At 38.5% G+C, this 71,558-nt stretch overlaps 4 protein-coding genes and 1 long non-coding RNA gene across 13 annotated transcripts in view; 2 read left to right on the top strand and 3 right to left on the bottom strand.

The window, feature by feature from the left end:
- Positions 1-2,284, top strand: part of LOC113125679 (mRNA decay activator protein ZFP36L1) — a 4,188-nt gene extending 1,904 nt beyond the window's left edge. For both annotated transcript variants that reach the window (XM_026299291.2, XM_026299292.2), the window contains exon 2: positions 1-2,284. This exon is cut by the window's left edge. In XM_026299291.2, the coding sequence (XP_026155076.1) occupies positions 1-528 (528 nt within the window). In that variant the 3' untranslated portion in view covers positions 529-2,284.
- Positions 2,285-6,272: 3,988 nt separating this feature from the next.
- On the bottom strand, positions 6,273-10,731 carry trappc6bl (trafficking protein particle complex subunit 6B, like). 3 transcript variants are annotated; one of them, XM_026299092.1, is made up of 8 exons: positions 10,634-10,728; positions 10,427-10,541; positions 10,089-10,186; positions 9,846-9,913; positions 9,634-9,751; positions 9,204-9,287; positions 8,936-9,029; positions 6,273-8,462 (listed from the first exon to the last, which is right to left on the bottom strand). In XM_026299092.1, exons 3-8 carry the CDS (start codon positions 10,182-10,184, stop codon positions 8,431-8,433), a joined length of 492 nt encoding a protein of 163 aa, XP_026154877.1. In that variant the 5' UTR covers positions 10,185-10,186; positions 10,427-10,541; positions 10,634-10,728; the 3' UTR covers positions 6,273-8,430. The 3 variants fall into 3 exon arrangements, with proteins under 3 accessions (XP_026154877.1, XP_026154875.1, XP_026154876.1); XM_026299090.1 differs by having other exon boundaries at positions 10,427-10,731; XM_026299091.1 differs by having other exon boundaries at positions 10,089-10,731.
- Positions 10,732-10,833: 102 nt separating this feature from the next.
- On the top strand, positions 10,834-12,582 carry bloc1s3 (biogenesis of lysosomal organelles complex-1, subunit 3). Its single transcript, XM_026291923.2, has 5 exons — positions 10,834-10,963; positions 11,057-11,172; positions 11,295-11,481; positions 11,730-11,830; positions 12,068-12,582. The coding sequence occupies exons 2-5, from the start codon at positions 11,059-11,061 to the stop codon at positions 12,251-12,253; spliced, it is 588 nt and encodes a 195-aa protein (XP_026147708.1). The 5' UTR covers positions 10,834-10,963; positions 11,057-11,058; the 3' UTR covers positions 12,254-12,582.
- A 27,784-nt stretch (positions 12,583-40,366) lies between these two features.
- Positions 40,367-59,643, bottom strand: LOC113125744 (HHIP-like protein 1). Of its 5 annotated transcripts, XM_026299412.1 has the most exons (16): positions 59,099-59,126; positions 58,932-58,954; positions 58,371-58,701; positions 53,127-53,391; positions 52,220-52,499; positions 51,930-52,055; positions 51,599-51,742; positions 49,571-49,683; positions 48,876-49,016; positions 48,309-48,383; positions 47,658-47,784; positions 45,760-45,905; positions 44,974-45,055; positions 44,504-44,586; positions 43,887-44,234; positions 40,367-42,034 (listed from the first exon to the last, which is right to left on the bottom strand). In XM_026299412.1, the coding sequence occupies exons 3-16, from the start codon at positions 58,653-58,655 to the stop codon at positions 41,277-41,279; spliced, it is 2,973 nt and encodes a 990-aa protein (XP_026155197.1). In that variant the 5' UTR covers positions 58,656-58,701; positions 58,932-58,954; positions 59,099-59,126; the 3' UTR covers positions 40,367-41,276. The 5 variants fall into 5 exon arrangements, with proteins under 5 accessions (XP_026155197.1, XP_026155199.1, XP_026155195.1 ...); XM_026299414.1 differs by lacking the exon at positions 58,932-58,954 and having other exon boundaries at positions 43,728-44,234; positions 59,099-59,643; XM_026299410.1 differs by lacking the exon at positions 58,932-58,954 and having other exon boundaries at positions 59,099-59,643.
- Positions 59,644-64,560: 4,917 nt separating this feature from the next.
- Positions 64,561-70,608, bottom strand: LOC113125169 (uncharacterized). 2 transcript variants are annotated; one of them, XR_003295115.1, is made up of 5 exons: positions 70,235-70,608; positions 67,538-67,604; positions 67,237-67,294; positions 66,278-66,377; positions 64,561-64,908 (listed from the first exon to the last, which is right to left on the bottom strand). It is a non-coding gene; the product is annotated as an uncharacterized LOC113125169 (long non-coding RNA). The 2 variants fall into 2 exon arrangements; XR_003295114.1 differs by lacking the exon at positions 70,235-70,608 and having other exon boundaries at positions 67,538-67,933.
- Between the last annotated feature and the right edge of the window lie 950 nt (positions 70,609-71,558).

Below are 71,558 nucleotides of genomic sequence, written 5' to 3'. Positions count from 1 at the left end.
CCTCTCATGAGACAGAGCTTCAGCTTTGCTGGGTTTCCCTCTGCTCCCCAACAAATCCTCCAGCCTGCCTTTACTGGTCATCCTCCTCCTCCGGCATCTTTCCCATACGCTCCATCGACCTCGCCTCCTTCCAGCACTGACATTACTGATCTACTCTCTCATGGCCTTCTGGAGATGGACGCTGCCTTTGAGGCCTCCCCTGCTCATCACTACCAACCACCCATGGGCCAAGTAACTTCAGCGGATACCCAGTCTCCATTCCTGCCTTCCCCAGACTCTGGCTGCTCCCCAACAGCCTCCCCTTCCCTGAGGCAGAGTCCCAGTGTTACAGGTGTCTTTACAGGGCCACTGGGTACAAGATCCCTGTCTTACACTTCTCTGTCAGACCAAGATGTGGATGGGAGCAGCTCTGCTAGTTCGCTCAGTGGCTCTGAATCGTGTGTCGGCCTTAATGAAGCCAATTCCAGGCGTCTGGCAGTATTCAGTCAGTTCTCTGTTCCTGAGGATGCTGCTGGGTTCTGCCTTTAGACTGCAGTGTGCTGGAACATAAATCATACATTTTTGTACACACCTAGAAACAACATACACAAAGCACCCATTTCCATCCAACATACACCTTGCATATACACCAGACATGTATAAATGCACACTTCCTCTCACATACAGCTATTGGACTGACACTTCAGATTTGCACCTCTGTGGCATTAAAAAAAAAAAACAAAACAAAAATGTAGTGGCTGACTCACTTTGAGATTCGATGATTAGTTTTATGTGGTTAAAATGTAACTGTTATGTGCGTAAGAGAAGCTAAAAAATGCGTGTTGCCACCAAAACGGAACATATCAAGACACGTTTAATAGTGTTTGATGCTTTATCAACAAAGTTTCTTGACATTGCAAATTGCGACAAAGATATTATCACAGTGTGATTAGCAGTGCAAGTCAAACAGCACTATTCGTGTTTTATTTTATCAGCATCTCCTGAATGATGTAAAGATTGTGATAAAGCCAAAGACATCTGTTTGTATCTCAAACCTTTTGATTATGGTGGGACAAACGCACAGTGTGACCTATATTTAGGAGTTGTTGTTGTTGTTGTTTCCATTAACTGGATACATTATTGTGTTGATAAGCTGTTGAGAAGTTTTTCCCTTAAAACTGTATAGTCTGCGGTTAAGCTTAGATCGCTGGCTTCAAACCTGAATGTTAAACTGAAGTGCCTGTAAGGTTAACAGGTTATGTTACAGTGTTAAACTAAGATTTGCTGAATTGTTAGAGATGTGTGGAGGAGGTGTTGTGTTTTTTGTTTTTTTAAGCTAGTGTGAGTTCAGGTCTCCCTGTTAAGACTACTTCAAGTATTCTTCTGTCTCTTGTATTATTAACAAACTGCCACCAGTAAAGGCCAAATGGGCTTGAACATAATGTATATTATCAAATCCTGTGTTAATGGCATAGTCAACTTTATGACTTAAACCAGACATAGGGATTTTATTGGCTTTGGTATGCAAAGTTTTCCATCATGAACAGCAGCAATTGCAGAGCCAAAGATGTACAAAAACCTAAATAACATGCCATCGCATTATTTTGCATCTTACTTTGCATAATTAAACAGGATTTGAGCATAGTTTGAGTTTGATAGTAAAGTTTAAGCAAACTTAGTAAATACTTCATGATACATCCTGTTTTTACTTCAGGGCATGTTTCCTAAAAATATTTGTGGCGCTTTCCTACATATTTTCAGATTATCTTTCACACAATTCCCAGGAGTGGAATATTTTTCCCTCCTTTGTCCCACAAGCAGCACTGGTGTTACGTTTTTGAAAAGTATTCATGTTTTCATGACTCTCACCCCACCATTTTCTATCTTGCTGTCATTCAGTATTAATTCTTCCTGTTACAGCTTTGTACTGTTATGAATGTGTAGCTTCCTGGTCACATTCATGTGTAGTGTGCTCCCAGGGCCTGTTTCCTTACTGAACTAGAGCTAGCATACTGTAGGGTTAGGGTATGTATGCTTAGTGTTTTAGAAATGTTACCTGGTTGTTTTGTCTGTTTGATGTAGTTGGTTAGAAGAACAGACACTGCGCTGTTACCGGTCTATTTAAATTTTCATCAACATGTTTAGTGTTAAAGGTGATCATCTTTAGTAAATTAATTTCTTTAATTTATTTTAACATATTTATAGAGGACTTTTGAGTTGTTAATGCTTGTATCAAGTTTAATATATTTGGGTTTCTTTCGCTTCTTTTGTACTGGAAATAAAGATTTTTTTTGTTCTTTTTTAATTTTCTGTTTTGATTTCATTTGACATACTCAGAGGTAATCTACACACACTTCTGCTCCAAAAACCTCGTATTGAGGCGCTGATGCAGCAGTACATATGTTTCTGTGAATTTTCTTGCTGTGGAAGTATTCACTTTTAGTATATTTGCAATAATGCTCACACGTGACATTTTAGGTGCAAGGTGCAGGAAGGAAGGAAGCAAGCAGGAAACCAGTGAACTGTCATTTACCGTTTTCTGTGTAGATCACATCCACCCCAGTGGCCTTGTACTATTAACTATTTACATTCAGCCTTTTACAGTGCTGTCTTATTGGAAGCCTTGTAACAATCTTCTCAGTAATTTGATTGTTTGGTGAGACATAGATGAATCCTTTATCTGGAAAATGACTAAACAAATGGCATTCACTGGGTAGGTACAAGAAATCGTTAAAAAAATAAAACGTAGTATACCTTTCAAAAACTCCCTCTGACTTTCTTAATTACCATTAATTTAAAATCTTTCATTTTAAATGGAAGATTACGTTATTCAAACATAGAAGCCTCTCATCTACACATGAAACACAACGTCCCTGTAAGTCTAAGTTTCTTTCTGAGAAAATGATTGAGCACATTTAAACCTTTTTGGATGGCCTGTGCCAACTAAAGCAAGGTTTTAAAGGTTAAAAAATGTATCCCACTACATTTGTCAAATTATGACACCCCAGTTGCTGCACACATGCACATGGTTGTGTGTCAGTTGTCATGCCACTAAGATTTCATGTGGAGATAAGAAGTCCTTTGTTTTGATTTTAATCTTACCAATCCTGAGCCCTAACCCATTTCTTTTCTCCTTCACTGCCTCCACTGATTCATCCTCCCTCCCTCACTTTGTTCCTCTCTTTCAATTACATCCTCACTTCTTACTCAGTGGGAAGACTGCTTACCAGCTGAGTAATGATTTTATCTACTACCATTGTGATGAGCCATTTGTCCTTATTTATTTCAAACTAAGTTTACTTTAAAACTTTTGCAAATCTGATAACAGATACCATATTTGGGGATTTTGAAAAAACAGGACACACCTACACACAGCAAGGAATGTCTGCATCAAGATCCTCATGTTTTTCATTTAGTGTCCCACACACACACGAAAAAAAAAGAAAGGACAGGGCTAAAGCTGCATACTTAGGTTGACCCTGCAGAAATCTCACACAACTATCTTGTCACTGACGTTAACAAGAGATGGACTGGCTGTTTGGGAGTGATTAGTGGTTGTGAAGGGGTTAAAGGCATGTGTGTGCTTGTATGGTTTCTCTGTGTGTGTGTGCGCTGTATTGTCTGATAGATGTTCTCCCACACTCTTGCCCTGTGGGACATAGGAAAGGCAGGCAGATGGCTGTATTCAGGTCCACTGCAGGTCAACATATGGCCCCGAGAGACAAAGTTTGTGTTTGTATGTGCGTGAGAGAGAATCTTGCTCTTAACTATGCATGATTGGAGGAAGTTGAATGAGTGGGTGAGAAGGAAAAAGGTAATAGTGGGGGAAGAAAAAAAAGCTGCGAAAAAGAAGCTGTGAGATAAAGGCGGGATGGTGACAACTTTAGAGGTTGAAAGTGCATGGGCGGCGTCTTGTGAAATGCCAGTTGTCTTGTTTATATGCAGATTTCTTAGCATATTCTCAGGAAACTAGATGAACTTTATTTGTTTATATTTTAGTTTATACTTCTTTAAGCACTGAAGGACATTGACTGCATTAACATTCTGTATCACAAAATGGATTAATTATTTATTGGATATTAGGATTGTGTCATTGGATTTCCTGGATTTTCATGGCTTGCCATCCTATCAAAACTGGTGCTGCACTTTAACAATGGTTTCCCATCACCCTGTCCAGAACAACAGTCATGTACAGAATACACAAAACGCATACTGATAGAAAGATATGAAGAGCTAAGCTGCTAGCATAAGCAAGGGCTGTTGCACTGATTGAGGATCAGTAATTAATCAAAACTAATTAGGGACAACATCACATCTCATTGCTAATGAATGGCATATTGCATTATATGTGCTCAAAACAAAAGATAGGAATATATATATCAGTTTCTTGTCACGATACACTGTGTGTGGTTATAATTGCAAATAATTTCCCAACATAGAGCTTAATCACAATTTTTAAGATCTAAAATAACATCTAACTACAACTAGCTGTTAGCCTCCAGGTAGCATGAAAATATTGACTCTTATGGCCTGTACCTTATTTGGACAAGTGAATGTTACAGAGCTGTGCAGGTAGATATTCTCACTAGTTAGCATTGTGGACCCCAGTCTGCGATTTCTACCACACTGTCAGGGTTCAACAATTGAAATCATAATTACTGATTTCAGATTGCATCTGCCAAAAAACTAAAGTAAACTGAAGTGAGCTGCTAACCCCGATTAATAGTGTCACTACAAAAGACTTCAGCCTGTCTACATGGACAATGTCACTGAATTGTAGCAAGTCATCAATTTGAGAGACTGAATGCTGGTTTTACTTGCACCCCCCCCCCAACTCCTTTCTTTCTTCTAAGCACTGAACATCCCCCTCCTCCACTCTCTATTCCCTGTTCCTCTTTGTGAGTGCACTGGTGACATTGTGATGCAGGCTAGAGAAGGAGGAAGGGGAGCGGAGCCATGTAGAGCAGCACAAAATAGCTACTGCTGAACCTTTACAATCATCCCCTACTTTTACTGTTCCACAAGTCAATTTTCAGTTCCCCCTCACATTATACTGTTGGTGAGACATTTAGGTCGAGTAATATTCTCACACCCTCACCTTTCCCTCTCTCACCATCATGCACTCTGTATCGCTGTCTTTGGCTACATTGCTTCCTCTCTGCCCCAAGCTGTAATAAACTTCTCTTTTCTGCCTTTCATTTTCCCCCAGCCTCCTGTAGAGGTTCTTCATTCTCTGTCTCATTTTCCTCTTGCCCACTCTCACAAACTCCTCCTCCACCCACTTCCTACAATCCTACCCCCTCCCAGGCTTTCTCTCTAATCCCTCCTCATTTTTATTCTTCTTTCCACAGAAGATTTTGGTTAAGTGTTTAATGGGTTGCAACAAATGGACAAAAGAGGGCTGTAGGTAGATGCTGCACATTTCCAACTCAATTTTCCTACAGTTTCATAGATATTGCCTACAATGCACCATGTGGATCAGCAGGGGTTGAGTGGCTGTCTACTTATAACTTAAGCATCTTATTTAACTTGTCATGAAGTTTTCTTCTTGAATCTCATTCAAGTACTCTTGTCTTGAGTACTTCCATACTGAAGTAAGGACAGTTTGAGTGCTAATCCATAAATTAAGACGAGGTAAGAGTATAGTTTTTTTAATAAAAGGACTCCTATGTAGTATTGTACTTCCATGAGGTTGAGGGATTTGTAAGAGACGGATTTTTAAAAAGAATGATCAAAACCGGTGCCGCAAAAGTATCCTGACTTTGGCCCAATCACATTTCTTCTGTTGTGGCCCCCCTTTTTTTTAACTGCCCCTCAAAACATAGGTACAGTGGTTTAAATATTACCCAAAGCATCATGGTGGTAGTCAGGAAAACACACTTTTGAACGTCCTCCCAACGTCCATGCTGCCAGTTTGTAACACAGGCCTTTGTAAAAATAAAATAAAAATCTCTAAACGCTTCACAGAGCAACACAGAAGTCATTATACAAATTTTAACAGACATAAGGGACTTTGGATGTGCAGTCTAAAACATTTTCTTTCTCTCACGCTACTTTGTGAACCATTTTGTATTTTTGTTCAAAGTTAGTAAAATCCCTTCTAAAAGCAGCAACATAAGTGGTCAGCACCCACTTTGTTAATGGATGTTCTACCAAAACTGGCTTTGCAAAAGAAAAATCTTTAAAATCAAATTATAAAACTACCACAATGTGCCCTGAAGAGTAAGTAGTAAGTGCAAAAATGGGAAGCAGTTTTTGAGGTCCAAGCCTGAATGACACACATTGGGAGCACATTAAATGAATAAAGTTGCACGTAAGGATCTTTATTGTGTAAAACTATTACAGTGATGGCAGTGGGAAAACTGGAACACACTGAGGGCTACTCTGTCATAGCTGAGACACAAATAAAATGCACCATAATCCTGCAACTAGTGCAATAATGTCAGCATGGTGCCATACCAAAAAGTAATTATGAAGAGAATCCAGAGGGTTTATACTTAAAGTGTAGAGCACTGTGCCCAACCTGATGATGGACATGACTGAACCTGGACGGGCATATTGTAAACACTAACTCTGAACTCAGGTTAACCTCATTGTTTAGCCTGATGGGACAAAATTTACAACACACCTCATAATACCAAGCTCACAACACAGATCAAAAACATGAAAGAAATGACTTCAGTAGCAACCATGAATTAATAAAAAGGGTAACAACTATTCATGTAAGAGCAAAATAGTTTTTTTCTTTTTGATATGCACTTTATCTACAGTGCCATGGAAAAAACTTTTTTTTTTAAAAATTGATGCATAATGTCAAATTTGTGTTAATAAATAACGTGAATTGATAGAATCTTCAAAGGTATAGATGTCTTGTACTATTACTTTTCTACAATTATTGGAAGAAATTGTGATGACTGACATTTTGATTACATTTACTGTTAAAGTTTGTTTTTCTTGTTGACAAAGTGTTTTTCATCGTACTGTACATCCAAGTTTGTTCAAATGTGGGTTGCACTCAGAAAGATACAAATAACATGTGAGAGAAAGGTAGAACAGAAAAGAAGACTGTGAACAGAAGTTGTCAAAACTGTAAATCACCAAGTTGATTAATATCTGACATGAAAATAGCTTAATATGTCCCTCTAGTGGAACAAAGAGGTAACAGCATCTACCAGAACGATGCATGTCATTTTTTTTTTTTGTGTTTGGCAGGCGTTGCTTTTGTGGTGTTTTTGTTACACTATAAATCCATTTAGATAAACTGTTAAGCTGAGAAAAAAATAAATAAATAAAACAAAGCCCATACTTATGGCCTTGCAGGTTGAAGACGTGTATTTGAGATTTTTTTTTTTATATACAAAGAATGGTGTCATTAAAATGTAATCGGATACCCATGTGAAATGCCTTATAACATGATTCAGTCAAATAGCACACTACCTGCATTCCAGGAAAATCACACTACTATATGTTTGCATGTTAATGCTTTACAGAGGATGAAAAACATACATCTTGGTTCAAAAAAATAATTACCTGAAAATCAGAGTTTGAGGGATAGACTCAAAATATATGACATCACTACAGAGTAACCTACTGATACTCACTAAATAGTTGTCATTCCACTTCATTTGTATAAAAGCTGGACCTACAAACTCTAATCCCATCTAAGAATACAGCATAATTAAACTGAGGTTGCTGTGCTAACGAATTATTCTAGATCTACATTTTGCCCTAAAATGAAATTATATTAAACTCAATATCAGTATACACCCTGCTCTTAAAGACAATCTGCTACAAAGCTTAGAAAAGCACCAGGAGCTAGTTACAGCTCTTCTGTGTCCGCAGAGAAACGAGTGCTGAATAATGAAACTGAGGTGTCAGGTGTAATGCTTTTCAAAGGCTGGCTATTATCAGGTGGATTTTAAACAAGATAGTATGGCAGTTGAAAGATCTCAAATATGAAAATCTGAAATTATGTCTTATTCTAGATTCTGCCTTGAGTTTTTTTTTTTTAACAATTATTTCTTTTTAAGCATCCAGCAATGCAACACATTACAAAGAATATTAAATTAACTCATGATTTACTTTACATTCACATTCTTGTATATACAGCTACTGACAGAAGTCTTTTTGTTAAACTAAAATTCAGAATATCATACATGATTTAACTCAAATAGGAAACATTCACAAACCAAATCGAGATGCAAAATGAATAAACCAAATCTTGTTCTGTATCAGAGCAAATGGAAAGCCCTGACTAATCCTTTTTGTCCTGTGCGAATACCTGGTTCTGAAGAGAACAGAGGCCTGATTGACCCAGCTGTGAAAACCAGAGTGGTGTTTGGTTCCCTTTGTAGCTGGCAACTTCAGTCAGAGGACAGAAACCACTATCCTCTCTTTAGGAATAGCAGATCCCCCACAGGGCCCTGTTTACAAGCAGCAGTGAGGACCAGGTCACAGTTTCTGGATCACCACCTGGAACTTACCTGGCAAGACACAATGGTAAAGAGATTACGATGTTTGTTTTTAATGAGCCAGGTTTCTCTAACTCATGGATAGGTCTTCACAGAAAGGCAAACATGTCTTGACCTAACTGATCACACAAACCTTCTGACACTTCATAGTGTGAAAACACTTTTTTAGCCAGCGAGCAGGGGCCATTCTGTATTTTCTCCCTGTGCTTGTGTGGGTTTACTCCGGGTACTCCAGTTTCCTCCCACAGTCCAAAAACATGTATGTCAGGTTGATTGGTGACTCTAAATTGTCCATAGGAGTGAGTGTGAGTGTGTGAGGTTGTTTGTCTCTATGTGGCCCTGTGATGGACTGGTGACCTGTCCAGGGTGTACCCCTGCCTTCCACCCAAAGAGAGCTGGGATAGGCTCCAGCAGACCCCGTAATAGTAAATAGAAATAAGCAGATAGATAATGAATGAATGAATTTGTTTTCTGGTGGCACTTACAGGATGGCATGGCAGAGACGTCAGCTGTCACTACACTGTCCAGACCTAGGTTAGACAGGGCTCCTCTCACCACACCACATGAAAAAGCAAGGTACTGAGGGGAAAAAAAAACAGAAATTAGCTACAGTGAGAGCAATTTTAAATTTCCTTGGCTATATACTGTACCAAATAAAGCCTTGAATGCCAGCTTCTAGTTGGTTTCCATGTGGCAGCGGTGGGAATGTCTGTTCATGTGTGCATGTCAGAAAGAGAGTGAGTGAATGCTGACCTTAGGAGCCTGATCCAGGTACTGTTTCCCACTGGAAAGCTGAGTCAGCAGAGCAAATTTGTTATCCTGCAGAACGTAGGTACCCTGTGATGGGAAATGACGATACACACTTTTAGGTGACACAATGCTTATTACTGCCAATGATTTCAAACTGAGTCCACCCATCTATAGGTGGCAGAAACATGCCAAAATAAGCTGCAATTTCAAGACAGAGAAGAAGAAGACTGCTGGTAAACAAACATGGATGTGACCAAGGAGAAATAATTGTAGCTTGCCACCAACCCTCTTCCCTCTCTACACAGAGGTGATCCCTATCAACATATGATGTTACACGTTAAACAACCAAAAGCCTGATGTGTCTCAGAAAAAAAAGATTTTTCATCATACTTGACAGTAGTCTGCATACTGTCACTCTACACTTTAATTTTACCTGATGGTTGGTTCTAAGATTGTCAACCTGTCTTCTGAACACCTTTGTCCAGAAGTCTTTACAGATGAACTTCATTATGTCCAACTCATCCTTAAAGCTTGGAGAGTCCCTGGTCAATCTGAGACAAGAGCAAATGTACACACTTAACGGAAGCGAAGAAGCGTGTCACACTGCATTAATGTTACACATGGAGTGTGTTTGTGCTCATCTACCTCTCAATGAGTCCTTGCCCCACCCTGAAGCCCATGCCCTCCAGGACAGAAACACTGACAGCTCTGTCCTGAAGAGAAAACACTCAAATGCTTAAATCACTCAACACATAACTGCAAGACTGATCACCAGCTAGTTCACTGGCACCTTTAATGCTACTTAGCATCAGTTAGTGATAACTCAAAGTTAACATATTCCTGTATATTATGCTTCTGTTAGATGATTAGTATCCTTGCAGCACACACCTTACTGTCCATTTCTCCTTTACCGGACTGCTGCTCCTTGTAAACATGTGACACGATCTCCATGTGGAGAAATTCAAACAGAACCTCATCTGCCATCCCTGACCAACACAGAGAAGTGGTTACACAGCCTCATATAACGCTGAAGTACAATCATTTGTGCTTCAATCGACAAAACACATCAGGAAATCCTTTGCCGTAGCTTAGCTTTAGCTAGTTAGGTATGTAGCCGGTTAGCTAGTATTGGTATATGAGAGTGAATATAGACAGAACAATACATGAAATAGTTTCTCATTAATCTAAATAAATCCAAACAAGTGAAGAGTTAAATCCAGTGTTACCTGTCAAACAATTGAAAGCTAAACCAACTAAAACAAGCTCGCTTCCTTGGTTCCACTCGATATTAACGCCAGGATACTCCTCGAATTTCACGTAGGCGGGGTTAGCTGGTGGCTCCTAAATTACCGTGAAAAAATATTCGGTATTGGTGGATTACACAGTCCACAACACTCAAGAGAGAAATCGTATATTCAGTAATAAAACCCGACCCGCTCAAGTGAAGAACACCAATAATCCTCAAACCGCAGTAGCTAACCACAGTCCAGATCCGTTCATTTTCGGTGTACACCGGTTTATACTTACAAACAACGGCTTCCTATGTGTGTCTTCCAATCACGTTATGAAACGTCGCTTGTCACGTGAAACCATAGCTCTAATCGGATTGGCTCTTGAAAAACAACCATTTCCTAAATGATCATGTGATCGATGTTTTTGATGTCACTAAGAAGGTTTGGTGTTGGTTTGTGGATATAAAGCTACTGTTTATTTTAATATTCCGTTTTTACTTAACATGCCACGTAGTTTCCTGTTTGCTTAAGGTACATCACGGACTACATTACATTACATTACATTAGCTCATATTTGTTTGAGTGGAGCTAACGAAGTTATGTGGTCTCTGTGTGTTTGTGCAGAAATGTCCAGCACGTACCAGATCGTGGTTCAGGGCGAGGCGTCCGAGACAGACTCCGATGATGAAATCAACAGCATCTCTCTGTCTGCTCCTCAAACCGCCTCAGTCGGAGCTAAGGTTGTCTTCCTCTCAGGTGTATGTGCATGTGTTTGGGAATGATAGAGCAAAGTGTGTGTTCATGAACGTTAACCCATCCATCACCTCTCCTGTCATGGATGTATAACCTGCTTTGCTGTCAGGTTCCTGGGGAGGCGTCTGAAACAGACAGTGAAAGTGATCAGTGGCAGGAGGACCAAGCCTCTGCAGTGAGCCAGGAGACCACTCAGATATTCAAGAGAGACCTGCCTCCTCTTATCGTAGTCAGAGACCACCCTGGTATACAGTCAATAGTGGAAGACAGGCCAAGCCCTACACACAAACCTCATGGTAAATAATACAGATCACAGTTTGAACAATAATTGTTCCAATGTGACTGAATACTCTCAAACGTCATCTTACTTTTGATCATCAACTGAAGCATATTCTCAGGCCCTTCAGTTTCAGCCTATATTTTGACCTTTCATCAATATTTAGTGATGACTGGCTTTTATCAAATGGTTAAATGAACAATGACATAGAAGAAGACCAACTTGAATTAGTTCTGCCGTTGTTTCAATGTATCCTTCTTCTTCCAGGTGACACCCTTTTACAACAGAAGCTGCAGGAGTCTAACAGCCGGCTGTATTCTGACATTGGACAGACACTACGACATGTTTATGGCAGTGCCAGCAGGGAGGTATGCTAATGTGTTTGATTCAGGGTCCCCCAAATCCTCTTTATTATTTAACTCTTACTCTTACTGTATAGGCCACTGCAATTATTCTCTAGTGCTGTGGTATAAAATGTTAATATAATATATATGGAGCAGAACAGAAAATAATTTGATCATACTAGTTGTCATCAGACTAGATGTGTGCAGGACATTCAGAAACTGTGCAGAAAATATAAAGTTTGACACTTGCTTTTCTGTAAGGTGCGTAATGCAACAACTCAGCTGAACACATCGCAGAGCGCCATCATCAATGCCTCCCACAGCATCAGAATAATCCTAGATGACCTGAAGGCTGTGTCCGAGAAGATTGACATCATCACCAGTTGCCAAATACTGCCTGATATTAACATCAACAATCCAAATAATTCTACTGCTCCTGTACCTTAAATTAAATAAAAAAATCAATTTTTCTATTTATAAAACATTATTATCATAATGATGCTTTAACATCGTTATGGATGTGCCATGTACAGTATGGCCAGTTTGTTTAACATCATTGTGGATGTTTTTCCTGCAGTTCTGTAAATATTAATATAACTAAATCTCTACAGCTACAAGATTTTCTTATGAAAGATTATTTTCTGTCTTTGCTGTTTTCTGGTTCTCTGTAGGCTTGTACAGGTTTGTCATGCTCTAATGTTTCTTCTTTTATTTCTTTATTTACCTCTGTGTTAAAACTATGGAATAAATGTAATTGAATAATACAAATTGCCACATTTTTCTTAAACCTGAATACCATTCTGTTGAGTCATTATATAAGTTTCTGCTTCAAGGCCACATAGAGACAAACATCCACACACGCTCACAATCACTGCTATGGACAATTTAGAGTCACCAATCAACCTGACGTACATGTTTTTGGACTGTGGGAGGAAACCAGGGTACCGAGAGAAAACAATAATGCATATAGTGTTTGTAAAAAATATATTCAAAGTTTGTCACAGAAAATCAACAAAACACAGTTTACCCAATATTGGACAAACATTTCTTCACTTTAGATGTGAGATCACTTAATCATTGTTACAAACATATATTTGGTCAAATCAGAGTGAATTCCTGTTAATTTTAATAATTATCACAGATGTTATATTATGCTGTATAACAAAAATTTTTTCCACACATCCCTTCCCCCTGATTGTCCCATGTGACCACGACGGGTCTCATACATCTGCACCATAAATCCACACATACTGTCTGTATGTAGATGTGTCAAACAGGTGTGTAGATATAGATCAACACCACTATCAGTAGGTTAAGAATTGTGCACACGATACCCACAATGCCTAGCATGTGGTCAGAATCCATCTTGCATCGGACTGATTCAGAAACCACAGGGACAGATTCAGCCACCTGAAAAAGACAGAGGGGGGTGTGCCATGTACAGTACAGCCAGTTTGTTCTGTTCACAGACATGCACCCAGAGCTGGAATTACTAGATTACATTTGGTGTCTTGACATGTTTCAGCCACCTGATGGAGCCACCAATACAGACATTAAACCACAAAGACTGGAATCTGTCTTCTCTGCTAAATCTGTTTCACTCTATTCTGCCTTATTCCACTAGATTCTCTCTTTGTTAGTTAAAATCATAGCTGCACACATTATGTGTGTATGTATATACTGTAAGTACAGTGTATGTATTATATCTAGTGTTAGTTATGTTCAGTTAATTTTCAGACACACAGTGAGACGTATGGTATCCTACTCTATTGTAGTGAATCCTATTCTACTTGGTGCTATTCCATCAACTAAATTCATATCTGTGCACATTTTTTACCAAAAATGCATGTGCTGTATGCTTGTATGTATGCTATATGTATTATGGATAGTATACCGTATTTTTGATTGATTTAGTCTATAGACACATGATAGTGAGAAATATATTTTATTCTGCTGTTTTAATGTACTGTTTTCTATTTCATAATTTGCAACTACATAAATGTCTATGCACATTTATGTACCACAGTGGTATGGGCAGTAAACTGTATGTATTATGTCTAATATAAATTACAAGTTATAATGAATTCATTTTGTCTATGGCTACATGATGGTAAGTAAATTTTGATTCTAGTCTATTTTACTGGTTTAATTAATCTATATACACATGATAGTGAGATCTATTCTGCTTTGTCTCTTATACAATGATATAGTGAAAATTTTGTGATGGGAACTTTGCCAACTATCATATGTTCTGCTGAAATATTTGAAACATTTGAAAATTATTTTTCCAGATTTTTTTTCTTTTACCCTTAAAAAAATTACCTCTTTGCTGTTTCTCTTTCCTCTGTTGTTTCTTGATTCAGTTGGCAAGGTAGGCTCCATTTCTCAACCTCAAAACTCACTTAGAGTATAGTAAAACTACTTCAAGCTTAATCCAGTCCAGTTCCAAAATAAATAGATCCAAATAGATCCAAATATTGGCAGCTGCCACTGTTAACTCTTGAAGTTTTAAGTCTTCTTTATCCTCTTCTCTCAGAGCTGCAGACCCACAAGTCTGTAATAAATGAGAGAATAAAGGGATGCTGTTTTGTTTGGCTGTGGGTCTAATGGCACAAACTGTCACACAAGGCCAAGAAGCTGCTCAGCTGCCCAGCCTCTAATTCTGTGTTGGGTCATATATAGCTGGCTCAAAGCTGCCTCTGTGTGTGTCCAGAGGGTAATGTTACCAAGGGAGCAAAGAGGTCTTTTAATTGTGTGCATATACACACTTGTATGGTGATGGACTGTGAGGTCCAGTTTGAGGTTATACTATGGGACTGAGGACATTTTGGCTATTTAGTGACCTAGTTTTAGGGTTTAAGTGAGGGTTGGCTATTTAGTTGTGATGATTAATGTCAGGGCTAGAGGATAGAGAATACACTATGAAAGAGTGTCAAAGAGTGTCTTCTTAAAATTAACAGTAGTTCCTCCACTGAGTGTCTGTGTGAATGTGTGTGGGTGCTAATTCTGATTATTACCACATTGAAGTGTGGACACAGTTTCTACTTTGTGAAGGTGTTAGTGGAGAAGGTTTGAAGGCTCTTAAGATAAAAACGCGTGAGTCCAAATACTCCATTTTACTTTAGAGATTCGCTTTTACATAACTGGTTATTGTTCACTGTAAAAATATCCAGCTAACACACACACATCCATCACCCATGCATTCACATCCATCATACTTAAAGCAGACAGGAGCAGAGTGTTTGCCTGATAATAGAGATCCGCTGAGGCTTCATTATAGCTAATGCTGAGGGGCAGAGGTGAGGTGTTAGTTAGGGTCATAGTGAAGATCTTTGAGGCCATTTGTCGTCTGGTACCATTAGTTTATGCAAATGACAATTTGTCTTAATTAGCCTGTCCAGTATTTACAAAACACGTTATCAGGTTTAGTGAAAAATAGTACGTCAAAGCCACAGGAGATCATATCTAATTTCTGCTACCCTAAATTGATAAAAGATGGTTTGATGATCCAAGTCCTCCTCTTGGTTAGCATCTGGAAGAACACATTAGTGTCACATTCTTTGCTGTAAAGGGCATCTACTTAATGATGAAAAATATGTGGAGGTATTATTGGTTGGTTGGTCACTAATACAACAGCCAACAATAACTACTTCACAAAAGTTATATTGTTTATTTTTTGTTGCATCCCCCAAAATGCTCATATAGCTGAATAAAGTGCCTCTCCAAGACAGTTTCGACAAAAACTGGCCACAGAGAGAGTAAAAGAAGCGATTAATCAATTGATCAGGCACTCTTGTGTAATGCAGATAACATGAGTATAATGAGACCCCAGGGACGTGCTATCTGTAATCTTCAGTGGAGGAACCAGCTTCTCAGCCAAAGAATCATTTCTCACATCCCCAGATATCTATTATCTCTCTTTCCTGTGCATCTGTGTGTGTGCAGATCCCTCAGTCCCAGCTCTGCCTGAGGCTTTGAAGGCTGCATGAGAGTGATAAATAATGTGGAATGAGGGCAAACACTGAAAAGACCATGTTTGCATTTTAGCTGTCAAATACTGTTTTCACTCTCATTTACTCAAAAGCTGAAGTTGAAATCCGTTATTTCAACTATAAGCAGCACTATAATTTCATATATAAGCACATTACTTCTGAAATAGTCCCCACAGTTGTCAGTTTATTAGGAACCTACAGCTAACACTACCAACAGTGCTGCAATAAATCTATAATGTTAGAGGTTTTCATTCAAATGGATTGTCATCTTGGAGGTTGTAGTTTTTCCTGTTGTCTCTGTTGAACTGTAGTACATTACTCTGTTATTTAGCCTCGCCTCACTAATATAAATGGGCTGGACAAAGTAACCCAAGCACCTGTCAATAACAATAACAAGAACACAATACAGCATCACAACCTATGACCATACAGTTAAATGAGCATCTCTCTAAAACAATTTTAACACAACATTGTCATCTTCACACAGGAATAATCAATGGACTTTTGTAGTTATATCTGTTGGGACTATGGGTGTAAATTAGCTGTTTAGCTAATCCCGACACATTTACGCTGATGTTACTAATATCAGTGTTGATTAATGTGGATTGTCCATATAAATAAAGAAAACATAAATGGTGTTAGTGTTATTTCAGTGTACATAATTAACTATTCAGAGTATGTATAAAGAATCACTTTTATCCATTATCTAACACTTCTGGTCCTATCTATCCACCCGCCTGGTACATCCAGGATTATTGGGGGCAATTTAGAGTCACCAATTACTAACCCCAACCAGCATGTGATTTAAACCCAGAACCTTCTTGCTGTGAAGCAACAGTGCAAACCACTGCACAGCCATGATGCTTGTTGTGACACTAGTTTTCTGATTTCTTTCAGTGGGGATGCGATTCAGGTTAGTTTAGATTTTTCCAGGCATACTGGAGCTTATTCATTAAACAATCTAAATGTATCTAAGCAAATGTTCTGTTCAGTAAAGGGTTGTCCTGGACAGGCCCTGGCCTAGTCACATAGCCACAGGCCTATCTAATCGAATACGGACATTTTTACAACTTGACTTTACTGTCACTGGATCATGAGTTGGATATGCAGGATAATAGTGAAATTGCCTCCATACTCAACATTGCCTGTACCTGATGGGTTGTTGCAGTTTGTTTAGGTCTGCTGAGGTCTCTGGCTGCCAAGTATATGTCAAGCCTGTGTTTTTTCATTGTTTTTTGGTATCATCTCTGTAGATTTGGGATGGCAGAATGATCATGAAAAACGTAGGCTTTCAAAAAAAAAAAAAACAACCTAGGCCTGTCCATCTTTTATAAGACTATTCAAAAGTTATTTTCTGCGTATTCAGAGTAGCTCACAAAGAATAACAAGAGCACAAAAACTACATGACTCAATGGATATCTTACTTTGAGGCTGAGTGAACTTCTGAGGGAATTGTTACACTCAACAGGCAAGTAGGACATTATATTACTGTTTATATAAAACATCTTTCCTTGTTCCAGTGACAGTGGCTTCAGGCTCAGAGCTAGGGATGGAGTTCATGGTTGAGCAGGCAAACTAACTAAAGACTAAAATAGTAATAGAGCAGACAATGGACAAAGGCACAGAAGAGGGAACATAAATGTTTGTGTACAGTGAGTGCAGAGGGTAAGAGAAAACAGGAAGAGAGGAAAGAGACACTAGATTATTAAATCAGACTGGATTATACATTTATGATGCAGTCAGATTTATGCTGGCGACTATAGGCTGGTGTCAATGAGTCTGTTTGCGTGCATGCATGCATGCATCTATGTTTGTGTGTGTGCATGCAGAGGGCAGCCACCCATATTAGCCAGGTCAGCGGCTGTCTCATGGGGTGCCTCAGGACACACTGTTAGTTTATCTGGCTGGATGAACATGGCTGCACACAACATCACAGGTCTGTCAAAGTAACTGTACTGCTTAAAAAGTACTCTGCTCTGTGGGTGATAACCTTGTTTTCACACATGCTATTGCATTCAAGACAACGCGGAATTAGGATACATCCCGCTGACAAGCCAGAAAATTAAAAAGAGGATAACCCCTCAGAGGAGCTAAAGGGAGCAACAGCACCAAGCACCGTTTCTAGTACAATAACTGATAAGCAGTGAAGCTGTGAATACACCACTAGTCTCAATTAGTATCAGTTTTGTCCTTAATTTAGTTATTCCAACTCATTTAAAGGATTGTCCATAAATGAGAAAACTGATTCCACAGAGCAAAGTCATCAGAGCAGCAGGAATCAGAAATATGTCCAGCGATGTAACAAAAACTCTAAACACAATGTGTAAACCCAGACACTACCATTATATGTAATTAATGACAAACGTGGATGCAGATTACTGTATGTGAATCCAAATTTGATGCAAACCACCTATTTGTTGGTAACTTGTATAAAAACTTATGCTACATTCATGTTTTATATTTTCTCTTACTTTGGCATGTCATTTCAAAATTAGAATCAACACAAAAGCATTCTGGGATGCTTTTTCAGGTCAGATTTTGATGAGATTGTAATCCACAAACTTGGGTGTGTTAGATTAAATAACCACAACAGAACTAAGAGGAATGACTCAGATTAGAACAGGCATGGGTGATAAAGGCCATGCCTCTGATTTCTACCTTGACCAAAATTACTTTTAATTCAATTTTCTTTAAAAAATCTCAGCCAGACATATTCCATTTACCTTTCCATTTTCAAAACATGGGATATATAACATGGAAATTTAAAGAAAGTTATGCTATTTATTTAATTTAATTTATTTAAAACTCAGTGAAAATAGTGTTTTTCAGTTTTATTGGCATTACTATAACTATACATTATATATGTAAACATTACATGAAATTACATCAGATCTCACAGGTTTTGTTCAGTGCTAACTCTCAAGGATCACAAGCTGTTTCATTATCAGCTTCATCAGAAACAATGTTGTTATCCAATTCTAGAGGACCTTCCATAGACAATATCATTTTTAGTACCTGTTGACAGAAAAAAACATGAACAGGGGTGTTTGGTTGATTAGGAGCCTATATTGTGGCAGCTACTGTCCTGAAATGTTAGTCAGTAAATAATCAGCACATCACACCAAATGTTTAATTTCTCAGGACAACACTCATAAGCTTACTTCGCTTAAAACTAGTCTCATGTTTTAGAAATAATTTGCAGTTAAATTAAAACTGAAGTGTGAAATAAACAAAAGCATTTTCTCAGCCTTTTTCTATTGCAAAAAAATACTGTAAACCTGGAATTTCTTATGCCCAAATTTGTTTAACATGTAAATCTGTGTTTTACTGTTTACACAGAATTATATTTGCCAAAAGGTACCTCAGTTTCAGTTATGTTGCTCTGAAATAACGTTAAAACTGCTCAGGGATCCTACTGTCCATATTATTTTCTCATCTACTCTCAAGGAGTTTGGGTCCAATGAGCCTTCTCATGCAAAAAATCAATTCAGCTCGTGAGTCATGAAAAAAACATGAGAATCTGCCTTTGCTTTGGCTGAACATAATGCTGTTGCTGACTCAGAATGAATGGAGACATTTTCATTCTTTTAGACAATCTTTTTATGTTTTCAATGTTTTGTGGTAACAATCCCTGCCTTTGGCAGTGGTTTAGAGTCCCAGGTGTACTCTGATGCATCTGTTTTTCCTCCGGCATTAAAGACAATTTCCATAACATAATGTGTGTGCACATTTTAGCCTGTTTACCATGTAAAATGACTTCTTTTAAACGACCACATGCCATCACCAAATAACCTATAAAAAACTGTAGGTGTGTGTGTGTGTGTGTGTGTCAAAGCTGAATAAGCTCTAAGCTCTCGCCTTGCCTGGCAGTGCGTCTGTCATGTTAAAACACAGCCCAAGTACAGTAGACATGGAGTTTAGTCAACCTATTAAAAGCTTCTCTTGCTGTTTTATTAAATTTAAGTCAATGTTGTTGACTTAAATTTCAGTTATCCCAGTTGACATGATGGCAGTTCCTTCCTAACCAGGGATAAAGAATCCTAAAGTCTATAAATCCACAATGGTTTTAATTTTATATCTTTGAAAATGTTATTTTTCTTACCATTTAACTGTGGGTTGTGGTAGATTGCTCAGAATGTTTCATCAACATTTCAATATTTTGGCATTTGTATTGGCACAAAACAAATGTCTTTTTAAAAATATTAGTTTCACTACTGACTGTTCAAAACCCAGTAATATTTTGTAATAAGGTACCTTTAAAAAGAGTTTATAATTAATAACCAATTACTTTAGCAGTAGATAATAACCTACTAATGCTTCATACAGTATCGCAACTGATTTAAATTATTGCCTTTGTGTGAAACCACTTCGATGGGTTTGTTCTTGATTTGATAATAATAAGGTTACACATGTTTATAATCACATCAATGCACATGGCCTAATAATATTCTAGTATATCTTCTATAAATAATGTAACATTAATAAATGAATGTATATTATAAAAGTAAATTGTAATTTCTAAGTCTTTTATAAAACTATGCCTCATTAAAAAGTGAATAAATGCTATTCAAAGGTATTTTTCACAACCTGGCAACTGATAAGGTGCTCCTATTTATGACCTCTAAGTGATCTATAAAGCATTAGTAAATTATTTATTAATAAAGTGTCAATGACAACTTGTGAAACCCTTATTAGAAAGAAAAACTGTTAAACCCAGTATCGAGGTAAACATGAGCAAAACAGCAGCTCATGGTTGTTCATTTTTGTTTGTCAATGACCCCGTAGCGGCAGTAGAAAGTAGGCCAGACATATCTCCAGTACTTTCAAGTATTTCAGAATATATCCAAATGTAACTCTGCACAGCTGTGGCTTGACTGTCACAGTCTGACAGCAGATGTCTGGCAAACCAAAGGTGGCTCATACTGTGCTTTGGTGCACACTTAAAATGGATTTAGCCCAACAACCTCCTCTGTACAGTTACTGGATGTGACAGGAAGTAAATGTGCAAGTCACATCGATTGCAACAGTTGAATGTGTAGTGAAAGATGGTGTAAAATTAATCTCTAAGAGAGATGCAAGTATTTAGTGTGTGTGTCTGTCTGTGTGCACTTGTGTTTCTGAGAACCAGTTTAGGTTTTAGGGCTAAGTGAGGACTTTTTAACCTCTTCTCAGATTTATTTTTAGGGTTTTCAGAGAAAAATTGGATTTATTAACAAATCTGATTTTATTATTATAGCTCAGGCCATCAGCTGCAGTTATGATCATACATCATCAGCTGCAGTTATGATCATACATCTCAGAACATAACTACAGTACTACAGGTACAGTAGGCCTAATGGGAGAAGAAACAGTACTTGTCAGATAATAGTACAAACTGCCAGAATAGCTACCACTTCTTTGATACACTGGGGATACAGATAGTTCGGGTAAGAAGGTTCACATGTTGACTTTTTTAGGTTTACCTAATGTTGTGTTTCTTGCTGTTTTTAGTGTATTTTCAGAAATGCACAGATCCTCAGATCTCAGGGTTGACTTTGGTGAGTAAGATGTCAACCGATAGAATTAATGGCCTGAGCTATAAAAAAAAACCAAAGTTTTTTTTTCAGAAGTAAGTTCAGGTTAAAGTTGCATAAAGGTTTTCATAAAATGAAATATGTATCCTGCTGATTTGTCCTCTGATTTTTAGTAGAAAGTTAACCATTGCTGGTGGCAGACTGTAGCCATTTGTTCATTTCTGTAAACATGACCATGGAAATGCTTAAAGTCTGTCTGAATACAACTGACTACACTACCAGAACCATAGATATTTGTTATGTTTCATCCAGAGCATGTAGATTACAGAGTTGCTTGTAAACATGTCTAAACAAAACACTCAATTGTAAACTAAGGCCAAAACAAAGAGCATACATACACAATGCAACAAGGAATTCTAATATGCAATGATAATCAAAAACTCAGTACTTATTCCACAAGCAGACATGTAAAGTTGCAGTAGGATAAAGTGCAGTCAGAGTTGTTGATCGTTCATTTTTACAAGCAAACTGTTTCCGGGGGGATTGTTTATTGTGTGTTTTTCCCACAACCTCTGCATGACTGTGAATGAAATAGTCCCTTTGACAGGTGTATTTATATATAAAAGTATTGTGCTATGAGAAATGACAGCAAAGACTCCTGTGGGTGCCCTCAGCACTATGTCTTTTCTGGTGTTAGCTTGTTGGTGGAGAAGAGAATGACTAAGATGAAGTGTAGATTCAGGCCAGTCCTTCCTTCTTGCTTGCCAGCTGTATTTTGGATTGCTCCTTCATTAGAGACACAGTGCTTAAACCTAAAATCACATCCATAGTGACACCCAGCTCCTGCTGAAATGTTGTAACCAAGTCCAAAGGACATTTTTGTGCCTTCTTGAGTTTTGAGACAGATGGTGAGGCCTTGTGCAGAAGTTTTATGTCCAGACCGTCCCTCTCCGATGTCTGTGTTACTGTTGCCTTCTGTTGTATTGCACTGCACAAATGCACCATCTTTATTTGTGTGACATTGTCTCAGTTCCACACTTTTCCCAATCTGATTTTGCAAAGTGCCGGACATACAGAAGCATGACACCAGAAAACAGGCCGTTATCCTGTGGTACCAACTGTCCACAGAGGATTCTTTGCTAGTGTGCAGAGCTGCTGCACCAGCTGAAACATCAGCACCATCCAGCTCCATGTCCGGGTGTTTTCAGGCATGTAGAACAACCAAGATTACTACAAAAATGGCAGTCTATACATTAGCTATTTTAGCCTAAACATGATCGAGTATTAATATAGAAGCTTAAGGAAACATGTCATAACGCACACATGTGAGCAAGTACTGTATCTACAAAAACTGTTGGACACATTTTTCCAACAAAAGTGAATTTTGTATTAATAAAATTTTCTCAAGCTCTTAATGTTACTATATTTGCCTTTAAATATCCCATCACCATGTGTTCACCAAGTCCCAAATATTGGTAGAATATCACTACATTATTAGGCACAGAAACCTGCTTAGAAAATCACGTAATTGCCAAATCAGCTATGGACCAGGATGTGTTTATGTACAATATTTACTGTACATATATGGTTGAACAACATACTCTATGCACAATATAATCACTGACCTCCTTGGATGTTATATGTAGGTACAGTTCTTTTAGGTAAGTTAACTCTTTCATAACTCATACGGTGTCTGGATGGACACATCAGCTAGAAGTGTACACATAGACAAAGAGAAGCAACAGGAGGTTGAGTACGATGCCAATGATCCCCAGCACAGCCAGGAATCTCTCCTCTGGTGTGCTCAGGTATGGACACGTTAGGTCCATGTAAAAACTTTTCAGTTATAGTAACAAAAACAGAAACTACTTATCAAAGCTTAAGTAATTACCTGTACATCTGTATTGGCTTTTTAATTTAAATAATTTAAGAAGTGTCTAGGAGTAGATAGGCCTAAGGGTCCCTATCTGATAATTAACTTGATTATTTTGGTCCCTTTCTAATGATGTACTATTATACTACTCCTCCATGTCTGGTCATTTTGTAAAGTTAACTCAAAGTGCTGTTTGTCAGAGTGTTTAGATACATCTAACTGGCAGTGACTATATCTTTACCCTTATACAGACACAAGTGTATTAGAAAAAAGACAAAAACCATACACTTTCAGAAAGATATGTAACAAAGTGGAAGCTGCAGCACAGTTAAAAGTGATCAAAGAGGCTTGCACTAAGTACTGCACTCCATCTGTCTGAAAATCAATATAATTACAGACCTGTCAGCATTACCAGACTGGAGACCCTATCTGCAATATTTGACAGGGGGATATTCGAAGCTGTCTTGCCAAATGCGAAGATAGAGTTTAACATGAACTGTAGCCCTGACTTTGTGATTGGCAGCAGACTTCAAGTAACAGAGTGCAGATGTGTTTAAGGGATAAGCAGTGATGCAAGCACAGATAAATATGGCTACTATACAGCTGAACACTCTGTCAAGGATCCTCACATCTTAGCACTTACTCTGCTTAATCAAGCCCTCTAAGTCTATAAATACTTAAAGAGGAGGGTGGAGAAATGTTAGTGTCAGTGCCAACGTCTCTTGTTCAGGGAATCCTTAGGTGACAGAGGTGTAGATGTAGACAAATATGACCACTAAAAGATTAAGGATGGTTCCGATGATGCCCAGCACGGCTAAAATTCGCTCCTCACGGTCATTCGTGGAGTCTTCCTCTCTAGCGTGAGCGCTGCAGATATAACGGCTGCCGGGGACCATGGTTACCATCACAGAACCCCACCCCCACAGGGCGCGACGCCTGGTAGGGAGACAGCAATGGAAGAATTGGGAGGCATTGTTGAAGGGGAGAACAAAGTTGAAATTAAAGAGAAGGAGAGAGAGAGAGAAAAGAAAAAAAGTTAATTATATCTGACCCAGAGTAGCTGAAAATGGTCCCTCATCATTTCAGTTCCAAACTTTTTTCGTGCATGCATTTGGGTGTTGAATATTAATCACAGAAGGTTAAAAAGTTAAAAGTCAGTGGAGAATGAAATGAGTTCTTGACTTTGTTTGACCCATATCTACAGTGACAAGAAGCAGAAGTCTCCTCCTCTGTTCATTCTCCTATTTCCTTCATTCCTCTCTAGATCTTTTTGTCCTGTTGTTCTCCTTTTCTTGGCCTATGTCTTGAAAAATACATATCATAAAGACTCACAGACAGTACATTGCCACTCTCATAATGCCACACTGTGCACACTAATAGATGGCCTTTCTACTTTTCCCCTCTCAGTTCTTCTTCTTTTCTTGCTCTCACTTATTCCTCTTACCTTTTCCTCTTCCTTCCCTCATATTTCCTTGTGTCTCTCACTTCCCACTGACTGCACAACCTGGACTGCAAAACAAGTCAAACTCAACATGACACCTTCGAATACCACTTAGGACTCATTGTGTGTATTGTCTAGGTCTTGTCATTTATGGCTTATCTGTGTTTCCCATTCACTTCTTGTCTTCTATCCTTTTACACAAGCTTTTCTTCTACTGCTCCTCCTCATCATCATCTTTTACCCTTGCAACAAATTTTGCTGGTAAAAATACAGATATGAACTTTATACTCTATTTTGTAGTGGAATTTATCATTGTATTTCAGTTAAAGCTTCATGTTCGTTTAATTCCCCCTCTGTCATTTATGTGGGACCAGTAATGTCTGTTAAAAATGAAGGACATCAGATGCTGATATGGTAACTATCTGCAGACCTCTTAGACAGTTTGGGAGCACGGAGAGAGGCGAGGGAGAGTGAGGGACATTGTGAGTGTGCTTGTACTGATATCTGTGTGTGTCCTAAAATGAGAATGATGGGGCTTCACACAAGATGGGAGATTTCCCTACACTGAACTGTCTGTAATTAGTTCCACTGGTCAATTACCTCATCTAAATTTGTCAATAATTCTCCTCCTCCCAATAAAGCACAGACAAATGTAGACTGACAGGTGATAAGGCATTATGATGTACTGTTATAGCATGACCTCTCCCTGATAACAGCTTAGTGAAAGTCCGTTTTCCAAGTCACATACAGTAGATGTCGATACAAGATGGATTTAGTTTATCTTCTACTGCTTGCCTATTATTTTCTTTACTTAACTATCTGCTTGTTGTTGTCTGTTTCTCTGGTGTGCTGAGTAAACATTTCAACATCGAGCAGCCCAGGGGTGTGTGTGTGTGTGTGTGTGTGTGTGTGTGTGTGCATATGTAGAGTAAGGAGTGTGACATAGCACTGTCTTTTCATGCAGCTTAGCCAGTCAGCAGTGTAACATGATTATTTCCAGCCCAATAAGAGGGAATACATGGCACAATTCAAAACTAAAGTAAAGTAAAACATTAAAAAAGGACTAAAATAGATAGATCTGAGGTGTGTACAGCATTAACTCTTGGTAAATTGTAGTTTGTTAGTGTCTCCTGTAAATCATCACATGAAACTGCAAATCAGTCCATCCATCCATCCATCTTCTATACCCGCTTTTTCCTTGTTCAGGGTCACGGGGATCTGCTGGAGCCTATCCCAGCTCTCTCTCGGGTGGAAGGCAGGGGGCAAATCAGTCTATACTCTATATTCTATAATAAACTGGCTGAGCTGCTGTATTTGCCTACATGGACAATAAGATAAGCAAAAGCACACCAGTCCAGTAAACCTGTCAAACATAAACACACACAGAGGCGTATCACAGAAAAAATGAGTTTTGTGTTTTGCAGATGTTAGACATATGGTCTTTTCAAATAGTGTGTCATGTCTTTTAGAAATTTGTTGTCTCCTGCTACCAAATGTACCTTAATGTGTGTGATTCTCTTAGCACTAAGGCCATTGTGATGCATTAAAAGTTTTTTTTTTTTTTTACATTTGATTTGCAAATATTGTATGATACTTGCAATTATATTTACATATTTTAGAACTGGGGTACCTTGAATTTAAAACTGCATAAAACAGTGGGGGCTGTATTGGTCTGTGGACTTCTCAATATAACTTGGTTGCATCCTCAGTAACATATCTGGATTTAGTGTTATTTATTTAGGTCTACTTGCTGCTCCTCCTTCATCCTTCATCGTTCCTCCTATCTCCTTTTAACTGGCGAGGGCATGGAAATTAGACAATGATCTGCGAGGAGACTTTTTTTGTGTAATTTTGCTTGCATGCATGTGTTTAATTGTGTGAATTCTCTAGGCAATTGCAGCATTTGCATTTCAATATGTTTACTGTATTGTGTATATATATACAATATTAATGTGCATGTATTTGCATTTAAAACAAAGAGGGAGTCAGTGCCATGCTTGCAGCTCCCATCTACAAACATGTCAACTGTACATGTAGTGTCATAACTGCAGGAGTACTTTAGCTTAGATATTAGACTGCAACGACTCCAAGCATAATTCAAGATATTCAAGGAATTCATTCTCTTTCTTCTCTACTCTGTCCCTTCTCTCTTTTCAAGAACATACATCATAATGAACCACAACAGCTCAACCATTTAGTCAATTCAAATTAATATTTGATTACATCTGTTCGCTTTCGGTCATTCAAACCTCTACAATTACACAATGCTGACAGAAGAGCAGAAGGAATAAGGTGTGACTGTCTTGTGATAATTTGTAATATTCATCGTAAAAATACATAATGGACACTAGAAGGTCATTTTTGTCGCTATAAAGGCTATTCACTACTGCAGCAGTTAGTGGTATAATTTTAAAATTAAATCTCATGTTTTGCCATTTCAACCCCAGGAGTTAGTTAAAAATTTCTTCCTGCACTGCCAGTAAGCTCTAGTAGACTCTAGTTCTATAAAAAAATATTAAAAAAAATAAACCTCTGTGTCCCTGATTAGGACTGCATGTTTGGTTTAGTTTTTGTCACAAAAACATGGTACCAAAGTCATAAAACAATCATAATTGTAAATGGCTGTTTTTGCATATTATTTCCAGAAATTTATATGACCTAAACAATGAGGACACCCTTCACAGCACAAATGCACTGTAGCACTGGGGAATTCACCAAGAGCTTCCCCACTGAATGAACAATACAAGGCAGTCTTCCTCATGAACCTCATGCATAATATTCACTATAATTGGTGCAGATATCTGCTCTGCCTATTTCAGTGTCAAATTAACTTATACCAGGAGTATTCTTCTGGGGTATCTGCACTGCAGTGCATTTCTGTGGGATTCTGAAAGGTTACATTCACTACAAAGGTAATCTCATGGAGACTGATATAAGAATGAATAACAGAGCCGTTGAGAATAACATTGTAAACAAGAAAAAAGTCACTAATTAAGTAAAACATTATTTTTGATGGATCTGTAAATGTGATTGATTACATTATCTACCAGTTTGACAATATGTAACTTTCTCACCAAGCACCAATTTTATTTTAGTTCTTATTAGTAATATTACAATTGTTGGAGCTTTCTGGAGGGCAGTGCAACTCCTTGGACATTATCACTGCCTGAGAAACCTATTGAGGATATAATTTGATTTTTTTCCTAACATGGGCTTGTCATTAGGGGCTTTGAATTGGATTCTTACATAAGGAAAATGAGTGCAGTACTCATCTCGATATTTTTCTTTTAAAATATAGTAGTAGTGTGTATGCATTAGTTATGACTCAGAAAGGTTATCTGAGATGACAACAACCTTCAAAGGCCTCCAGGGAGATATCACATGGAACATTAATGAGCTCAAATATTTAAAAAGACAGATAGAGGACAAGCAGAGAGACAGGAAAGAGAAACAGACAGACACATGGACAGAGTAATAGGTAGCAGGATAAAAGACTGGCACTGAAGTATACAGTCTGAATATTAAACACAAATAGAGGTCATGTTAGCAACCACACCAGCAGCTTAAAAATGCACCAACTGTCCAATTACAAACACAGTAAAAGAGATCTGGTGATAGAAGGGTTCAAGTTAGGCAGAGGAAGAAGAGCTAAAAGTCTGACCTGGTGGGAACAGTGAGCAACAACAGTACGCAAATGTATTAATTCACACAATACATGTATATCGTAAATGCCAAATGAAAAACCTCAGCAATATGCCCCAAATTCATATATGGGTAATCTGGAATTACTTAATATGAGAAAAAAACGAAGCTCTCAAACAATGTGCAAATTAATTACAAGTAAAGCTAATCTCCCTAACCTCTCTGTCTGTCTGTCTCATGACTATGAGGAGGTAAAGTATTGGAATCATTTGATTGTTGATTGTTAATATAGATAATATAGAATTTGAGAGCCTAATGTCTAGAGCACTGCATGTAACGGATGACTTTAGATTCATGACATTGACTTTGTTGTTGAGGAACACCTTTAAGCAAAATCATGCCCCAAGGTATATGATTGTTGGTAAGCAAGGCATAATACTAATACTGTAAAGTACAGTATAAACACATTGAGCTCTAATGTATCACCGTGTGCTGTATCTATTGGCTGTACATCCAGTAGTCGTCAGCAAAAAAACGGAATTGCGCATATTGATTGAGGTAATTGATCAGCACTATTATCGACTCCACATAAAGTCTCCAGCAATGAGCTTTTGTGTTTGTAACAATGCAGACACACGGTTCAGTCTTTGCAGAGGTCAATGACACACACATAACGTACATAAGCACACAAAGAGCTGCTGTGATCACAACTTTGAGGTAAAGACCAGCTGTTTATTGGCAAACAATATTTCTGTATGGCTAGCAGTAAAGCGGCACTGTACAGCAGCTGTACTGTGAAAGCAGTTTCTGAATCCTATATTTAAAACCATGTACGCTGACACACATTCACCAAGTCTGACTGTTTCTGTCTCTCACGGTCTCTTACACACACTGAGCTAATGCACAGAGTGATAGTGTGGCCAGTGCTGCTAGAACACAAGGCTGGCAGCCATGAAGTGACTGTCACTTCTCCTCAGACACAGCCCTGTTTTCTCTACATTTGTGCATGTGTGTTTAGAGTGTGTGTATGTGGATGTAAGGAGAATTAAGACAGGAAAAAGATAATGAGTTTGCTTTACTATGAAACAGAACGATCATATGTATGTGGTACATTATTGACAGTAAGATAGGAGAAAACATATATCTGTACGTACAAGAAAGATCTGCGTGTGTGTGTGTTGCTGTGTGCATGTTTGGTTTACTATGTCAGTTCCCCGCTATCACCTTTTTTTAGATGATCACTCAACCATTAGAGCTGAACAATGAAATATTTAAGTCATTAAGGGGTTGGAGAAATTCTCACAATATAACAAGGATACCAAAAACCTTCTGAACTGAAGTTACCATTGATTGGTTCACAGCTTAAAACTGTATTTTTGCACTAATCTGCTTATTTACTGTTATAGTTTGTTTTTCTGGTACAAGACTCACATGTTCACTTGACTAAAAATGTGCACATTTGTAAGATTTGCTAAATCTGTGCAAAAATACACACCAAGCTTTCAGTATATTCTAAGATATGTGCTAGATTTACTACATCGGTCTGGATGCTTGTAATACCAAGCACTCTGATGTCAACTGCAGTTTCCACAGTTTTTTTGTGTTGTTTGGTGTTTTTGATAAAACCAGCAACACAGCATACAACTTACTTCAGTCAATACAGGTGTGTTTTCCAGTTAGGAATAGCCCTGATATTTGTACATGACTACATAGCTTTCTCTTGAGACCTTATCATTTCTTAGGCATGATCAAAATTTGTTATACTGTATGGGAAAATATTAGCATAGATTATTGATTAGTTGAACCATAACTTCATATTGCTTAATATTAACTATTAACTATTTTTATAATTAATAAGTCTTTCTGACATTAGTGTTGAAAGTATCCTGTATGGTTTGACATGACTGCGGTTCAGTTTTCATCCAGGTGCCAGGCTGGATGTCACATGATCGACTGGGCACTGTGACTGTCATGTGACCTACATTAAATGGTGTGATGGTGGATGAAAACATAATGTTACCCACTGGACCTACATATAAACTGGATGCTGTCAGATGAGCCAGATCAATAACCTGTATTACCTTAATACTCTGAGTTCTTTAGCTGACCTTTCACCTTTGACCGTGGTCACCCTCCTGAGAGAATATCATGGTCAATGGTGAAAATAAAATGTACATACACTCACACGAACATGAACACACACGGCAGCCATGTACATGCAGAAATGCGTACTCACCACACATTGCACCAGGGGGGCAGCCAAAGACTCCTTTCTTTCTTCTCTTTATTCGAGCATGTTGTCAATTTTTTCTTCTCCTCCGTCCTGCTGGTTTCTTTCTCCTCCTCTTCCCCCTCCCTGTCCCCCCTCTCACTACTGCTGTTCAGGTCCAGCTCTGTCGCTGGTGGGGAGAATCCAGGCAACGCACACACACAAACACACGTACACACACGTACACACACGGCACACACAGCTCTAGGCGATGCTCTGAAAAACAGTCAGATACAGCTGGGTTCAAAGCTCGGCACACACACACTCTTACACACACCTCTACCCCCACGCCCACACAAGCATATGTACAAATACAGCTGAGCTCCTTGACAGTCCTTACACCCCCACACGGTCACACACGAACAGACAAGCACAGCACTGGTCTGTCTGCAGCTGGATGGCGACAGTGGCGTTTCCACGTTATTGTCTGATTTTGTGAGGAATTGGAGAGAAGGCAGTCTTTACCTTAAGGCCTTAATAACATTAGGAGCCATGGTGACTATTCAGTCGTGGAGACGACAACGAAGTACACATCTTGCCTTCAATTAAAGGAGACTTCATGTTGATGCACATCAAAGCTTTTCCACACTTATATTTCCTCAAGCCATGACAGCAAACCTCATCTGGCCAAATCTTTGTAATGAGAAAGTTGGAACAGTTCCTATCAGTGCACAACAAAAATAACAATAAAAAACCTTCATAAATGCTTCAGCTGTGTTTTGCTTCTCTCATCTGGTAGTAAAGAGTCTCAGAGTGGCAGTCAAAGAATCACAAGTCCAAGATGAAAATCTGTAGTCATCAAGGCTTCTAGAAAAGAAAAAAAATTTAGTCCTGATGTGGTCTCAGTAATCTCAGCTGACTCCCTTCTTCCTTGTTGTTCTTCTGTCCGTAGTCATCCCACTATCCCTCAAAAATTGCACAGCTGGCCAAGAAAAAAAAGCCTCCAGCAAGCTAAGTCTTGGCTAATTTGTAGGTCTTGTCTTAATTTGCAGCATTTCAATTTCACCACAGTCGGTTGTCATCTGACACACTTTAACAGCTTGTCTGTTCCGGTGTAAATATCCTAAAACTAAAACAACGGTGTTTCTTCCTTCTGTTTCCTCCTCTGTGGTACAAGGAGCGAGGTCTTTCCAGAGTGGCCTGTCAGCATCAATATTTAACAGGAGCCTCTTGCCTTTTTGCTGTCACAGTTCAAGTTTCCATGCCCCTGTTGTTGTGCTTTGGAAGTTCTGCGGTCTGCGGCAGTGTTTCCAGTTTGACTCTCTCACTGCTCCTTATTGCTCTTGCTTTCTGCTTGGATGTTAGATTTTGCATTTACATTGTCCTGTCCTTTATGCTTTAGTCCCCCCGTAACATCTCTGCTCTCAACCCTTTTACCTTCTTTTCTGTGGTCAACCTTCTTGATGCTTATCCTCCCATATTCAGACCTCAGTGATGTTCTCCCCCTGTAGCAAGACACAGTCACTCAGGACTTTTCCCCTTATAGCTGCCGAAGTAGTTTTTCATTAAGCCTGCCCTTTTGTCCTTCACAATTCTATGTCCACTTTTCACCCTGCAGCAAACCTTCAGTCAACCTTCCCTCAATCAGTTCCAGTCACACCAAACCCTCCACTTTCTAAACTCGCCCTCTTTTCGCCTTCCTCTCCCTTTAGCAAATTGACTCACTTGGCCTATATCTCACTCACCGCCTGCGAGTGTGGCTGCTTCTGTCCTCATCGCGTCCTTCTTCTGTCTAATGACTGCTCAATTCTGGTCAAGTCTCTCTGTTTCTCCCTCCTATAACTCTCTCATTGTTCCTTTATCTAACTCTACCTCTCCTCTTGCATGCAGAACACACAGTCTAGCTGCTGTGCTCTGACTCATACTGCTCTCTCTCCTCCCTTTTCCTTCCAGAAGCTTGCAAATGTTCCTTAATTTTTTTTTTTTACTCCATCTCTAACAACACATTAGGATCTGTTCAGCATTTCTTGTTGTCTCAAACACCAAAATGATGCCTCTGCATCCTGCTGAGACAGATGGAAGGACAGCCTGTTTATAGACAGTCAAGCAGAGAAAGAAATATGGAAGAGAGTCACATTTTGTACAACAGAGGCTATAGTCTGTCTGCAAATGCTTTTCCCTGTTTGTTGTTATAGTCTTCTAATTTGATTGAAGTGGCTTCTTTTTATAAATTGTCTTTTCACTTGCTGTGGTCAGTCATGCAAGTTTGCTCCTTTTTTCCTCTTTAAGCCCTGCTTGTGCTGCTTCTTCAAGTCCCGCATGTCACGCTGGGAAAAGAAGACAAGGCAAAAAATGGTGGTGAATGTTCCCTCACCACAACACACACACAAGTACAGCAGCAGAGGAACTCTGAGAGGGAAAGACAATGACTGGAGAAGGATGTGGAGATTTTTTTTTTTTTTTAAGCGAGAGGTGCCTTTAGGATCTAAGGAAGTGACAGTAGAGGAGATATGGAGGGAGAGAGGGGGCAGGGAGGTGGAGGAGGAAGTTGTGGAGAAAAGCTTGTGTGTGGGTGGAATGGAGAGATGATTGTAATGTGGCTGTGGAGTGAAGCAAGAGGAGGACATTGCCGGTCAAAAGGAGAGGAATGAAAGAATAAATGGATGGATGGATGGTTGGTTTGACAGGTTGACTGCTCTACTATGACATCCAGGAAGCCTTTGACCAAGCTGTCATGGAAGAAAAGGCCTCTCCCAGTTTCTATTAGTCAAAACTATTAGTATTCAAATGATCTTATAGTAATATTTCATTCATTTGTATCTAGTTAGTATTTTTACCTGTAAAGGAATCCTGTCGTGTTCTCTCTGACAATTCACTGCTTCTCTCTTAATTTCTACCTCTCATCGATTCTCTCCATCCCTCTGTCTGCTTCTGCAGCCCGAGTCTGTGCTATCACTAAAATGCAGCATCCCTCCTCCTCCTCCTCTGTCTCTCCCACTCTGTTTCCCTCATTCCCTCCCACCCTCTCCCCCCTCTCAGCTCTCATTCTCTCTACATTTGTCCTTCTCTGCCTCAGCCTGTCTCCATCTCCTCTCCTACATTTTATCTGTTCACCCTTCTCTTCTTCTATCTCTACCCCCCTTACTCCCCTCCAACCCCAATATTCCATCACCACCTCATCGCCTCCCTCTCTCTTTTGCCGTCCTTCGCCTGCTTTTTTCACTCCTCCCTCGGTAAGAGAAGCTTCGAGAACAGACTGGACAGGCTTTGGGAGAGGAAAGCTCTCAGGACAAGTGAACACCATTCATAACCCTGCCACATGAATAATACACCTACAATGTATTCATATTTCCTCATATGTATTCTCTCTCTCTATCTGCATCTGAAAAAAAATCAGCCAACAGTGAGGTTTTTGTTTGCCACACACATTAAAACGCAGCACACTGAAGGCATCGATAATAAAAGAGGTTTCTCTGCAGTGTGAAACCACAGCTGCAAAGTGATGAAAGCTTGCACAGAAAATGTCCTTAAAAATATATATTTAATATAGGTTCATGTGGCTGTAGCCATGCACACACACATATACAGCACACCTGTTTTGAAGAATGTTCTCATTTGCAGGGGAAACTCTGTAAACAAGGAGTGGCCAACCAATTTAACAAAATAAATGAAACATCTGCCCCATTAGATTTGTGTGACCAGACAAAGACGAGAGTATGATTGTCTGTTTGCATATATTGTTGTGTTTGTTCTCCATACTGAACATCAGTACATGCATGTGGTGTCACATCAATCACAGTGTGTGAATGTGTGTGTGTGTGAGTGTGTATGTGTGTGTGTGTGTGTGTGTGTATGTGGCTGGCTGGAGCTGTCCTCTTGGCCTCTAGCATCACCCAGTGCCACCATCTGTGCTGACAGTCAGATGGGAATGGTGTATGTGTGTGTGCAGGAATGTGTATGTGGACATGTTATTTGGGTGAACTGGTGAATGATCATTAATGGTTATGCTGATTTTTGCCTTGAAGACATTACATTTCTGCAATTCTTAGAATCGAAAGTCTATGAACACTCACCAATGTCACAGGATAACCCATAGAGTTTTAAATGAGGCTTACTTTCCACACAGGCCATTCCTATTCTTCAGCTGAAGATCACGTGAAAACCCTGTGGTGAGTGTAGCAAATGTAGCCTAATTATGATTTACTAAAATAATGCCCAGAAAGTGAATACTGTTTCATGGCCATCTATAAATATAATTCATTTCTCAGTATACGCTAAATAAAGGATCTTTCAGGATATTGATAGCTTCAAGTGTTTGTTCATGACATGCAAGTAAACTTGGTAGCAAAGACATAAAGTGGAGGTAATCTTTCCTTCTACAGACCTCACCATGTCTTTTGGTGAATATTTTAAAAAGTGCCTTTAGAGTGTCTTCTGAATATCACAGGCTTTCGTGCTTTTCAAGGCTTTACTTAGGAGATGCTGGCTCAGGTTTGCTCATTGAGTTGATAAGCCTGAGAAATATTCTCCTGTGTCCAACTTTAATATTTGATTAAAAAGTAAAGAGATATTGGAAATTATTCTATTTTCCAGTCATATTACAGCTTTTAGAAACCCAATGGAATGTAATCATGATAATTATTAACTGCTTTAAAACCACATTTGACCAGATTATGTTCACAGTAAAACATGTGCTTTCAAGGGTTTGTAGTATTTGCAATACATGACTTGAGCAGCTCCTGAGCCACACTATAGAGCAGCTTTATATATATTCAACAGCATTTATACAGTTCCGTCAGGAACATTTACATCATGATACTGACAAAGCTGCCAGTTAAGACATAAAGAAATAGACCATATTTCAGCAGTGGTGTCTTCTGTCATTCAAACATGCTCAGTGATTCGATTAGTCCTCTTTTTGCTTTGTCAAGCTTGCTCGCAGCTAAATCTTATTTTTTACACTTAAACACTCAACAACAATGACAAAATGTGAGAGGCAGCCACACTGCAGCATGGGTAGCACTGATCACTGTGCAGAACATGTAAGTTGACTGTCAAGAAGATTAGTCTTAACAGATGTCACAAGTCTGTTTGAGTAAAACCCTTTATCTAGTGTCTGTTGCAACATTCATCCATTCAGGGCCTGAATGCCAAATGCATTTCATTGCCAAATATGTCACATCATGTTAACATGACTGTACTTTTCATTCCAAAGGCACCACTGAAATACATCGTACATTACTTGTGATCTCTTCACTTCTTTCTGGGTATCTATCTGTGACTGAAATTCTGCTTGACTGCAGATTGCATTTTTCTGATCCTGTCTGATCATTATGCATTATAGTCCTGGCTGACTAATTATGAATACGTGGTGAATTCCCTCTGACTTGTCTAAAGCCTTTATCCTAGAAATTGCATTTACATAGAGCTAATTTGCAATTGCAAAAGGATTTTGTGAGGCCTCACAGTGAGGTGGTGGTAAGCACTGTCGCCTCACACCAAGACAGTTCCAGGTTTAAACCCCACTCAACCCAGGATCTTTCTGTGTGGAGTTTGCATTTTATCCCGTGTCTGTGTGGATTTTCTCAGGGTGCTCTGGCTTCCCCCCACAGTCCAAACACATGCACTTTGGGGTTAGGCTAATAGGTGGCTCTAAATTGCCTGTGAATGTGAGTGTTTGTCTGTCTCTATGTGCCTGTGATGGACTGGCGACCTGTCCAGGGTGTAAGCTGCGTCTGCCCCTGGATAGATGGAAAAACATTTTAGGGAAACATAATTGCAACTGGATTACGTTTTCTATTACCAGAACAAGGGCATAAAAGTTTAATATTCACTACAGCATTAGTGTCCTAATTTTTGCTGCAGTGATGGAAATGTGTACTCAAGGTAGTGAGGTGCTGCACCTCTAACCACACCATCTGTGATTCCAGACAGTAGAGGCAGTGAAAGACAGTGGTTATTCCTATTAAATAAATAAGAAATGTGGCAACTCTGGTGCAGAAGTTTCTTTTATAGTGCTGTGCAAAAAAATCGATATTTAGCTATATAGAAATATATTTTTTAAAAACAACACAATATCGATATCCCAGCCCCCAACATCGATGGAACCACGTTCTCTTCAAACATTCATTTCGGTGTCTCACGATGTCTTTATCCTCAGAAGACTCTATATCATTACTCCAGTACAGGCTGGCAGTAGGGCGCTTGCGTTGTGGTACGTTACCTCTCGCATCGTATATATCGCATCGTACGTACTGTGTTGGGGAGTAATGGAATACATCGGCGTTAGGTATTGAGAATACAAATTATGAGGAACTATATTCCGCTAATGTTACATAGATGCGTAAATACTTAAGTGTTTCACAAGTTTATTCACTCACTAAACAAATTACGTCAATTCCACGCATTACCCAGAAGCCCCTGAAATAGAACAACAAGTTGAGCATGTTGATAATGGAGTTTGAGCCGGAGCGGGGCCCGGAGTCAGAGCCAGGGCAGGATTGCGCTTCAGTCTTGGAAATTCAAGCAGAATTAAAGCAAGAAACGTGAGAGCGTAACATAACCGTACTGTGCAGTGTGCTTCAACGTCCAACGTGAAAAAGCATCTTAAAGTAAGTTTTTTTTTAACTAGCCAGTGGTAGTTGTAGTTTTATTGGTTGCCTTGTCTACAATACATTTCTTGTAGCTATAGGTAGCTGCCTGCTTAGCTCCTATGTGCTGATTTACTATGGTTATTTGACATGCTAGCTACCGTTAGCTCATGTTAATTTATATATGTAACATGCAGTTCGGGACAAGGCTAGCAACAGGTGTTTGTGTGTAGCACTTCTCTGAAAGCCTTGTATACATTAAACATGCTAGGTAAGCATGGTGTTATTAGTACATTCATACAGTAATAAAATGTAAGACAATGAGGAAGTAACGTTAATGCAAAGTATTTAGAATACGTTACCCACGTCGAGAAACGTAACGGAATACGTTATAAATTAGCTATATTTTTGGGCATGTAATCTGTAGTAGGATACATTTGAAAAGTAACCGGCCCTACTATTTTATGTGATATAATATTTATCTTTTAGTGGACACTAAGGAGGGAGAGGTGGATTTGTACAGGTTGGTGAGGCAAAGAGACAGAGATGGGAAGGATGTGTAGCAGGTTAGGGTGATCAAGGACAGGGATGGAAATGTGTTGACAGGTGCCACAAGTGTGATGGAAAGATGGAAGGAATACTTTGAAGAGTTGATGAATGAGGAAAATGTTATAGCTAGAGCACAGAGTAGAAGAGGTGACTGTTGTGGAGCAGGAAGTAGCAAAGATCAGTAAGGATGAAGTGAGGAAGATGTTGAAGAAGATGAAGAGTGGAAAGACAGTTGGTCCTGACGACATATGTGTGGGGGTATGGAAGTGTTTAGGGGAGGTGTCAGTAGGGTTTTTGACTGGGCTACTTAACAAGATCTTGGAGAGTGAGAGTTTGCCTGAGCAATGGAGGAGAAGTGTACTGGTGCCCATCTTTAAGAACAAGGGAGACGTGCAGAGTTGTGGAAACTACAGAGGAATGAAGCTGATGAGTCACACAATGGGAAAGAGTAGTGGAGGCTAGGCTGAGGACAGAAGTGAGCATTTGTGAGCAGCAGTATGGTTTCATGCCAAGAAAGAGCACCACAGATGCAATATTTGTTTTGGGAATGCTGATGGAGAAGTACAGAGAAGGCCAGAAGGAGCTGCATTGTGTCTTTGTAGATTTGGAAAAAGCGTATCACAGGGTGCCGAGAGAGGAGCTGTGGTTTTGTGTGAGGAAGTCTGGAGTGGCAGAGAAGTATGTTCAAGTGGTGCAGGACATGTATGAGAGCTGTAAGACAGTGGTGAGGTGTGCTGTAGGGGTGACAGAGGAGTTCAAGGTGGAGGTGGGACTGCACCAAGGATCGGCTTTGAGACCCTTCTTGTTTGCTGTGGTGATGGACAGGCTGACAGATGAGGTTAGACAGGAATCTCCGTGGACCATGATGTTTGCAGATGATGTTGTCATCTGTAGTGAGAGCAGGGAGCAGGTGGAGGAAAATCTAGAGGTGGAGGTCTGCTCTGGAAAGGAGAGGAATGAAGGTTAGCTGCAGTAAAACAGAGTACATGTGTGTAAATGAGAGGGACTCAAGTAGAACGGTGAGGTTACAGGCAATAGAGGTGAAGAAGTTAGAGGATTTTAATATAAACACTGAGCCATGCATATCTAGCAGCAGACAGGGAAGCATGAAGGCAGCAGGTACATATATCTTTTTGTTCAGTTTTTCCGTTTCAGTCCTCCCTCCTCATGTCTCCTTCTAACTTCGATTTGAATTTGTTGGGATATAATGATCTTATATAATTAACTAGATCAAAATATTACTTTACAAAAAGAAAAGAATATAAAACTAGAATTGTAAGACTCATATGGTGATAATATATATAAAAGAAATACACACTGACAAGATTTGTGATTTCACAAAGAATATAATTTATGTCCTGGTAAATATCAAGGCAATTAAAAGAATAAATCGAGAAAACTATAGTTCTGTAATACTTTGCTGCTTCTAGAGTCTAGTATGTAGACTATGATGCTTGTTGTAAATGGCAGTATTTCCTCTTTATTTCAGTGGGAGAATTGTTTTACTGCTTAATCCCATCCAGCTCAAGGATTTTCATCATCTTAATCAGACATAGATCTATTAGAGATAATTCATGTCATAGTTAAAGCTTGTGTGGCAAAGAGTATTGTTACTCTTGTACAGAAAAGACAGACAGACAGGTAAATATAGATATAGGGGTGTATATATAAGTAAACCTTTATAAAATATATATGTGTAAAATTAATTAGCACATTTGCATCTGTGTTAACAGACTTACACAGATGAACACTGTGTGTTACAATGAATCTAGGTCAGTAGCGGACAACTAGACTGTAAATATGCAGCCATAATAAATTGCACAGGGTTATGGCGCTCCCTTGTGTTGACTATTGGGACTGTTAACATTAGGACTTTACATCATTATATGATTCCCCATACATACATGTTGGAAATTAGTGGTGGTGCAAAGAAGAAGGCCCATTCGCTCTACAGCCAACCAACAGTTCTCAGATTTCTTGTGGAATAAGGAAGCTTGATTTTATAAACTACCAATAATCTGCACTTAACGATCTTCTTGAATGATGCTGCTCATGTGGTAGTGTATGTATAAACGTTTGCATATCTATTGTTGGATGATTTAAAATAGTTATCAGTTATGATATGGCCCCCAATTCTTCTTTGTGATACTCATTCATGGGAAATATTTTTAGCTACAGTAGATCATCAATTACAGTTCACTTGCTTCCTGACTTGCGTGACTGCCTGGAGGCTCTTCTGACACAAGATCTGTACTGGAATACAATAAATGCATTGCTCCTCATTAAGTAACTGTAAATCATTGAAACTCATGGGATGACAGACACATTTGACGCCCCTCTGCACTTATTTATGCAGTGTATCATGAATGCTTAAATTAATTATAGTTTAAAAACTATTAAGTTTTGTGAGCTTTTTAGCACTGGAACCTGTTGTTATAAGTTCTTAAGACAGTTAAACCCAGAATCCTGAGTGTTTTTTACTTTCAACAGAGTCACATAACATTTGGATGTGTGATTAGAGCTGCAGAGTGCATGGCTAACAGATGTTAATTAATGCACAGATCATTGAGATTGAGACTTATAGAAGAATCCTTTTGCCATAAACTTTAATTCCATCACAGATGCGTGCTGTTAAATGTTAAATGTCTTCATATAAAGCTTAAAGCAGTTTATTACATTCATCGTACAGAATGTCCAGCATTGTTACATTCAAAAAGGTATCCAGATGCAAAGCTGTGCTGAATACAAAAATACAAATATCTTCTCGGGACACAGTAAACAAAAATATAGCAAACATGTAAACAGAGCAGATGGAATGTAGGTAAAATTTCTTTTTGACAAATTTCGAGTGAAGTACCCTTTTTGGACCTTTTTTGGAAGTACATATATTGAAATCTCTAAAAAGTGAAGACATATCACAAAAATCAACTAACTTGTCACTACTGTCAGTTGCACTTTCCCAAGTCTCTTTCATCAAGTGTTGACCCTTTAGCAACAACAATAGTTCTTACATTTCATATACCATTCAAATCAATGAAATTACTTTATTCAGTTTTAGTTTGTGCTCTGATTCTCTCTTTTAAGTTTTGCTGTGATTTGGTTTGAATGTTTGATGTCATGAATGATGATTTGACCAAGCCATTACAGAGGAGATAAGAGTTAGTGAGCAATGTAAAAGTCAGGACATTTCCACAGCTAGTCACTGTAAATAAAAGGTGGAATTATGTTTTACTTTAATGTCTATCTAAATATTAATGTTCATCATTGGTGTTACTGTATGGTTAGTGTCTGCATATAAGTTGACCCAAATCATTTTAGGAGTCTTCAAATAGACAAAGAAAGGTACAGTAAGAGGGACCATTCTCCCCTCCTCTTTGTTAGAAGTGCACAAAAAGCATTTTAAAGTAATGATGATCAGCTGAGCATTTAGCAGGGGGTGGGAACTAAAAAATGGAACATCAATATGTAAAGCAGGCAATGATTTAAAAAAAAAAAAAAACAATTCATGGAAATTTTAGCAAATCAACATTTTTGCTCAAAGATCTGCTGTGTAATACGCTCTTATAAATTCTACAAATACTTCTTTGCTTGCTCCCTTTTAAACCTGTTGCTTCCTGTGTACTTGCATGTCTTCCAGTACTTTACTTTTAACCCCTCTGTGCTAACCACATATCACCCCTACATCTTCTGCATGTGAGCAGTTGTGTTTCCCAACTCTGGATCTCTTGCACCCCAGCAGTGATCTCTCCCCGCCCTCACACTCCACATCATCCAGCAGGATCCTGACGGTCCTGTCTGCTTCCCCCAGTGCAGCCCTCTTCATCACAGCCAGTGCTGTCCTGAAGCCGAGCTGTCGGCACACCACAGCGCCTGCCTTGGTGGTGAAAAGGTCATCGCACACTGTCCCCCATTCTCCTCCGATAAAGATCTCCACTCTCCCTCTATCTGATAAACCATCAGCACTCACTAGTCGCACTGAGCCGACCCTCAGCCTTCTGCCCCCTCTTCCTCGTTTGTAACCGTGACCTGTACCCCATCCCCTGGGCCTCTTGTGTATTTGGTTGCCCTCCTCAGTCTTTTCCAGCTTTTCTCCAAGCCGCAGCTTCTCTTCCTGTGGTTTAGGCAGTGTGGTGTTGATTAGTGGTCTGTGGGGCTTGTAAGATGATACAGTTGGTTTCTGACTCCAATAATATCGTGGTGTGGTCAGCGCTCCAGAATGGTCAAGGTAACGTGCAGAGGTTAGAGCCATCTGTAGTGCCGATGATGTTGTGGATGCAGGAGGAGGAGGTCGTGGTGAGGTTAAAGGTTTGGAGACGGTACTAGGTGGATTCTGAAGAGGTCTCCTGGTGGGGGATGGGGTAATGATTGGAATTTGAGCAGTCCTAGAGGAGGCTGTGGTCATGATGGTTGTGCGATAACCTGAGGGAAAGACAGAATCACCCTCTTTATTTGAATGTATAATATATTTCACAATGTAACTTAAATGCTAACAATGATTTATAGATTTTTTTATAAACACATTTTTTAACATTTTGGAAAATACATATATTAGGTGTGAAATAATGTCTCACTTACAAGTTAAATAAAAGACTAGAACCAGCAGCATTTTAGCTTAGCTTTTCATAAACAATACAAACAGCAAAACAGCTATTGTTCTTTCCAAAGGTACCAGAATATGACTTTCAGTACCTCTAAAATTCATTAAATCCTTACACTTATCTTTTTTTTCTCAATGGACAAAAACCTAAACGTAAAAATATCAATTCACTGTACTTGACTAAGAAATGGACATAAACTTTTGTAAAATCACAAATTGTTAAGATTCAACACGGTGAATTTTATTTCATTTAGACAGAACCAGGCTTTTTTAGTTTATGCTAAGCTAAGCTACCAGTTTTTGGCTGTAGATGTATTTGGGCTGGACAGAAATACAAAACAAACAAATAAATATATATTTCCAAATTGACAAACTATATATGGAACTACATCTAAAAACAATAAATCAGAACCAAAAATCTCACGAAGCATTGTAAAGAATTGTTGTTCTTGAAGAATGGCAAAGGGAAGACAGACACAGACACACAAAGATGAATGTCCAAACTGAGGCTGATGCAGAATCATTTATTAACAATAAATAATTGCCAATGTACCTGATTTACCTTTTAAGTAGTGCAAATTCTTAGTACATAAAGAACCAACATTTAACCTGCTCACTAGTAAGAATTAAAGTTTATGAATGTAAGCTATTTTAGCTAATGCCATGATACCTGAGTTTGACACAAGCCTGTGCAACTAGCTTGTTCTCAGTCTAATTCTATATAAGTGAACATATGATTTAAAAACATAACTTGAACTTGAGACAGTTAGTGTAACACTAATGTCATTGATATTACATTTCCAGCAGTCAGTTTTATTAACTTTTAAATTTGCAAATGCTATTTTAAATGTTGACTATATTTAGAAGATGTTGTAGTTTTTCTTTTAACTTTTCCAGTGCAAAGTGAGTCCAAAGACAAATAGGAAGCATAAGCTAAAGAAGAAAATTGCATGAAAGAATTACCTGTTTAAATATATATTAATTCTCAGAAGGGCTAAATGTAAGTCAAGGAAATGATCATGAGTATAGTAATTTAAATAGATTGTAATGACAATCCAAGAAATTATTTCAAATAATTATTTTACTGTCATTTGTCAGAGCAAGAGTTTTGGTAGTCATTATTTATGTTTTTACAATAAAACGCAACTGTTATGAGGTTTTAAATAAAATTTTATAATTGCCAGAATTGCACAGATATAAACGGCTTTACCCTGGTGTATGTCAAACTGTTACACAGATTTAAAAAAAAATTGAAAAATATATCCAAATGTATTATTACATTAAACCATCTTAGATTTAGCTGCCACATTTTTTATTTTAATATTATTTCTATAATTATGATTTTGAAATTCTCCACAGTTGAATTTCTATATTTTTTTTTAAAGAAGTGTGATTTTTATCACTTAAAGGTTAATTGCAAAGAGTCTGCTTTGAAAATATGACTGGATGAATGTTAATTTACCTGTTAGCATGTTACAACATAGTGCAAAAATAGAGCACAGAAGAAGAAACAACCTGCTTTGATGGTGGTGGCTTTTCCCTGTGGCAGTGTCTGCGCTGGTTTACTGGTAGTTTTAGTTTTAGTTTTAGCCCTGACAGTCAACTTAGCGGTCGACATAGAAGTCGGGTAATCAGTGAAGCGTGGTTGATAAACAGGTGTACCAGTAGGCCTACCAGTGGGTGTGGTTGTGGCGGGAGTTGTTGTCATGGCCATCTTGATTGTTGTTGTTAAGGTTGTTGGTTTTATTGTTGTGGCTGAGGTGGTTTTTATTGTTGTTGTTGCTTTTATAGTTGTTGGTAATGCTGTTGTTCTCATTGTTGTTTTTCTTGTTGTCTGTATTGTTTTCCTTGTTGGTGCTGTTGGTTTTGGTAGTTGGCTTTTTCTCATTGTTCTTCTTGTTGGCATTGGTGGTTTTATTATTATTATAGGTTTTCGTGGTGTTTTTTTTGTTGTTGTTGTAGTTTTTCTTGTAGTCGTCGTGGGAACAGGTGTGGTAGTTGGTTTCTTGTTGACTACAAATTCTGCAAATAAGAAAAGGAACAAATAAAAGCATTTGTAGAGCACCAAAGAAACCTATCTAGACTTTGATATACATACCCCTATTTTTAATAAGCAATTGAGAATAACAGAATCATTTTATCATTCAACAAATAAAACTAGGTATTGTGGAGTGCATTAAGGGTCTAATGTTTGTGTAAAAGAGGAGCAATTAAAAAAACAAACAAATGTGGAATGGAGGGTAGCAGGAAGTTTTGTAAGCAAGAGATTCATCATTTGAGCGTTCACTTACCTGTTTTGGGATAGAATGGAATCAGTTTTCCCTTTATTTTAACAGGTGATGGCTTAATGCTGCATTTTCCTGGTGGGGCTCGTCTGTGTGGAGAGTAACAATTAGCACAGACATGTAACCTATTCCTTGAATTTCTGATGAACGTTGCTTTTGATTAATGTTGGTGATCTGAGATCAACTACAGAACAGCTAAAATTGTGTTTGTGGTCATTTTTCAAAATGAAAATATGTTGCACCTTATTTCTTGATAACTAATCTCAAAAACACTTTTTATATTTTATATTTTCTCACTTTGCAGTATTTTTTAAATTCTGTGGATGTATGAAAGTAGTGAACTCGTTTTTTAAATGTGTTTTTGCATGTGTTTTTACAAGTTTCAGTTTCCCAATACCTGAACCTTTGCGCACAACCCTGTAGATATAAGGTAAAAGCTATTTGTTTTTGCAGTGATGTGTATTATGGCTAGCTACCTTGAAGGGTCCACTATTTTATAGATGATGCCTGCTCTAGCTGTGGCACTCGGGGCTCCTGTGGCTAGGAAATACAGTTCACCTAGATGGATGGACAGATGAAGAGAGGAGGTAGTAAGGCAGACAGAAAGACATTGGGAGTAAAGAGAGAGACTCATTGATAAGAATTTTTGGCATGAAAAACAGAGGGAAGAGACAATATGATGAACAGCAGGAGAAAATAAGAGTGAGGGAGGGAGGGAGATATTTACAGCAAGTGTGGATAGGAAAAAGAGCATGAAAGTAGAGAAGAGAGGGAGAAAGCAAAACATGAGGGACGGAGAGGAAAGAAAGACAAGAGAAGACACATAACATATGCTATGGTAAGAACAGTACAGTGAAGAGGTTTGTAGTTTGCCTGGACTTTTGAACTTAATTCTCCTCCGAGGAACTTTATCTTATACAATTGGTTGAATTAATTATTATGAATAAGTTAAGTATATCAACAAATCCACCTCTTAGGTACATTGGATGGTTATAAATGCTAATTTTGGACCATTCTAACAGAATCCCCCCAACTCCCACAAGAATATTCAAAGTTGCAATAACATTTTTCTGTTCAAATTTACTGGCATAATGATTTTTTCCTTTAATTTGCACACATCTTCATCATATAACCAAACCTAACATAATCCTCTTTTAGCAAAACAAATGTTCTCACACCTTAATGACTTTCTTTTTTTAATTGTGCAAGATTTGTGTAGGTCTCCCATGAATAATGCGTAGGCTGTAACAGACAGTCATTACCTGCCTCGTCCTCAGCAAAAGAGATGATGTATTTATAATAACTGTTGATGAGTTTGGGGAATCTGCAGGTCTGGTCTCTTCCCATACAGATCTCATTGTACTGCCATTCACCTGTGATGACATTCTCTTTCAAGGACATTAGACGCCTGAAGGAGATCAAAATACATGCATTTTGTGTAGATATGTTCCCTGAGCTCAATATGAATTTTGAATCAATCATGTACAGTGGGTACGGAAAGTATTCAGACCCTTTTACATTTTTCACTCTTTGTGTCGTTGCAGCCATTTGCCAAAATCAAAAAAGTTCATTTTATTTCTCATTAATGTACACTCAGCACCCCATCTTGACAGAAAAAAACAGAAATGTAGAAATTTTTGCAAATTTATTAAAAAAGAAAAACTGAAATATCACATGGTCATAAGTATTCAGACCCTGTGCTCAGTATTGAGTAGAAGCACCCTTTTGAGCTAGTACAGCCATGAGTCTTCTTGGGAATGATGAAACAAGTTTTGTCACACCTGGATTTGGGGATCCTCTGCCATTCTTCCTTGCAGATCCTCTCCAGTTCTGTTAGGTTGGATGGTGAACGTTGGTGGACAGCCATTTTCAGGTCTCTCCAGAGATGCTCAATTGGGTTTAGGTCAGGACTCTGGCTGGGCCAGTCAAGAACGGTCACAGAGTTGTTCCGAAGCCACTCCTTTGTTATTTTAGCTGTGTGCTTAGGGTCATTGTCCTGTTGAAAGGTGAACCTTCGGCCCAGTCTGAGGTCCTGAGCACTCTGGAAGAGGTTTTCTTCCAGGATATCTCTGTACTTGGCCGCATTCATCTTTCCTTCAATTGCAACCAGTCGTCCTGTCCCTGCAGCTGAAACCCCCCCACAACATGATGCTCCCACCACCATGTATCACTGTAGGGATTGTATTGGGCAGGTGATGAGCAGTGCCTGGTTTTCTCCACACATACCGCTTAGAATTAACGCCAAAAAGTTCAATCTTGGTCTCATCAGACCAGAGAATCTTATTTCTCATAGTCTGGGAGTCCTTCATGTGTTTTTTGGCAAACTCTATGTGGGCTTTCATGTGTCTTGCACTGAGGAGAGGCTTCCGTCGGGCCCCTCTGCCATAAAACCCCGACTGGTGGAGGGCTGCAGTGATAGTTGACTTTGTGGAACTTTCTCCCATCTCCCTACTGCATCTCTGGAACTCAGCCACAGTGATCTTTGAGTTCTTCTTTACCTCTCTCACCAAGGCTCTTCTCCCACGATTGCTCAGTTTGGCTGGACGGCCAGGTCTAGGAAGAGTTCTGGTCGTCCCAAACTTTTTCCATTTGAGGATTATGGAGGCCACTGTGCTCTTAGGAACCTTGAGTGCTGCAGAAATTCTTTTGTGACCTTGGCCAGATCTGTGCCTTGCCACAATTCTGTGTCTGAGCTCCTTGGACAGTTCCTTTGACCTCATGATTCTCATTTGCTCTGACATGCACTGTGAGCTGTAAGGTCTTATATAGACAGGTGTGTGCCTTTCCTAATCAAGTCCAATCAGTTTAATTAAACACAGCTGGACTCCAATGAAGGAGCAGAACCATCTCAAGGAGGATCAGAAGAAATGGACAGCATGTGAGTTAAATATGAGTGTCACTGCAAAGGGTCTGAATACTTATGACCATGTGATATTTCAGTTTTTCTTTTTTAATAAATTTGCAAAAAATTCTACATTTCTGTTTTTTTCTGTCAGGATGGGGTGCTGAGTGTACATTAATGAGAAATAAAAAGAACTTTTTTGATTTTGGCTAATGGCTGCAATAACACAAAGAGTGAAAAATTTTTAAAGGGGTCTGAATACTTTCCGTACCCACTGTACTACACCATTTCTGAATACGGCAGAAATATAGTACACACCCACTCATAAAATCCCCAAAGATGTAAAGTCCATTGAGATTGGGCATCTGACAGCCTCTGTAGATGTATCCCCCTGTCACCGATTTGCCCAACTTATGTGGGTAGGCAAAGATAGGCAAGATGTCATCTACATAGGCAGAGACAAAGACAACACCAGTTTGTTCACCATACAGCAAGAACTCAAGTATTAGAGGTACACTGTTATGTGTATAAAGGACTGTAGTGGAAAATGTATTTACTGAACTTTATGGAGATGTCCTCAACACAGATTATTATGGCACCTGGTTATTATTGTTTTGCATTTTTGTCTAGCTCACTTAATCAGTATGTTTCCTGCCAGGGACAAACACTGGCTCCAGCAACTTCTGTAGCCATCCTGATAATACTGTATAAAACTCACTCATTGTGCATACTTGAGTGATTAAGTGTAATCAAAAGGGGTGGGAGGGGAAACACTGAAGTTTCTCAAAATTTCCACAACAGGATAAACGTTAGATATCTTCTTTAAATATGTTATGTGGTATGATTTCGGAGATTGAGCTTAGAATCTTGTTCAGACAGATGACAGAGCATATTAATTTGCATATAAAAAGCAAATGTAGTACACAATTCAGTCCTTCTCAGTGAAAGCAGCTTAGAAAGATGACTCACCTAGAGATGAGTTTTGACAGAGTTTGCGATCGTAGCAGCTGAAGCCTTCTTTAGCCCTCCATCCATAGTTGCCTCCTTTAACCGTGCATTTACATAGTTAGTTCAACTTTTCAGAAATAAAGATTTGAACAACTCTTTCTATATGCATTTGCTTGATAATACAGTAAATTCTGCATGTGGAAAATATATTTTGGACAACAAACTATTGCTTGGTTAGAAAAAGATATACAGATTGGGCACCACAATTTGATGTTTATTTTAGCTTTATGTTTTATGTTTGTTTTTTAAGATTTTTGTAACTCTACAAAACCAGATGCAATTCACATTAATTGTTAGGGAGACAACTGAGATTAAATCATGATGTCTGGCTTACTGTCTGACTATGTGGTCTTTGTGACAACAGGTTTATAAAACATGAAGATGAATAGACAACAGCTATTTTATGCTCCTTTGCTTGTGAGCGGTAAAAAGGATCTTGAATGCTGTCAGTGTGACCTTTTTTTGTTTGTATTGATGCTAAAATTTCCTTTCAAAATGTAAAGTTTCTTTGAGCTAAAATGACCACACCTTTAACAATAAGGTCCACTTCTTCATATTTGTTTTGGCCCACATCACCACAAAACATCCTGCCTCTGCCGCTGCCTGTTAGAGGGTCACCACGGTCAATTGAGCAACGCCACATGTTGCGCACTCCATAGGCATAAACCTCTGCAAAGAAAGGAAGAAATTGCAGGTCAACACAAATGGAATGCGTCTTTGTAATGATGGCATGCATAATTTACAAAAACTATTTACTGACACCCAAGATATATTTCAGGAATTACCAGTCTTGGCATCCATTATAGCCTCAGGGCATGCTTCTTTTTTAAACTGCAGTGTTTAGTAAGATTTCACTTTAATTTACTGAGATGTGTTTTCTAATTCTCTGTAGTCGCACATTATGAGTGAAATAAAGTCTAGATTGGGATTTACAGTTGTGCTGGTCATTTTTAAAAGTTTAATCCATTTTAAAAGTGACACAATTCCACACAGATAGAACAGTGTAAGGCAGTGGTGTCCAACTCTGGTCCTTGAGGGCTGCTGTCCTGCCAATTCACTTTGTCTTCCCTGTCTTCAACCCTCATCTGAGATGGTGTCTTGCAGCTTCTGATTGACTGAACCTGATCCAGGTAATTAGCAGTGGGTAGAGCAGGGATAGCGGAAGCAACCAATGCTGTGGCCTTTAAGGACCAGGTTGGGCACCCCTCGTGTAAGAGATTTACCAGGTCGTGCTTCATTCTCCCCCAGAAATGGGTTGTCTGAGGGAATGCTGTACGGGGCACCATCATCGTTGTTGTCAATGTCAATACGCAGCACCTTGCCAAGAAGGGTTGACCTATCCAACACAAGGAGTGGACCAGAGATTAAGAAAGATTCAGAGGCTCTTTTAAGACATGACTGTTAACGTTGTTTTCATTTCCAACTTCTGTTTCTTTAACAACAAAGTCCACTTACGGTGTTCTATCATCTATTTCTACTACCTGTAAAGTCCTCATCTTCTTCTGTTTGAATCTTCCATGCTTTTTATTTTCTGTTCTTGAATCCATCCTGCATTGATTCACTTCCTACATTTATCTCTCTTCCTTGAATATTTCACTCTTCTTGATGCCCATGGCCTCAACTCCATCCATAGTGATCCATGTCATTGGTTTCTGTCCACCCTACATTTTCATCTACTATCATTCACAGGCCCAGGTTGCACTCTATTTCGACCCACTCTATCCAATCCCTTCCTCTGGTCTTTCTCCCCTCCACATACCAGTGTGTGGCAGTCTGCAATGTGTTGGGTCAATATTTGACTTGGCAGGGAACATCCTCCCTCATTCCCAGAACAGCTAAGCATGTCAACAAATCATCAGAAAGAGTTAAACACCTAAATCGTTACTGCTTAGACAGAGGAGTCTGCATATAAATATTTTATGAACTATGTTATTAACTTCCTGTGGATAGAACCTGTTTTTAAAGATTCCCTAGGCAAAATTCTGCCTTTATTTTGAATGTGGTTTTTGAGACAAATAATACCATTAATGATCAGATTAGCTTTAGCTTTTCCAATTTACTTAAAGGTAGTGTAGTTTTATTTTGGCATAAAGCTGCAATTTATTAAATCAGATTTATCTCATGGTTAGATCTTATTTTGGGAGATGTTCACCAATACAGTGATTGACAAATGATGTTTGTTTAATACAAGCTACTTCTGTAAGCTTTATGTGCACAGCTCTTGCAACATCATGCCAGCACTCTTTGACCTTCAATTCTGCTTACTTTTGATTGTATTTCCAATTGGCATCTGTGGATTGCCACAACATATTTAGCATACCAAGGCTTTTCTTCTCTTTTATTTAAGCATGAGAATGAGTCCTCTATGCCTGGTAAATCCAACTTTAAATGGGGATATTATAAGAATCAACATAACACATGCAAAAGTAATCAGTGAACTAGATTCTACATTCCCCACCACTGCCTACAGTATTTAAAATATATACCATGGTCTATTAAAGGAAACATCTTCTGCTCTTTCTAATCAATGGACATTTCAGCTCTGTTAATATAAGTACAGTGTCCCCTCCAAAAGTGTTCAACTCTTAATTTCAAAGCACACGTAAATGAGATCTTCTCAGCGTTTGGCAGGTTTCAAGGATAAATGTTCATGGTAAATTATGCACATTCATTTTTAATATGTACCCTGATAACTGGTCTTTATAAAGCTATCATTTATAGATGTCACTGACGAACAGTTTTGAAGTCTTTCTGTAATTTCAGTCCTTTTAATTGTACTTTAACTGAAATGTAATTAACAGTAAGTCTTTCCTGGCAAAACCAGCTGGGTCTTTGCCTGTTCTGACTAAACTGTGGTATTTTGTTAATATTTGTTTATGTAAATAGCATTTTAACATTATGGAAGTGGGTAATATTTAAAATAATGAGCACAGTCTTATAGTAATCAAGATGATGGGTTTATCTTTTATAGGCAAATTACTTAAAATTACATATAAGGCTACAGCTTTGTAAGTATGAGTCTTTTCACGTTTCTTTGCTCACATTAAGGACAGTGCGGCTTTTAAAAGTAAACTGTCATGGCATGCATTAAAAAGCTTGTTTTGTAATTTTCTTACAGCAGTACTAGTAGTAGTAGTTTTAGCAGCACCGAGATGGGAGTTGTTAAGACAACAGCAGTCAATATGAAATAGTCAGTTTAATGGTTGATCAAGCACCAGAACGTTCCAGGACACTTGTTAAATTCCACTGACTTGTTCTGTGAGTTGCCAAACTTTCCAAAGGGGTCCCCAGCTCGCCCACCGTCACCAATGAAGATGTACAGATACCCATCATGGCCAAAGAGAAGCTGTCCTCCATTATGATTGGATGCCGGCTCTACCACCTCAAGAATGGTTCTACAGCAAGAGAAATACAAGGGTGATGTATGCATTCATGTCAGTTTAGACATTTATGTATATGTTGCATATACACCTTTGAGGATTTACACTGAAAACCCATGTAGATTACAAATGTACGGTTTGCATGCACAAAGTTTTTCTCATTGTATCCATTTATACTTAAATAAATTTATAAATTTTTGACCTCTCAGAGGAGTGGTCTAGTTGGTTGTCATCATGTGCTGACAGCATAAACTCGCTGATACGAATCCTTTCCTCCTTTTTGATAGACACAGAGTAGTAGACATAGGCTTTTCTGACTGTGGTGAACCTGAGCACAGGAGAGAAGCTAAATCTTAATTTCCAAGTCACAGTTTACTGTAGCTGTAGACACAGTAACTCTATCTTTGGAAAACTGAAAAAAAAAACAAAAAACACTGAGTTCTCTGTATAACTATCACAAAAAGCTGGTAGAGTTTTCATGAAAGTACAAACCTTGGGTGCAAGGCCATGCATAGAAATCCCCTCTCATCTCCAACCCATGGTGTTGTGAGGACAGCTTGGGTGAGGTTGAGGAAAGGACGGTCGATCCTTGAGCCATTAGCTAAATACACCCAGACATAACCCAGCTGCTCTGCAACGAAGAACCGCTGAGTTCCATCATCTGCATGGATCATAGCTACAGGGTTACGGAGCCCGTTAGCAACCTCCTGTAAACACAACTCCAGACAGCCTTTAGGATCTTCACGTACAGAGCCAAGGTTAGCATTTAACTCTGGGGACAGAAAAGAGGATACACAAGAGATGGGAGAAGATAAAGGAAAGTAGGGTTAAAGAATCATGATTCATTATAAGCAAATAATAACAGAGTATGGGTTTGAGGGTAATTTTGGAGTCAAGTCTAAGTGAGTTGGTATGATATGAGCTTTGATGATTATAAAGTTCTGTTCTCCAGATAATGGCCTAGAAAATCTGTGAAGTGCATGTGAAATACTGCTGCAAGATTCATGAAAAGAAAAAACTTTCACTGAGCATGTTGACTAAGCCACTGAGCAAAATTAACAGGTCTAGTGAACTACTACTGTTGCTGTAAGCTTGTAGTCTTGTTAATACCAATCAGCCATCCCTATTTACACAGTAGTAAGGAGCAACTGTCTTTCCATAAATTATAATTAAACGTTGTTTTTACCGAAAGCTTGGGTGCTTGCTGATGTTACCTGTTCTGGTGGTTTATGTTGCATTTGTTCCTGTTGGTTGATTTAGTCAGTTTTTGCTCACCTCATCTTTGTTTTCATTTTTATCCTCACATTTTGAACATTCATTTGTGTGTAAGTGTGTACGTGTACGTTTACGTGTACTTGTTGCTGAACATATACACCTACCCTATGCGTATAAATCATACCTGCATTTGTCAACACATTAGGATAGCAGTACTGTTTATCCTTCAGCTCCAAAAAGTCACAGAACCTTCTGCGATCTTCTTCTAATGTTGCAGTCAGGTTTGCAAACTGCAGCGGGCTTCCCGTGTCCTCCAGCAGGAGGCTGAGAGTGTACCGGCACTGATGCCAGTAGCTAGAGCAGTAATCACCGCACAGTCCAGGCAGCATCCTCATAGGTGTGTTGGCATCTTCAGCATCATACAGGTGAGCAGCGTAAGGAGAACATTCCTGCATTGGAAAAGGTTTAACCAGTACAATATTAGAAAAATATGATCATTTAAATTACATAGAAGCCATAAATGTAGCAGATTTCTACTAGGGGTGTAGAATTTTAACCCTGTTTTGAGGTGATATGTTTATTTCAGAGGTAGAGTTAAGGAGTCATGGATCACATAAATAGAGGATCTCTGTGTGTTTATTCCACCGCAGTTCTTCAGCATGATTGGTCATGCGTAGGTTATATACAGCCTGTCTGAATGCAGCCTGGTATAAATGGATCCAAGAAAGGTCCAGGCAGTTATTAAATCACAACCACACTGTCCACACCCAGCATGGTGAGCTGTAGGCACAGAGCGGCACGACAACCACACCATCATGTGGTCAACTGGTGCTCTTTCACTTAGCGCCAGATCAGCCTAACCGATCATCAACAGGAAACAGAGCCCAAATAGCAAACAGTACAGGATAACGTATTTACTCATAAAACATCTGGCAGAAGGCAAATGTGAAAAAACAGAGTCAGCAAGTTTAGCATGTGCCAAATGCTCTAGGAGAAATAATGATGGTAACATCTAGCTCTGTTGAACATCATACTTCCCAATGCATTATGGGAACCTAGTTCCAAAGTTTGAGCATGGTTATTCTTCACATTGTAAGTAAGACAACAAATCTATTAAAATTTTTCATGTGGGAATATTAATAGATTTTTGTCATTAGAGTAGGCAGGTGTGTAAGGGGGCCACACACCTGTTGTATAGGTTATCCATGAGCCCTTTGGTTTACTGTTTTTCACCCAGACAAGATGTGGGAGTGGGTCATTCCCTGTACAACATGGTACATTTTACCTTATTGAATTGAGAATCTTCTTTTTTAATGGGGCACCGTGAAAATATTAATTGAAGAAGTTGCTGATGTGATGATGTTTAACAGCTGTTGTGGGGTGTAGTGGGTCCCCAGAATAAAGCAAAAATAAACAAACTATTAATGGCCTAAAATGGGCAAAGGGTAACCATAGAGAATTAGTCTTTCATGGAAAAAGAACTGAATTTCTGGAAAGTTTGGTGCAAAATGGGATGTTAATCAGATAAAAGCTTGGTTGACTGAATTTATTCATATGGTTTCTACAGTTTGATTTACCCTTCTTACTATACACTAGGAGAGTGTTTTTTAAGCAAGCATCATATTCAAATCTGTGTCCGGGAAAAATATGTTTACAATTGAGAATGGATTTTATATTAATGTAATGAGGATAATTATATTTATTTGTAATTGTTGAACTTAAAACTTAAATTGTTAATTTGCACAGGCTTTTGGCAAGTTGAATATATTGATACTGAACAGTATCAGTAAAATGTTAACATAGAACATACTTGTCTTCTGTCAAAATCTTCCAGTACTTCCACTTGAAGTGACTACAGCCTACAGTTATATGTAGGCTCTCTTGGTTAAAGATGCCCAGCCATCATTGCAAATGCAGATCCAGATTGTCATCGCTTGTCCTGTTTGGACCATTGAAATGGAAAAACCAGACATTGTTCTGAGACTTCTTATTTTGGGCCCTACTATCACAGGGTATGATAAATGCATCTAACTACTTACAGCTGTTCCCTAACAAAGCAGCCACTTCAAACTACCATAATTTGGTGTTTACACTGTTTAGTTGAGAATAGACTAAGATTCAAACTTGAGTAGGGAATAAAAACCTTTTTTCAGTCTTTTTTACTGGCATCTATCTTCCTGATTCCCTATACTGGACTGTCACATGGTCACATGGCTGTGTTTTATAGTGTCTGTGAGGGGGAAGACTGGTGACAAATAAATGGCTGCTAAATGTGTGAACCCAAAACTTGACTGGACCACAAAATAGAGAGGGAGAGAAAGAAGGACAGTAGGAGAAGAGAGAAAAAGGAAAAAAAGGAAGAATGAACTTAACTGCAACCTTCCTGTAAAACTAGGTCTGCTGCACCTACTGTAAATCAAAGCAGGAGTCAGATACCGTGCATGGTTGCAAAGCCTAGTTGTCACTGCAGTCCTCCATGAAAGATAGAAAAAACATCTATCCCAAAACATCTATCCCAAACAACATCCAACAAGATTGTTGGATGTTGTTTGGGATGTTTATTGACTTTTTAAAATGAGAAAACAATCAAAGCACTAACTTAATAAAACTTAATAAAAACACAATGGGAATATATTAATGAATTGTTCTGTTAAGAGTTAACTAAAGGTTTTTGAAATGACCTTAGGTGGGTTTTGGTGTTTTTTAATTTAATATTGAATGTATTAAAACTGTAGAGAGGCTGAGGCTCAGCAATAACCATAGTAATGACAGACACTTTTTTCTGCAGCTGCCTTGAACTGACAGCCCCTTATATCTTCTGTCTGTCTGCCTGACACCTTTTATCTAGATTTCCTTGCCCATTTGGTTGTTCAGTTTCTTTCTAACTTTATTATCCTGCTTTATGTATTTCTCTTCTCCACGCTGTTGCCTTCCCCCTCTTGTCTTTCTTTCAGGAACTTGATATATCCTGCACCCCTGGCTAGAGGAGGAAATGGCTGTTTGTTTGGTCCTTTAAGCTGAGGGGATGATGACAATCTCCCTCCTGTCTCCCTGACACACAAACATAAGTGTGTTTTCATTCCTTGTGGGGACTATACATTGATTATTAATTTCCTTGAGACTTAATCTAACCTTAACTGTACTAATTACTTGCCTAACCCTCATTCTGACCTTAACCTAACCCTAACCTTTCACTAATTGTGCCAAATTATCACCATAAATTCAGTGATTTGCACACATGCATTTATTCACTCACACCACTCATTTACTCTGCTCTTTTTTTCTCTGTCTCTCTGTATCTGTTTACCTCTCTCTTGTTTTTTCCTGTCTCTGATATCAGTGCCAGGGAGCTCCTGCAGTGCAGCTAGAACAGAGGACCTCAGTGTGGTGGGTTTACCCAGGATAAGTACCCTGGCTGTGGGGTCACTTGACCACCTTGAGAGCCTCTTTTATCTCATGCCAACATGGAAGCTGACTTCATCACAGAGTGGGTCTTCTTTCAAAGACTTTTTTTTTTTTTGGTCTTAAACGTTTTATCAAAACACATATGTTGTTTTTGTTTAAGGTAGGAAATGAATAAATTGTATGCTTAAAGCAGTTTCTCTAAAGGATTTAAATATAGGTCTGTATGTGAGAATAGACTAAGGTCCCTAAGCTTTATATGTTTACATTGTTCTGCACTCAGGCTATATGTTAGTCAGCCTAGACTAACCACTGAAAGTCGTACGTGCTCAGCAGCGCTATCATTACACTCAAGGCACAGCCTTTGCTGCTTGGTAAGAACCAGAGTAGACTGTAATTACCACAGTGATAGAAACCTGTATTTTAAGAGGATTTTTCAGAGGATTTGTCAGTGTATTATGTGTCAAAGTGCCAGTTAGCTTTTTCTATTGTTTTCATTGTTGATATCAGAGATGAAAGTATTATTTCTGGAGCAGCCCTCAAGCTGCTTTGTTTTAGGCTTCATTAGAATGACTATTTTATCTAAAGCATATGGGCCAGGCTAAATCTGTGCTGCAGCTATCATTCAATTTGCTGATCTGCACGTAGTTAGTCTGAGCTGCAAAGTCAGCATCTAATTATGTAATCAGGCTTCAGGGCTTGCTGTGCCAGTAAAGGAGAAGGTGGATTTTAGTGCTGAAATGTGTGTAAGATTAGCCAGCTCAGAAAAGAAACTAAAAGTTGTAGGATACTGAAATAGAAATACGTATTGTTCCCCAACATTTACTAAGATTGCAATCTCACTTCAAATCCAAACCATAATATACAACAAAAACATCTTTGTTTCATCAGACTAAAGCAGTAATGGTCAGTATTTTTAAATACACGTATTAAGGAATTTTATTATGTTAACTTTGTTTTAATATTCTCTGAATTTAAGTCTTAAGAAAATATTACCTAACTAATTTGGTGCTGGTCATTTGTATTTTGTGCTAACCACTCATTATTTGTCTACAGATGCTGTGATAGAGTACAAAGTGATTCAGATTTCCAGTGCACAATCGTGTATAGTACTTAGAGGTAATAGGTATTCAGGGTAGACATTAGCCAATATGTTTGATAGTATTGATCAAAACATTAAGCCAGAGGAAGAAACCTCCAGATGATGTAGTTAAACCTTTAGAGTAAATGTGCGATTAAACTGTGCTGTAACCTTTTCTCATAGTGTTTGTTCTGCCTCAGGGTCTGAAGCTCAACTAAGTTATGTCTGTGTCTCCTCTGAGATAAGATAAAGAACAAATGTTTTCTGGGAATCTGGGAAGGATAAGGCATAGTTGAGGCTTCATGCTGTATGTGTTGCACACATGAGGAAACATGAGTGTAGTTTGAGTCTTTTTTTCAAGTTACTGTTTCAAGTCAATTTCATATCAACCATTTGCATAATTATGATATTTTTTGTTACATGTGATGCGCTGTCAGTAATTTTCTTCCAGATTTGTGGCTGTAATATTGAAACCTCACATGAGAAACACATGGCCTTTGTGTGGTTGTTTGGTCCCTAGTGAAAGCTAAATGGCATTGTTATTATCTAACATAACAAACCAGAGGAAGAAATTCGCTTCAGTACTGAAAATATGTACACTGTATACATCTTAATTTACTGATCGTCAATACCAGCTGTCTTAGCTGGGACTGCACATATCCACAGAGAGCCAAATCTACACCTTGCATGAGAGACATGTTTAGAGTCATAACATGTGGGACTGCACCGTCACTACAACACAATAGAAAAATCATCTGGATTCCACAGTTAAAATGACTGCATTTTTTTTATAGGCAATGTACATGTTTTACTTTTGTTTTATAAAGTTACATAATCAATGCACTCAACTAATAACAAATATTATCTCTTAAACATCTGGATGGTCAGGAAGCTTATAATCAGGCGATATAATAATGACTGGAATAATTAAAACATTTCTCTTACCTGGCAGAGGATGCTGCGGATGTACTTGCCGCAAATGTTGTAACCTAAATGGTCGAAGTTGCCCATGATGGTTGAAAACCTGAATGCTAATTTCTCATCCTTTTCCAGATCACAGCATCCAAACTTTGAATACTCCTTGCAGAAGACCAATGGCTGCCGGGGCTCAAACGGAGGCTTGTAGTCCAAACACTGAGGGTGACAGTTCCCCCACCAGGCCTGGAGTAGCAACAGCAGGAAGGCCAGAAGGATCTGATGGGGCACCAAAGTGTTGATCTGTAGGGTCATGGTGTAAAGATGCTGCTTCACAGTTCAGGGTAGGTTTGCTCTTGACCTAATAAACCAAAGTAAATTAAAAGTGAGGGTAATGTGTAGGAAGCTGGAAGCCAATGTGTGGTACCTGACCACCAGTATCTGTCAAGAACAGGTTTGATGCTCAGAGGTAGAGGTTGGGATGTCCTCATTTAATTTCCTGGTCTCTGCAGTTTCATGCATGCATGTTAGTGTATGTGTGTGTTTGTGTTATGTGCAAATGTGTCTTAACACAGCATCCCAGCATCACACCTGCCTGCAAGTTGGCCAGAGACCTACAAAGCACAGAGGACTACTCTGGTTATATTATCAACCCACACATTACACTTCAGTGGCAATCTGTGTTATGGGTAAATGCGATGCACTAAGATCAAACTGATCCTGTAAATGATTTTGACGATGTGATCTGCAGTTGTTACCAGAAACTAGTGTCCAAAAGTCGTGTTGGCATGGAGGGATCTCAAGGGATTTCTAATCTCAATGACAGTCCATGTCATTGAGATTACAAATCATTGTGGATCACAACATAAAGTGCTAAAGGAAGCAAAGTTTTCACATCTCCCATTTACGAAAGCTTAATGTCCATCATGTGCTCCTTTCCCAAAAATATGTTATTTTCTGGAGGCAGTCCACAAAAACAGTCATCTTTTTAAGAACTAATCCAGTTTCTTCAGGAATTTTAAAAACAAGAAAATCAGAAGTTGCACCTTCAGGTTTCAGCAAAATATTTACTTCCAGCTTGAAGTCACTTGGAGAGTCCTGCTTTGTTTGCTCTGGACATGTGATCATTTGCTGCAGTGGACATAAGCCATATATACAGACAGTCAGCAGGAGAGAGAGAGAAAGAGAGGTCCTTTCATTCTGACTCAGAGCCACGCTGCAGTCTCAGCTTAGAGCCCTCCCTTTTCGCTTCTTTCTGCCTCCTCTCACCTCCTCTCTTCTTTTCATTTGCTCTTTCATTTTAGTACAAAGACACATGCCTTCCTTCCCATAGCATGTGGTCTATATTGCCCTGAAGTTGCAACTTTCCACCTCTGGGCTCCCCCCACCTTCAGCATTTCCAGACCTCCTCTCTGTCTCTACCGTTTCCAAGTTCACTCACATCTGTGTGTGTGTGTGTAAATGTGGGCATGGTCAGACAGACCAGGACGTGTGCTGGAAGTAGAGCTCAATGGATTCTCCAGGCGTAGCTCCAACTCGTATGTTAAAGAGCAAAAGCTTCCAACATTTCCACCAAATTACATTACTTGTAGCAGCGTTAGCGCCCTCTTGAAGCAGCAAAGAAAAAAACTTTAAATACTGTAAAAAGAAAACTGAAGTGTAATTTTCCATTGTTCTGCAGTTTATTGGGCTGATATCATTTTCAGCATAATTGCCTTTAAATTCTTATGCTAATTTGATGTTTCAAGTTCTTTTTTCTTATTTAGTTTTGTCAGCCTTTTGGAATCTATACAATATGTGAAAGCAAATCACAGCTTTCCTTCTACTAAAATTTTATTCATAACCTCTTCAAAACAGATAGTGAATTGAACAATAGTCTTTCTTTCGAAACGTTAATGAAAATCTCACAATTGTACAATTGTAGACCAAAGGATGATCAGTGACCGTATGCGCCTGCAGTCTGTGTGTTAGTGATGCGTCTGTATATAGATATGATCCTACCATCTGCGTCTCATTATTGTCCTCCCACCTTTCAGATCAGAGAGTGACTCCCATCTGGCTGGCTGACCGTCCACCACTTTATCACTTTGCACTTACAGACAGAAGCATCATCTACAGCCCATTGCTCCCTGGATTTAAGAGATCGATTAGCACTTCATCATATTACGTAACGTGACAGTGATTTATCACAGATCCATAGGCTTTTTAATTTGAAATACAAATTAGCCCTTCTGCACATATCAAATACTGTAAATTGCCCTAAAAACTGCTATCACCAACCTGACTACAGACAAATATACCAAAAATATCAAATCAGTAATGTGGTTTAGTTTTATTTTATTTTATTTTATTCATTTATTTTTTGTGGTTCAACACAAAGAAATGCAGCAATATGTTATACCAACAATTGCAGTACGAAAGAAACGCCACAATAAATACTGCACATAACATCTGGATTGTAGTATCAAAAGCTAATCTAGCATTTATTGTTCTGTTGTTCATTTTTGTTTTTCCAAAATCTTTTCAGAGCTCTATATGGCTGTTCACATTGAAAAAGTTATGCACAGATATGGAGCCACGATAATATCAGTTCTAAGAAGACATGATGAGAGCTGTGCCATGTAACAGCTAGAAAAGCACTTTATTTAGACAGCTTGTAAAATGTGCTAATCTTTAGAATGGCTGAGTCTCTGAGTCATTTTTACTGGAAAAGACAAGCGCACACACGCACACACACACACACACGCACGAACACTGACACACTATCAAGGCAACTGGGCAGACTCTGACTGCATCACTATATTTCATTTTGTTACACTAATGCAGATTTTGTAAGTGAGTAATTGTTGCTAAAATTCTTGTGGTCTCTGGCAATGGGTTCACCCCAAATGTCCCTAAGATCATAGCTGTTGTTTTAAAAAGCCAACACAGATCATTGTGTCTGAGAAGGAATGCAAAGTTCAATCTCCAGCATGTTAGTAATCCAAATCACACACCCCTCCACACCAACCGTCTGTACCGCCTTTTTTCACCTTATTGCTTGTAGGACATGCAGTGCTTGATCTGGGAACATAAGTTGGTGCAGGATGTAAAGTTTGTGCTCCAGAAACGTCCAATCTGAATGTAATTTCTATGACGACTGGACTCAAGCTACCACATTACTACCATTATTACCACAACGGAAGAAATAAAATATGCTGCATCATGAGATCAGTTTTACCTACAGATCTGACCAGCTCAACTCTAGTGTTTTAATGCATAGACTTCACTTGCCTTTCATTTTAACTGTTAAAGTGACAGAGACCTGCTAAGGTAAAACTGAAGTGCCAACTTGCCAAGAAAAGCTAAGAAGGAAAAAAACAAGTTTACATCATTGGTTTCCTCTGCCCTTTTCACACCATATATAGACATCTTTGTGCCTGATTGCTACAACTACTCAAACACTACAGTGTGCGTTTTTTCATCTGACTGACAGAAAGACATCAGATAAAGCACAGGCCATTTTAAAACTAAAAGTAATTTATTGCCCTATTTAGAAGAGCATTTCATAAATATATTAAATTTTACTCTAGAAAAGTCAACTTAAATACATCATGTAAAATAATTACAACATGCGTACTGCACTATTACTATTAACAACTTGCTTAGAAATTTAAGGTGTTTTTTTTTTTTTTTTAGCGGTTTATCTTATGGTTTCAAAATATTCAGTTAAAGGTTTTATTTTCTCTGGGATTTTTCAAAAATGTATAATAAATAAATAATCTATATTTGAATTCTCATCAGTGGTCCAGATCACATTTTGTTCATTTTACAGATTTGTCAGGTAGTCCTGTAGGCTGCAGGGCTAAGGAGTTACACGTCAACCACAATGGTCTGGTTCTTCAAGAAGCTTGCTTTATTCTCTGTAGTCTGTGTTTATCATTCATTAATCTTTTTCTTCTTCTTTGGCTTCCTGTGCTAGATCAGATGTGCTGCCAAAGATGTCAGTGTTCACTGCTTTGGCATGTGAAACTGTCACTATGCAGCCACCATAAGAAAGTTATTTTTACTTTACTTATAATAAATTAAATGCTTTCCTTTTTCTTTGGGGGCTGTGCTTTTGTAGCCTTATATGTCAACACATTACATTCTGTATTAGCAAGTGATATCTTCAGTGTTTTTGAATTATGACTTGCCATGAATGTGAATATTAGATTCTGTATCTGTTATCTGGATAAATATTTCTTCTCTTTTCCTGTTCAAAGTTGGTCACAGTAACCACTCACTTACCTCGATGCCAAATTTCATATTTCATCCACATTAAGGATAAGATCTTTCCAGTAGTCTGCCAGTCAGTGATAAACAGGGGGAGATTCCCTTTGTGTGTTCGTGCACATGCAGAACACAGTTTTGCATGAATGCAGTCAACTGTGCGTCTGAGGAGCTTTCATGTCCCCAAAGACAGCCATGCCTGGCAGGACTGCAGATGGACTGTGTGGGATAGCCTGAAGGGGTAACATCCAACACGCACACACATGCACAAACATATATTTTACATTTAATGTGCCTGTAACTGTTTAGTGCCATTAGTCTTTGTCGGTGTGATAAAGAAGTGGGTAAGTGAAAAAATGAACAGTGGAGAGAAGTAGAGAACAGGTAGCACAAATTTCTTTTAGACATTGGAAAGATAGTGTGGTGAATTGTAAAAAATTGTTGAATCACTGTTAAACTGACTTTTGTTAACATTTAATAGAATCACTGAAGCTTTGACACCAGACTGGCAAATGGTAGAGATTGTAGTGTCTTAGTGCTTGAAGTCTGGCTTGTGTAAAGTTTGCATACTGGAATTTGTAGCAGTTTGGTTAAACAGAGTAAGGAGCAGTTAATTAGAGTCTGTGATGTTTCTCACATGCAAATGTGATGTTTTTCTGGACCCAGAATAAAAAGTGTATAGTCAAATCAACAATGAACAACAATTTTTTTTAAATTCATCAACTCTGTTCTGTTGACTGAAATGAATGTATATTGTATATTTAATATGTAGATTTTCGGATTATTATAAAAATCAACATCATTGATTCTGCTATACACCAAGGACTCTTTTATCTAGTGGTAATTTAAAACGATATAATAGATAAGACAAATTAAACTTTTATGATCCACGTGAAGCACACTTCCTTCCAGCTGCTCAAATCGTATGTCCAATATGTCAGTTTGAATGTCATCAGCATGATATATAGAGGTGGATGTGTCTCTTAATTTTTGCTTTGAATGAGATAAAAGTGGTGAAGATGTTTACTTTGCTTGTGTTTTCTCACACTGGAAATAAAATTTCAGTGTTAAGGCTAGATATACTTATGTGAATTCTGCTTTAACAAAATAAAGACTCGATGAATAATATAAAAAAAGACCAATCACTTTAAACTCATCATTCATTAACAGAAAATAAAAGACCAATTATAGAAATATCTGGCAATTATAACTATTAATTATTCAACTTTTTTTTACTAGTTACCTTTCACTGCTCAGGAAAGGAAAAATGTAGTTTCCACAATCAAGTATATACCTTAACTTTTTTCTGATTATTTATAGTTCAAAGGAGCTCTTCAAAATGTATTCATAAATAGAATTGTGCTGCTCAAGATAACATTACAAATTGTATTGTAATAAACATGAATTTCACCATACAGGAAGTTGAAGGTTGCAACCATTCATAAACAAACCAATGCACCAGATGTGTGTTTGACATTCTTATTAATTTAATGGAGTTACAGAAGATTCAATAAGAGAGATACAGTAGTAGGTCTAAATTTACAAATTTGGCATGATTGAAAATGGAAAAAAAAGTTTAATTAAACTTAAAACAGTAGTAAGTTACATTGCACAGTTACATTAAATAATTAAATCTCAGCAAGTCCTTTGTTTTAGTAAAGTGCAGATGACTTCAGGGAAAACAGTTGAGGGAAGGAGCAATCTGCATGTAGCCATGCATGGCAAGGGAGGTATCAACAATGCAGATATACCTGTACTATAATGTGACTATGCATGTTAACATTTGACATTGAGCTACATTACCATTGCCCTCACTTCCTGCTAATGATACAGAGTTGCAGATGTTTAGAATAACACTTGTATGTCTGTTTGATGGTGACTGTGTGAAAAACAGGTGTTTTCTGCAATGACAATGAAATGTTTATGTGGATTTGTGTAATTTCTAATTGCAAATATCCATATGTGCAAATATCCATGTTACCCAGCTTCATTCCATTACTGGATATTTGGGAAAGGAAAGTGTTCCTTATAATTGAAGCACAGTGTGGGTGTGTCGCCAAATATACTGTAAGTTTTCTGGGACATTTGCCTTCAAATCTGTAGGCTCACTGTAATGTAAATCCATGAAGTACAACATGGTCATCCACATACAGCATATCTCACTATACAATGTTTTAATTATAACCCAGGAAAGTGGATCATACTGCAGATTGTATCTTTATTTTGTAGAAAACAGGTGAATTTTGTTGTCACTTCTCCACACTTGTATTCGGAACGTCTCTTGTATGAGAGTCAGTGGTGAGGATCTGTAGAAATGCTGAAAGCATGCAGAAAAAGAGACTCAGTACATTGTTTGACAGAAAACGTTTGCTGAAATCTTTTATGATCCAGGCTTTGCTTTTCTTGCAGAAACAGTATATTTTAATTTTATTTGTTTTCATGGTCTGTAATTTAATGTAACATTTTATTATAATATTTAAACATCAATCTTGCTCTGCAGCAACAACATTACAATCCCACATAGTGTTCTAACCCAAAGGCTGCTGTAGTGTATTATTAGTAAATGATGTTACTGTCCACTGTCCAATGAGGGAAACTGAATGAGAGAAATGGAAAGAGGAACAAAAAACAAAGACTCAAGATAGATGTAGGATTGGAGTCAGTGGTCTGATGTGGACACCATGTGTATGTATGTGTACAGAGGGGGTTCACAGTCTGGGTTTCATGGTCTAGTGCCTTCACATGCATGAAGAGAGGGATGTGGGAGATGACAGGAGGAAGAGAACAGATGGCACAACATGACACAACAAAAGAAACAGACCACAGTATATATCATGCTTTGATAATGATAAAACCTTTAAAATAATAATTGGATATGCTTTATTCTGGAGCTAGTGAGATATAAAAGATAAGATATATACGGTGTGTAGAAAAACTAGGATAAAGTTGTTCAACTGCCTCAGAGTTGATGTATTTAGGATCAAACTCTGACAGGAGCAGAGACAAATTCCCTGCTGCTCAGATCCTCTGTCAGTTCAGTCTGTTAGACCGATTTAAGTTGCTATGCTGCCATCTTGGGTTCATACCCAGTGCTGAGATTTAATGCTGTTGTTTGTTGTTTAGCAATGTATGCTAACTTTCACAAGACACAAGCAAAAAAACATCCATAACTACTGTTGTGTGCTTTCACAGTTTGTCTCAGTTTGTACTGTGCCACTCAGAGTGCACAAATTAGATTCTGTTGTTATTTTTATATATTTTTATTTATTTATTTATTTCTCTTTAACTTTAGAAAAGAAGAGGATTGTTTTGCCAGTGCTTCCAAAAAATTAGAGCATAACTGTCACCTTCACTTTTAGATTCATGCATTTAATCCAAGAAAAACAATCTTCTCCAGTAGAGGATGATTTCTTAGATGAGTTCCAACTTTGTTTTAAGCAGAAAGGCTATTGCTAACTAAAATTTTCTGCACACTAACCCATAACTTTATCTGAGTGCAGTTAATATTACTAACAAGCTGTTTGAAAAGAAAAGAAATATTATTATAAATATTATAGAGTAGATGTTCTTCCTAATAGTACACTAAACTAATAATTTAATAATGACTTTTAGAGCTTTCCATGTAGCTGATAAAAGTAAATGTAGCCTGCATGAAGTCGCTGTACAAGTGTGTAATTTATCCTTACCTTGTGGCCTAGTGGTTGAGTAGCTGGAGTTATCGGTTGGTATCAGGAGGTTGGAGTTGGACAGTAGGATGATCATGTTATCCTTCACTTCCAGGTATTTCTACAGGCAGATGTTGAGATGAAGGGATTTAAAGAAACCCATACTTCCTTGTCGGATAGTGGCATAGACTGGTCCAGTCCACAGTAACATATAGTAAGCCGTGCATGCTTTCTTCTTTGTGGAGTCCACTGAGTCAGTTTCAAAAACTTGGGTTCACTGAGTACAAACACATTGATGGTATCTAAATGATTGATGCTGTAGGCCCATGCTTCCACAGAACTGCAGTATGGACTGTGGGGGAGTTGGTTGAGGTACAAACTGTAGATAGTGGGAAAAATGGACATTTAAACTTTAGCTGACCAAACTAAGACCAGAAACACACTGTCTGAAGAGCATTTATTGTGATTAAGTACCATATGGCTGCTGGTAGTGGTTATGAAGTTGTGGGGACTCTCTGGGACCACCAGGTCATGAGAACTATGGGTGTAATTTTGTAAATCATACCTGCAGACTTCAAATAAATAAGGTATATGAGTTTTTATTTTAAAGCAAATACATTATAGATTTTCTTTTTTGGTGTTCATTATCATTATCATTTCTTTTTATCTCAAATTCTAAGTGTTCTCAGTTTTTGAGTTTAGACATATAGGTATTGAATCTTTGTACTGCTTCCACCAGGGGACAAAGAGGTGTTTCTTTTCCTTTCTGCCACATAAAGCAAATGACAGACACTGTCAGGTGGCATTAATTATGCTCAGACTCACTGAGTTTTCTCTTAAAGTGTCTTCCTCTTCATGTCTACTAATTTATGCTCATTCCTATTCAGTCTGACATGGGAGCCCAATAATACTACTAATAGCATTATTTCTGTCAAAAATCATCGTTCTTACATCATCCCTTTCCTTCCTTTCCATCTCACCTTTCAATTCATTTCCTGTCTTCCACTCTCATCCAAACTCTCTTCTTTTGTTGAGTGCCTAAAGTAAAGGCACAAACAGCAGAATGAAAATGAGCATTTCTTGCCTTATCTTTCCTCTCTTCTGCATCTTCCTTTTACACTACATGTCACTCACTGCCACTCCTTATCCCAGATGACTAACATTACAAATTCATCTGTGCTCATTTTTTTTCTTCGCTCACTTCTTTAGACTATATATTTGCCTCTGATGACTGAGGTTAGTTATATTCTGTCTGTAAAATCATCTTCTTATAAAGCCTACCACAAGAGGCTGATCCGCTCTGATAGCTGCTAGGGACAATCTCCCCTCTGGGACATCGAGTGAAGCACTGGGGACATAGGAAAACTGGGTAGGAAGCGCAGACTGAGAGAGTGAACAGCACATTATAGCTCATTACTCTGCTGAAGACTGACAGGGCGGTGATGCACTTCACACAGACTGCAACTCCACTGTCATATAGTGCAATGCATGTGCAACACATGCACACACCTGCGGTGGCAGACAGTGATGCATGATCCATTACGACTGGACTGGGTTAAAACTACATTAAGTAGTATATTTATAAGTCATCGAGAAGAATGGCATCAGCTACCACTGCTAATTAATTAATGTAATTTATATTGTCAGTGTGCAAGAAAAAAACACATTTGACGTCTCTATCAGCAGAACAACATCTGTGCCTGTGTCTCAGCTACTTACGGATCTGGCACCACCATGAATAAGGTTCAGTTTAGGTACAAAAACACCCCGGTTGCAATTAGAGAACCATTAGTATTTGGGTAAAATATCAGTATCAGTATTTTATATACAGTAACAGTGTATCACATGACTCCTTGTTCATTAAAGTAGTCGTTCATAGTAACAAACCCACAGAAATATATCCCCCTGTGGTTTCCATCAGCTCCACAGTTTTAACTTTTGTTTAATGTTCTGGTTTCTTTGCCCACAACTGTTTTAATTCTGTTCTCATTGCTTTATTGTTATTATTCTATTTTCATCTAAAAATCCAGTGTTTTGGCAAGCATCAAACTGCAGACAGATAAAGTTTCCAGCAGCTGATGCACAAGGGCATAGTTTGATTCTTCTGCTCAACCGTATAATAATAAGTTCTATTAGTTTTTATCCAACTACTTTTTGACCTCCTCTGATCTGAGCTGCCCCATGTATCTCATTCTGTATGTCCACGTCTTCTCTCGCTTTTTTCTTCCCACTCTGTCTACATTATTTACCTCATCATCATTTTGAAATTTTATTTCCTCACTAACAATCTCAGAGAGATTGAGGGTTTGAAGGGAGATGGAAGCGAATTCAACTACCCTTTCTAATGATGTGTTTATCCTCATAATGGGCAAAAGTAACCCTTCCAGAAAGACATGCCTCTGTTGGACCTTCATTCAACAAATCACTGCTGAGCCCTCGTTCGTTTCCTCTGGGCTTTTTCAGGGTGCCACAGTTTCTTGTCAGATGAACTGGAGTTAAATTACCCATTAGTGTAGAGGTTTATGGACACAAGAAGTTCACTAAATCCCTTCACAAAAGCTACGAATGTCCAACCATATCATGAAATTAGGCATAGCAGGCTTGTCATCAAACCTGTCATCAAAAACATCATAAAGCCTTTTCTCTTGTAATGGAAGTTAAACATGATAGTTGCTGCCTAGAAATGAGAAGCTTCTTTTGTCTACAGTTGTATCTTGACAGGGCCAGCAACAGTACTTAAGGCTGGAAGGTCAGTGCTGGTCAGAGTATTAGGAAGGAGTCAAATGAAAATATATCAAAATAGTATAGATGGTACAGACTGCAGCTCAGTGCTGGGATTGAGCAGCATCAAGAAACTGGCTGCCATAGGGTTCAAAAACATCTGACCACTAAATCACACTATCACACAAATCATGTGCAGCTCCAGCATCACATCTCCTCACAGCCTCTGATCCCCTTAAAAGATCAAACTGTGATCTTTTCTAATCCTTGTACTTCTGACATTGACCTTTGCTGAGCCTGTGGTGTAACCATGACTGAACGGGTTTACGTAACACCAACTTGGCTTGCATAACCAACTGACCAAAGGCAGGCATAGTACTATTATTATAAGGCTACAGCTTTTTTCAGCCTGGAATCCAAAATGAATAAATGTATTATTTTGATCTGGGACCAATTCTGGTTTAAAAAAAAAATGTTAATACTCTGTTCATGTGGAGGCTAAAATAAAATGTGACCCATTTAGTTCCAACAACAAAGGGCAAATCTGAGGACAAGATTATATGAACTCATTTTCAACTCCTACAGATTTAGGATATTTCTGTATCTAATATTGATTTAAAGGTATTGAACCTGTTGTGGCTCCTAGTTTCAGACGGTTGTCTGAAGGCTTGTGACGGAAAGGTTGAAGGTCAAAACCCCCTAACAAACTGAGAAAATCAGAGTTAGGTGTGAAATTCTTCTTGAGCAAGAAATGTTTTAAAGCTCTTCAGTGAGGAATCTAAAGGAGCTAGGTAGATTTCTTGCTAGTTAGTCAGGTAAGTTTGAAACAGATTTATCTGATACATAAGAATTTCTCTGTGTGTGGTCTTGTTTGGCCAGTATAAGGTTTCCCAGTATTTTAAATAAGCTCTGCCTCAGTATCCATTGTTGTAGTCCAGTATTTTGCCTCTATGTTATATATGTTCAGCCTTCCTTTAACTCACTGTACGACTGAAATATTACTCAAACATATGCTGTACATGTCTCTGATGTGCATTTAAATAAATAAATAGTACACCCCTATTTTAACCTGTGTTAAATTGTTTTCTTGAAAAAGCATGAGTACGAGGAATCCCATGCAAACTCTGTTTCAAAACTCAAACTCTAAAACTCTAAAATCTCAATCTAAAAGTAAGGCTATTTACATCTTTTCTGAAGAAAAATATATTTTCACGATATACAAGATGTTTCATTATCCAACAGCAGCAGTGTTTTTACTCCTCTCCCATCTTGTCAGAAGGCACAGGCGCAAACCACGGCCACCACCACTATGTTGCCAATGGTTGCCAGCACAGCAATCCACAGCCAAATGGTGTCACTGGACACTTTCCCATCATCCTCTGCTTCTGAGGGACGACAGTAGCCAGCATTGAGGTTGGAGGTGGACGTCTGCAAGGACGTGTTGCCATTGTATGGGGAATCCATGTAGGCCTTGCTCACAGCCAGGAAATGCTTTCAAGAGAGAGGTAGAGGGGTGAAGGAAGGGAACAAGAAAGGGAGAGGAATTTAGATTGAGGTCTGAAAAGAGTCATCTCAGTAATCTGACTGTAGTTGGCTGGGCTCTAACCAGTAATACAGATACAATTTCTTATCAGATCAGATCATCAATTTTCTGATTTCCTCCACTTTTTTAGTCTCAAATTGCTAAAAAGCTTTTGAATTTGAATCCAAATGAATGACACAATAATAAGGATGATCTGAGTTAACAATAACATGTTATGTTCAGGAGGTTATCCCCACAGCTGTGCCCGCTCTCAGGACAGCTGTACTGTACAGTGAAGACTAGACTGCATCTCAGAGGGATTAATTCTCAGATGGATTAACAAAGTCTGACACATGCAGCAGATATATTAAAAGAGAGAGACACAACCAGAGAATGGGAGAGAAAGAAAATAACCAAGCAAGGTAAGAATAGAATAAAGAATCCCACTTTTTGTCTCAGCTGGAAATGTTTGTCCCTGAGGGGCTTCCATAGCACCCAGTCACAGAAATGCAACCAATATGCATGGAGCTAATTAAAACCTCAAACGAAGCTTCAGTGAAGTTCAATAAGGGTGATCTGTTCCCTCACAATCAGTTCCTCAATGGGTTAATATGGACTATTTACTCCTGATCTATTTCTGCTTCCCCTCACTGGCAAATCTCCCTCCACCTTTACTGCTGTCATCTTTACATCTGAGCAGTGAGCTTTCTACCAGCGTTCTTTGAAGCAATCAATCATTGGCTACTGTTCTTCAAATATTATTGCAATTCTGGCCGCTTGTCTTTCAGACCTATAATTGTGCAATCCACCTCCTCGTCGTCAAAAAAACAAAACCACACAAGCTCACTGCAAAAAAGACACTAACAAAAGCAGAGTTTCTGTCTCTTATACAGACAGTGTTTCATACAAACAGACAGCTCAAAGTACATTAATAATTACAGCTGTCCTCTCACAGGTGAAAGGTTCAAGGGAGTTTGACCCTTTAACTTCCAGGTGTTCAAGCAAAATCTCACATTATGTGGACAAATAACTAAATTCATAATGAAAAGGTTTTATATT

The sequence above is a fragment of the Mastacembelus armatus genome, chromosome 13 (genome assembly GCF_900324485.2).
Source record: "Mastacembelus armatus chromosome 13, fMasArm1.2, whole genome shotgun sequence".
Classification (NCBI taxonomy): Eukaryota; Metazoa; Chordata; class Actinopteri; order Synbranchiformes; family Mastacembelidae; genus Mastacembelus; species Mastacembelus armatus.
Note: the sequence above shows the minus strand (reverse complement) of the source record. Positions and strands in the feature narration are given on the sequence as shown.

Coding starts and splice junctions, on each gene's coding strand:
- trappc6bl (XM_026299091.1), bottom strand. CDS start 10,184: ATGGCAGATGAGGTTCTGTTTGAATTTCTCCACATGGAGATCGTGTCA. Junction 9,288..9,633: donor ATCTTAGAACCAACCATCAG/GTAAAATTAAAG, acceptor TTCCCATCACAG/GGTACCTACGTTCTGCAGGA. Junction 8,463..8,935: donor CGTCTCTGCCATGCCATCCT/GTAAGTGCCACC, acceptor GTGTCTTGCCAG/GTAAGTTCCAGGTGGTGATC.
- LOC113125744 (XM_026299414.1), bottom strand. CDS start 58,655: ATGACCCTACAGATCAACACTTTGGTGCCCCATCAGATCCTTCTGGCC. Junction 52,056..52,219: donor TGCATGGCCTTGCACCCAAG/GTTTGTACTTTC, acceptor TCCTGTGCTCAG/GTTCACCACAGTCAGAAAAG. Junction 48,384..48,875: donor AGTGGACCTTATTGTTAAAG/GTGTGGTCATTT, acceptor GCACGGTTAAAG/GAGGCAACTATGGATGGAGG.
- bloc1s3 (XM_026291923.2), top strand. CDS start 11,059: ATGTCCAGCACGTACCAGATCGTGGTTCAGGGCGAGGCGTCCGAGACA. Junction 11,173..11,294: donor CCGCCTCAGTCGGAGCTAAG/GTTGTCTTCCTC, acceptor CTTTGCTGTCAG/GTTCCTGGGGAGGCGTCTGA. Junction 11,831..12,067: donor ATGGCAGTGCCAGCAGGGAG/GTATGCTAATGT, acceptor CTTTTCTGTAAG/GTGCGTAATGCAACAACTCA.